At 37.6% G+C, this 72089-nt stretch overlaps 3 protein-coding genes across 4 annotated transcripts; all 3 read right to left on the reverse strand.

The window, feature by feature from the left end:
* Positions 1 to 937: 937 nt before the first annotated feature.
* Positions 938 to 25213, reverse strand: postna (periostin, osteoblast specific factor a). Of its 2 annotated transcripts, none has more exons than XM_081354663.1 (26): positions 25056 to 25213; positions 24116 to 24214; positions 17159 to 17223; positions 16473 to 16630; positions 16111 to 16272; positions 14716 to 14862; positions 14410 to 14551; positions 12367 to 12579; positions 12075 to 12209; positions 11714 to 11862; positions 11306 to 11442; positions 11057 to 11187; positions 10843 to 10973; positions 9649 to 9751; positions 9362 to 9429; positions 9147 to 9192; positions 8993 to 9025; positions 6026 to 6589; positions 5868 to 5927; positions 5458 to 5550; positions 3048 to 3107; positions 2906 to 2965; positions 2760 to 2819; positions 2009 to 2095; positions 1888 to 1929; positions 938 to 1547 (listed from the first exon to the last, which is right to left on the reverse strand). In XM_081354663.1, exons 1-26 carry the CDS (start codon positions 25172 to 25174, stop codon positions 1495 to 1497), a joined length of 3117 nt encoding a protein of 1038 aa, XP_081210789.1. In that variant the 5' UTR covers positions 25175 to 25213; the 3' UTR covers positions 938 to 1494. The 2 variants fall into 2 exon arrangements, with proteins under 2 accessions (XP_081210789.1, XP_081210788.1); XM_081354662.1 differs by having other exon boundaries at positions 5862 to 5927.
* Positions 25214 to 28903: 3690 nt separating this feature from the next.
* ftr54 (finTRIM family, member 54) lies at positions 28904 to 30937 on the reverse strand (the record flags this gene model as incomplete). Its single annotated transcript, XM_081353893.1, has 4 exons — positions 28904 to 29457; positions 29545 to 29601; positions 29711 to 29867; positions 30329 to 30937. The coding sequence occupies 4 exons, from the start codon at positions 30935 to 30937 to the stop codon at positions 28904 to 28906; spliced, it is 1377 nt and encodes a 458-aa protein (XP_081210019.1).
* A 3119-nt stretch (positions 30938 to 34056) lies between these two features.
* trpc4a (transient receptor potential cation channel, subfamily C, member 4a) lies at positions 34057 to 50716 on the reverse strand. The gene is made up of 11 exons (XM_081354224.1): positions 50570 to 50716; positions 47299 to 47702; positions 41995 to 42513; positions 39648 to 40014; positions 39426 to 39565; positions 37189 to 37505; positions 36897 to 37092; positions 36514 to 36708; positions 36088 to 36129; positions 35778 to 35867; positions 34057 to 35051 (listed from the first exon to the last, which is right to left on the reverse strand). Exons 2-11 carry the CDS (start codon positions 47674 to 47676, stop codon positions 34512 to 34514), a joined length of 2784 nt encoding a protein of 927 aa, XP_081210350.1. The 5' UTR covers positions 47677 to 47702; positions 50570 to 50716; the 3' UTR covers positions 34057 to 34511.
* Positions 50717 to 72089: the final 21373 nt, after the last annotated feature.

Here is a 72089-nt window from a genome sequence, read left to right on the forward strand (position 1 = left end):
GCAAAAACAATGTATGTTTCATATTAAGCAGATTGAAGTCAGATTGTTTCTGCAACTGCCTGAAAGGTTTTTATATCTTATTTAATTTTAATGAAAATCTTTCTTTATGGTTTTAATTTTAATGGATCATTTGGATCGATATTAGGTGTGAATTTAGCAGCTTTCACTTTAGACCAGTGCAAACAATGGAGAATTTTGAGTGTATATATCTCATACCCAAGGCGTCACTTTCGACCATGCTTCAATATCTGACGCTCAAAGCACCCTTTAGCGTCCATATGAGACGCATAACCGTACCACAGACCTAAACCTACCCAACCGAAGCGTCACATATTGACGCTAAAGGGTGCTTTGAGCGTCAGATATTGACGCTTCCGAAAGCGTCAGTTACATGACGCCTAAACCTACCCATAACCGAAGCGTCACATATGGACGCTAAAGGGTGCTTTGAGCGTCAGATATTGAAGCATGGTTGAAAGTGACAAAAAGTGACGCCTTAGGTATGAGAATGTGTTGCTATACATCTAAAACAACTTGCTAGACATGTTCATCCTCCCAATGTTTTTTCAATAAAGTAGTAGTAGTAGCCTTTGTCACTTAGTCACAAGTACCAGCGAAATTAGCCATCAGCCTATAGGCCTATAGGCAAAGTATAGGGTTTCAGGTTTAGGAGCAAAGTTTTACTTCTTTCAGACATAAAGTCATCCATATGACGTGTGTAAAGGCATATACATGCAGCTACTTAAGCCCTTATGTCAACATGTGCTTCTTTTACTCTGCAGTGTTCATTTTTGCATTCACTTCATGTCATTTTTGACATGCTATGTATCTATAAATGAGAACATAAAGGGATTAATGTGTTTAGCTCACAGTAAACTCAAGATGGATAGCAAATCATCATGACATTTTTCAATAAAATCACAAGTAGAGTTCTTTTCAAATGAAACTGTTTTATTTATTTATTTTAGCTACATTGAGGCTTATTTCAATGTGATGATTTTAATTTGTACAATTGAAAAGTCTTGTCTGTTTAAAAAAAGGTTTTAAGTGAATAAATTCATAAAAATTAACTATAGCTGAATGATGGACAGTTAAAAGCTGCATAATTTAAAGTAAACACAAAAGCCAAAGCTTCGCTGATCCTGATCAGATAAAAACATATTCAAGTGTCGGAATGCAAGCACCATAAAATATAATGTGCACGACTAGCTCAGTGACAAGGCTCATACAGTATATATTCAAAGAAACAATATAAACAGCTGGAAAAAAAGGAGCAAAGTCTCTCTTTGTAACCACCACCATTTCAAGTACCCCTTATCTGAGTTGAAGTGGGGTGTTTGCCACACAGATCCAAGATATTACTGCGCTGGTTTGTAATGTGTAAACATTCCATGCGGTTTGTAGCAAAAGTGTATTTTCAGGCCAAACACACTGTTCTACAACACTGTCTTTCACTTAAGCTGGATCTCCAAGTACAGTGAGCGTCCATTCATCTCATTGTCTTGGTTTGGAGGGATGCCTGACCAGTCTCACTCTTCGTCTTGATCCTGTGTTTTAGTCCACAAACAAACACACACACACACACACACACACACACACACACACACACACACACACACACACACACACACACACACACACACACACACACACACACACACACACACACACACACACACACACACACACACACACATATATATAAAAGTTAATCTACACATCTATGGTTCATTTTCATCTTTGTCTATGGATTATGACAAAGTTGGGTTTTTTAAAAAAAAAGGTGCTAAAACTATTTTAAAGTATTTTAAATCTTAATCGTTATATAAAAAGAGCAACACAATGACTTCAAGAACACATCAGATGTTAATGAACTGAAATGCATACCTTGTGGTCGTCTGGTGGCGGCTCGTTTTTTAAAGCGCCCCTCTGAAGGAAAAAAAAAATCAGTTAAACTTTCGGCATCAGATCCTTCATATCGTTCGCACTGAGCTATGAAGCCACTAACCCTTGATGATTCTGGTGATTCTCTCAGTTTCTGATTCAAAGAGTTCTGGATTGTCCTTCAAAGATACAATCTTTGAGAAATCTGGTACTAAAAGAGGCATAAAATTAAATTCAGTAAATATTCAAACATGTAATATTTTTACACTCAATCATTATGTACTAAAGGGTTCTGTGAGGCACTTCATATACAGCATAAAACCTTCCCAATATGGGATCATTTTATAGATTTAGGTTTGGTTGATTTTTTATTTTAATTACATTTTAATGAATTAAACAGCTCGTAAACATACTTTATCGCTAGAAAATTTTAAATAACCCATTAAACATGAAAGTATTATGCCATGACATTTCTCCTTATACAGACCCTTTTTGGCATAAAGTGTTCTATAAAATTGAGTGAAGAACTGTAAGGTTCTATATTAAACCTAATTGAACCTTTTTTCTAACTGTGTAAAGTTATTGAAACTGATATTTAAATTCTGGCTGATTGTGATAAGCCAATAATTGTCATGTTATAATAATCAAATTCTTTTACTTTAAACATCACAGCTGAATTTAGGCATCAAAACATTATAATGTACAGCATAAAAAAATGACATTAATAAAAATATCACAGTGTTAATTAATTAGTGTTTGTAAAAGTAGGGGAAATTAGTATGCATAATTGCATATCAAATATCAACTGTCCATTTAATAAAAAAAACAACAACAAAAAAATCTCTAATATCAGAAGTGTAAATATCATATCTTACCTTCAATGATCTGTGGTTCTGGTTTAATTACTCTGGTAATAGTGGTTTCCCCTGGTGCACCTTTGAGCACAAAAAGATGGACGTTTGATTTGGTTCAAATTTTAAAACCACATATTACCTCTATGTATTTATGTATTACGTCTCACCTTCAGTGATCTGAGACTCTTTCTTGATTACTCTGGTAAAGGTAGTGATCTCTGGTTCGCCTTCAAGCAAAAAGAGAAGTCTATGACACAAACATCTGGGCAAACCCTATATCATATCATCATTTGCTTTATTAGGTCTTACTTTCAACAACCCGGGGATCTGGTTTGATTACTCTAGTTATAGTAGTGATGCCTGGTCCACCTTTGAGAACAAGGAGACATGAGAACAATGGGTGAACAAACTTCTGGGCAAAAGTGAAACTAACCCTGAGCCAAATCAGTGAGTAATAGTCAATAATGAAAGCCTTAATCTTACTTTAACTGTCCTGCTTAAAGATTCTGGTGTAAAACCATTCTTTCTTTTAGCTAAATCATAAGTGTGATCTTGCCAAAAATCAATGAAAACCATAGGGTAGGAACTTAAATCAAAAGCATCTGGAGTAGAGCCATATGTGTGAGCCATGGGAAAACCAACGGAGCTTTATTCTATTACGTAACTAGGGATTGTAATCCGTGGGCATAAAATTAGACAGAGAAACAAACATTAAACATTACTACACAACAATGAATCACCGAGTTCACAGCTGTTCTCAATAAAAATGTCAAGCTCTTTAGGAAGCTACAAAAGAGTCTTACAGATCGCAAGCCTTTCAAAATCATAAATCAAATTAATGTTTGGATCAATGGCATAAAAAAAACACAATATGGGAAAGAATCATTGATCATTACATATGCCAAGGATTACAGGGAAAAAGTGTTTGGCAGCAGAGAAAGATATCTGAAAAAATTGTGATAAAGGGGAAGATTCAAGAACGGTCTCTTGGTTCAAGTGTAAATGGATCACTGATTTAAGTTTGATTTGTTCAAAATACATTAACCTTTAAATACAAGTACCAAGGTCAGTGTTATTGTTGACTAAAATCAAAACTATTAAAAATTATTTGCATTAATTGATATAAAGATTAAATAAAATAAACTATTAATATTAGATTACATTTTTTTAAATGTTGACTTGGCGACTATCTAAAATAAAATAAAATACTAAAATTTAATAAAAGCTAAATAATAAAATAATAAAAATAATAAAATTTAAATGAAAACTGAAAATATAAAAATAAAAGCTAATTAAAAATACTTTAATAGCACATAAATAATATGTCATGTTCTAGAATGCAGTTAATATCAGATAAAGGGTTGCTTTTAATGGGGAAAAATCTAAGATAACGTCAGTAAACTATGGAGTGCCGCAAGGATCTGTGTTAGGCCCTCTGCTATTCTCAATATGCTGCCACTTGGTAATATTATAAGAAAACATGGAATTAATTTCCACTGTTATGCTGATGACACTCAATTATATATTTCATCACGACCAGATGAAAACACTAAATTATCTAAATTGACAGAGTGTGTTAAAGATATAAAATACTGGATGACGTGTAATTTTCTGCTATTAAATTCAGATAAAACGGAGGTATTACTTATTTGGTCCAAAAAACTGCCCACAAAACCTCTTGCAATACAACTTTAATTTAGAAGGATGTCCTGTTACTTTATCCACTACAGTAAAAGACCTGGGTGTTATACTAGACCGAAACTTGTCTTTCGAAAATCATATTTCATATGTTACAAGAACAGCCTTTTACCACCATAGAAACATTGCTAAGCTACGTAACATGCTATCTGTTTCTGATGCAGAAAAGTTAGTTCATGCATTCATGACCTCGAGACTAGATTACTGTAATGCTTTATTAGCTGGTTGTCCTGCATCCTCAATAAACAAGCTACAGTTAGTCCAAAATGCAGCTGCTAGAGTTCTTACTAGGTCAAGAAAATATGATCATATAACACCAATTCTATCATCTCTACATTGGTTACCTTTTAAGTTCCGTATCAATTACAAAGTATTGCTACTGACCTATAAAGCCCTAAATGGTTTAGCTCCAGTGTATTTAACGGATCTTCTATCGCCCTACAATCCATCGCCCTCTTTAATATCACTAAATTCGAGGCTTCTGGTCATTCCTAGGATATTTAAGTCCACTAAAGGAGGGAGGGCATTTTCACATTTAGCTCCTAAACTCTGGAATAGTCTTCCTGATATTGTTCGAGGCTCAGACTCGCTGTCCCAGTTTAAAACTAGATTAAAGACGCATCTCTTCAGCCAGGCATTCACATAATACTTACCTTTTATACTACAGTTACATCGGATCAAATGCATTAATATTATGAACAGCAGCTATGCTAATTATTTCCCATCTGCTTTTCTGTTGTCATCTCGGGACGCTAGTCCCGAGGTAATTAGAGTTCGTCAGCTCCAGTTTGTATCCAGCCTAATACATGATTAACTAACTTTATTTTTCTATGTACATTTCTGAAATGCACTTTCTTTAAAAGCTGCTTTGAAACAATATGTATTGTGAAAAGCGTTATACAAATAAATTTGAATTGAATTGAATTGAATTGAATTTTACCATTCAGCAATATTGCGGCCAGGATATGGGCTTTTTTTGTTAATATAATCCATAACTCAATTAAATCTCTCTTAGACCAACCTCCCTGAGTGATTGCGTCAGTGATTTGTCTGATGTCTTCCTCCCCGAGCATGTGTACGTCACCATCCTGAAACGTCTGAAGCTTGGTTATATCTACAACATATAAAGTGATAATATTTGACATGGCTGTGCTACAAGAATCCTTTCAATGTTGTATCAGACAGAATAGGACAAACAACTTTGTTTACAGCCACTCTGAACCAAACTGAATTGTTTAAGTACGAGGAACTTGTTTTGAGAACAGTCTTGAACATGCTGAGTATCTCTTTCTAATCCAGTTCTTACTACACTAGAATCCTTTCTCAAATGTTTAATAAAACCAACTGGACATTTTAACTCTTAACAACTTGGCGAAATAGGAATGTTGAACTATTCAACCAAATAAAGTTGTTCAAATTAATGACCTTCACCCATGATTCTCTTGATTTCTCCCTCAGAATCAATTTCACCATCAGATGAGGCACTGTGAGCTGAGCAAAAAGAATGAATGCAAAATCAATGTTACAAGAAAACAGTGTATTTTTTTTATAAAATTAACCTTGATACTTAATTTGAAGTTTGGACATACTTTCAATGAGCCTTGTGTCCTTTGAAACAGACGGCTTTCCTTGAACCACTCGTGTAACTTTGGTGACGCTTGGTTCTCCTTCAACCACTCTTGTAACTTTGGTGACTCTTGGCTCTCCTTCAAGTATTCTGGTAACTTTGGTGACTCTTGGCTCTCCTTCAAGTATTCCGGTAACTTTGGTGACTCTTGGCTCTCCAACCACTCTTGTAACTTTGGTGACTCTTGGCTCTCCTTCAAGTATTCCGGTAACTTTGGTGATTCTTGGCTCTCCAACCACTCGTGTAACTTTGGTGATGCTTGGTTCTCCTTCAACTACTCTTGTAACTTTGGTGATGCTTGGTTCTCCTTCGACTACTCTTGTAACTTTGGTGAAGCTTGGTTCTCCTTCAACTACTCTTGTAACTTTGGTGATGCTTGATCCTCCTTCAAGTACTCCGGTAACTTTGGTGACACTTGGCTCTCCAACCACTCTTGTAACTTTGGTGATGCTTGGTTCACCTTCAACCACTCTTGTAACTTTGATGGGCTCACGCTCAATGACCCTGGTGACCTTGATCTCGGGGCCTGTGGGAAAGGTACAGACCCTGTCAGGTGTCGTGTCAAATAATAGTGGTCATGATATTTTCAACAACGTTCTCAGTAGTTGTGAAAAACAAATTATTCAGAGACATTTTCCTTTATTGGAATAAAGTACAACTGTCTTTTTAGATACTTTTAAGTTTAAGTTAGTGTGGCAAGCAGGGAGGGCCCGAGAGCTGAGAGAACGGATCCTTGAGTGACTCACGGAGAAGCTCCAGATGCATAAAAGGAGGAGTGATGACAGTGAAGAACGAGAGAGGACCAAGCCTGGACTTTAAGTTGTGTTTTGTTTATGTAGGTGCGTTTGCCTGTTCCGGCCTCCTTCTTCCCTGAATTACTAACCTTGCTACAGTCAGGTTTGCTTCCAATTGCGGAAAACTTGTTCTGAAATCTATTCGTGCATTGTGCCAAATTGAAAGAAATCACAAGTAAATGATCAAAGATGAGAATGAAAGTCAAAGCCAGTCATAAATAGTCACTGGAGCTTTCAGAGCTGTTAATGAACACCACGTCGGCCTTTCTCTCTAGACACTACAACAGGGGTCACGTTTCGTGCTACTGCTGGATTCAATAAACAAAAATCAGGATATTCTGCCAAAGATGAGATAAGACATTGTGCACATGTGGCTGTGGATCAGGATCCTGACTTTTTTTGATTGTAGGCTCAGCATAAATGGTACTTTGTGATTTATGGTGTGCACTGACTGTATATAAGAAACTGTAAAAAAATCAAATACTACATTACAGACACACACACACACACACACACACACACACACACACACACACACACACACACACACACTACCGTTTAGGGTCGGTTTCATGTTTCAGTAATCAAGAAGTCTTGACTGGTGAGCAGTTAATAAGTGTCTATATGAATTTTCTATTTTAGTATGTTTTGTTGTGAATTATTGTGTAGTGTATTTCTGTGATGCAATGCAGAATTTTCAGCATAATTACAGTCTTCAGTGTCACATAATCCTTCAGAAATCATTCTGATATACTGATTTAGTGCTCAAGAAACGTCTAATTTTTTTATCAATGTTAAAAACAGTTGTGCTGCTTAATATTTTTGTGGGGAAAAATATGATACACTTTTTTAGGATTCTTGATGAACAAAGTAAAAAAGCATTTATTTTAAATTGAAATCTTTTGTAACATTATTATTATAATTATCATGATCAATTCATTGAGCCCTTGCTTAATAAAAGCTTAAAATCTTACTGTTATGGTTTGGTCACACTCAACATTTAATTCATTGATTAAACCATTTACTTTGTCGTTATAAAGGTTTCATTGTACTCTGTGTGGTTTTAAAGACTGATTGGAACCATGACAGATGCACAATTCGATAAATGAATGACATATGCGAATGTTTCTCTGTAACATCGACTTAAATTAAATTAAATGAAATTAAGCCGTACAAAGACTCCAAATGACTTGACTTTCATCAGTCACATCTGTATTTCATTTATAACTTGCTTTGTCATTAAAAGATCTTTCATGGAAAAATTTTGTCTATCATTTACTAATAAGTAAGGGTCCCGCTATGGGATTGGGTCTCTTACAGCTGTACCCTCGCAAAAGTTCCAGAGAATCTGGGGCTGAATCTGAGGTTCTAGATCTGACCAGCCCTCAGAGGATTCATCAAGACTTGTGATTGTAAAGTAACACATAAAAGGCTTCAGAATTTTAGATGCTGTCAGTGTGTATACATTGGTTCAGCCAATGTCGGGCTGTTTTGACACACATTAGCTTTACAAAATTGTGGGACTATTATTTTTTATTTTAAGAAGAAAGGTAGCTCTGCTCTAGGTCGTAATTCTCGCAACCATAGCTTTAATCAGTTTTTACCTTCACAAATACACATTTTAAGCCAAGTTTCCAATAGCTTCAATTCACATAAATTCCATGTAAAATTTTCTGAGCTTCGACATTCACTCCTACTCAACAGGAGGGTCTCCTGCCATGGTCTGAGGCAAAATCCTCTCTCTCTCTGTCTCGAATGGCTCTTTATCTGCTGTATCGGTCCAGCGACTGCCACAGGAGATGCCAGTGCTGGTTCAATCCAACAAAACAACATGTTCTCGCTCTCCTCTGGGGCTCTATGATCAATCAGGTTTACTTGGAGTTGCATTTGAGGCGAATTCAGGCTTGTTGTTGTATTGAATAATAATTGAGTCAATACATAATTGTACAAATATCTAAAAGAGCTTCTGGGAATAATTGGCTGGCAGAGAAGGGCTTGCCTGAGGAGCTCAGTATCACATATAAAATAAATGAATGCTTATGGATGTAGAAAGGGTGTGAGTGGATGGGAAAAAGAGTTGCCATTTAGTGAAATTAAATAAAATAAAATTCAAAAGTGATGAAATAATGTTTTACCTTTCTCAATGACATGTGTAGTTGTAGTCCTCCCTGCAATGAGAAGCACAATATTCATTAATAAAAAGCATGTCAAATATAACCCATATGTCCTTGATGATGTTATGTGGAACTTAAAGAGAAATGAAACTGAGAGGGTTGAAACTGAACTTACTGATGAATGTAAGTGGAATCTCACGGTAGGTGAATCCAGATTCAAACTATACACAAACCAAACCAAAAATAAATAAACAAATAAATGCATAAATAAATAAAATAAAAGCAACTGATAAAACAGGATGTGTGATTGTACTGTAATGTACTGGACTGTGATGGATCTGTTATATAAAAATGTGAGAAAGTGTTCAGATATGGTGTGTTCGGCTGTACCTTCAGCTGCATGTATTTGATGAGTCTCTTCAGCAGAATCAATATGTCTTCACTGCCAACTGGCAGATCTGTGAAATTCAGTAAAATCTTCTATTAAGCTCTAGGGACTGTTTCTTATGTTTCAGGAATTGTACAGTTATATAAGAGTTGTGAAATCAGGTTCATTGAAGATGTAGTCGATCTATGCAATTGATTTTGACTTAATGCATGTAAAAGTCCCACCAAACAATATCACATCTTAAAGATATTTGCATATAAACGCTCATTCATTGCTTTTAATACTTTACCTTGTGGATATAATATAGTCTTCACTACATGGACCACTCCATTGGATGCCATAAGATCAGAATCTGGAACCTCCACTGAATTTACATGGATGGAGTTGTTAACCTGAGTATAAGGTGGTGTTAATCATTAAATTACTTTTTTAAAATTAGCATTGATTAGACGAGAGGAAAAAAATATATACAATTAATATATATATATATATATATATATATATATATATATATATATATATATATATATATATATTATATATATATCATGCATCAAATAATATTAATAATAAAATATATAATAATAATAATGTGAGCCTAAGTGGGATAATCTTACAAAACCCTTTGAAACACTTCAGCACATTTAGAAAAATACAACAGCTGGACATTATATTAAGAAGTCACTTCCTAGCTTTTGCTCTTTTTGTAAGATATCTCTTGACTAAAGTAAATTTACATTTACAGTGCTGATATCTGTTTTCAGCAAAGGAAGTGTCTGGACATTAGGACATTACTAGACCTATTGTTCCAGCTTTTAGAGGGAGTTAGGATGGAGGCGTTGGAGGCTGAGATTTGAGCTATGTTGATTTTGATTGATGGCAACAAACTGTCTGGCCTCAAGTTATGACCTTATCACTTAGCAATGCTCTAAATTCACACACAAAAGGCCCAATGCCATAGACCCTCGGCTCTATACAAACATACAAATAAAACAGTTCCTATTCCTAATTCAGGATGAGATGTATATTTTTTTTTAATAATCAAGTCAGTTTTATACTCAATGTTAACATGCTGGTATGGTTTCCTGTAAAGGATTTACGTGAATGTTCTGGATTTGGTTCATGGAAATTCGGAGAACAGACACAGGAAATGTGTCCTGCGTCTAATTGCATTGTCTGACGATAATCGCATGTCAGGTCCTTCCCTCTCTTTTGCTACAAAAACATTAGTATTGGCTCAAATTCAAAAGTCACTCTTTCCGAGTCAAACAGTTTTATTATTGGGTGTGCAAAGGCCTTTAAACATTAATCATGTAACTGGAAAAGCTAATTATAGATTTTTTTTTCTCATGATCACTGTTGGGAAAAAGCTGACATTTGAGGAATTCTATGTGTTTTCACTGATTACGGTGTTTAATCAGATAGACTTGGCTTGTTAGTCGCTAAAAACCACGACTGGTAGAGATCCTATCAATGTTCTTACAGACTGCACTTGAAGGTTGTTGCCCTGTATGGTCTTGAGAAGATTAGTCACTCCACCCTCCAGTCCTCCATTAATAAAGACCCCATTGCTAAAATGGTAGAGCAGGATTGCCCTGAGCGCGTTGATGTCACCTGGATAAGAGAATAGTCACTGGTCACCTGTGAGGTAGCAGACCAAGCTAATGTTGGACATGTAAGAGGGAAAAATCATTTACTTTTTAAAAGAGTGATGTCGTCCTCTGTCAGGGTGCCAAAGGAGGCATCGATAGGAGCAAAGAGTGTGTACGATCCCTCCTGTTTCAGCAGGTCTGTCAGTCCAGCACTCTCCATCAGAGACAGGAAGATTCTGGAACAGATCAGCCAGTTGATAAATCATATGGACTTTTGAATAGAATTATATAATATAAAAAATGTGAATAGATGAATAAAATAGTAATCATTTCACATCACGATGATAATCTCACTTGAATCGTCCATCTTTAAAGAGCAGCTCATAGATGGTCGCCTCGGGTGGCTGGATCAGGGACCTCATGAGATGAAGGACTCCATTACTGCCTTCTCTGCTGCCTCTGACCATACATGCATTCTCAATACACACAGCCTAAAAAACACACACGAGGAGGAGAATGAAATGATAGTTGTGCTTTGGACATTTTACAGAGTATTGAGAAACAAAATAGTCAAACAAGGAGGAATTTCAGGTCTACAAACTTACCTGAAGCAAATATACAAGTGTATAAAACTTAACTGCCAAAGACCAGAGCAATAAAGCATATACAAGTGGTTGTTTACACAGTAATTGTTTGCAGGTCCTCAATCTTTCTCTAAGTCTCTTTCTCTTAGACAAAAACAAATGAGTCCTTGTCTCTCACCGTGCGATAAATAAAGACTCGGAGCAGTTTTCCTCCAAGGGTCTCGAGCAGCTGGCCGTTGTAGAGTTCATTCAGAGAGACCTTGAATCTCAGGATGTGGTTTTCCAGAATAATCTTCAGGAGACGCTGATCCATGGACATTACCTCATCTGCATGACAGTTGATGAGGAGACATTTGAAGTTATTCCGACATTTTAACCAGGACTGAGTGGAATTCAGAAGCGTAACTATTAAACCCAAACTGAAGATCATACATATATATATATTTTACATTAATAAAGTTTATTCAGGTCTTTTCTATTAGAAAAAGAAAGGAAAAACAGACTCCTATCTCTGCAGAAACATCCTGTATTTTGCTCACCGGAGAAGGCTCCATTCAGTGGGGCGAGAAGAGTATACTCAGTCTCAGGCTGCATGGCTGCAGAGAGGCCGAGCTCGGACACCATGTCACCAAAGATGCTCTGAGATTTGCTCACAAGCTCCATCACCTGCTTGGCTGCAAGACATATAAAAGATACACACTAAACATCAGATTGAGATTTAGATATTATATTAGCATCAATAAAGTTGTATATTTTAATATCTGTTGATGTATGACCCTTTCAGATCAAATAATGTCAGGTTGAACACAGTGGGCATGTACAGAGTCTCACCCGAGTCAGGCATGAGCACCTGGTCGATCAAATGAATGACCCCGTTGCTGGTCACAATGTCCTTCCTCAGCACCATCTTGATACCATTGACCGTAAGGCTCTCGCCATCACATCCGATCTCAATATTACTGCCCTCAAGAGTCTCGTAGATGGAGCCTGCCATAATGGCCTCAGAGCACTGCGCTGAGTTCAGGAGGTGGTACTGCAAAAGGGCTTGGAAAAATAACCAGAAAGAGAGAGATAAAGAAAGGATTGAAAGATAAACAGTGTGGTGACCTAAACTGTTGAAATGTCTTCATCTTCACAGTCCAGAAAGCTTTGGTCTACAGACCTCCAAAGACAATTAAAAACACAGAAGCTCATGTTGACCACTGGGACATACACCCAGTTCTTCCTTTGCGGGGGCAATCTGGTGGAGAGTTGAGACTCTTACATCAACTGTGATCTGTGATATGACTTTCCCAGCAGCTGAGCTTATTTCCTGCATCTGTTTAAGCAGTACATGCGTGTGCATTTTGACAAGTTTAAGTGCTTCGCCAAACCAAAATCCAAATCAAAACCACCTTCATAAGACACTTAGGCCCTATTCAAGATAGCCTTCTCTGAATCTACACTTTGTAACATGGGCTACTGGATAACAGTCTGCTGTGGGGTCAACATCAGTACTCAAGGGTGGCCACAAAGGGAAAATCTGGAAACTTTAGAGCAGTGGTTTACAATTCCTCTTGACAGCCTCAGCACACTTTCAAGGTGCCTTTTAAAAGAAAAAGTAAACTTTAAAATAAGCTAAAGTAGCTAAAATAAAGATCTTATCTGGCATTATTTTTGATATTTAATTGTACATTATATAATATTTTAATTGATTTCCTCAACAACTGTCATTTTTATTAGGAACCATATATGGGATTTCTTAAAAGTGTGATTTCTATACCTAAAAAGTCAAGGAAATTAATAAAATCTTAAAAAGATATTGGGATTTCTTTAATGAATATATAATTTACTAGTTATTTCAAGCTCTAAAATGTTTATTGCGTAAAAATTGCTATTTGTGAGTAAATAATAATAACTATAAATCCCATAATCATGAACAACTGGAAAAATCATGTAAATGTACTGGTCATAAAATGTGTTAACACTGAATTACGCTCAGTACTTGAAACTTGACGAATTTTGAGTAGTTTGAGAACCAGTGCTTTAGGACTTTTTCCTACATGCTATTGGCCAGAACCCTGATGTCTGATCTGCTTTAATGATTTGTGTTTTTGCACACTGCATTTGCATCAGTATACTGTAGGTTCTTGAGAAAACTAGCCTCAGAAGAAATTCATGTTAACATCAAAGCTAGACTTTGCTTTGAATAAAGGTCTCTACGTTATATTCTTTTAACACTTTTCCTTTAATGATAATCTAATCTAAAAGGTCACACAGATTAGATTAGTTGTAAATAGACCCTTTTCATAACCAATATTTGTGGCTATTTCTTTGTGAAACTGTGGGGAAAACAGACATACTTTTGTCTGTTGCAACACTTATAATGGTGTGACCACAAAATACCTAATCTTTTTCACCAAAATCCGATGAAGTATTATTCAACATTTAAGCATTTCCCATCCTGTTAGACTTCTTGACCAAACTTGATTTTGGATCCCTGCGGTCAGATCTGCTGTTTGCCCGCCGTCTGAGAATGTGGCACTGCTTGAATTGGACTGCATTTGTGGAGTTTACTTAAAACATGAGGCTGCTAGTCTTTCAAATCTTTGAGGGTGATTATTTCATCCTGTGCATGTTTTGTGTGCACATACACTACCGTTCAAAAAATTGAATTCTTTGATGAATAAAATAATTAAATTCTTTCAAAAAGAAAATCTTACTGACCACAAACTTTTAAAAAGGAAGTGCACTATGTGATAAAGACTTTAAAACCACAGTAGCAGTATTACCTCTAGCTTTGTAGAGCATCAAGACTGCAACCCCCTGAAAACACTTGAAAACAGAAATAAATAATGTTCTGTGGTTCTGGTCTACTACAAGTAATATGTTTACCTTGAAGTACAGTTGGGTCACTCATAAGTCTCTCCAGGACGTCGCCGCCTAGTTTATCAAAGGCCTCGTTGGTTGGAGCAAAAAGTGTGTAGTGTCCGGGCTCTCCCAGTTGGTTCTGGAGACCCGAATTCACAGCAACTGTCTATAAAAGACGTCAAACAAGATGTTAGTATAAACTTGACTCTCAGAAATCATATGCCCCTGCTGAGGAATAATTTTTCATCTGTAATGGTTCCTAGGTTCAGAAAGCCTCCAAGGATTTTTAGTCATATTAATTTACAATAGCACAGTCATAATAACACATACGTTCAGTGTAATCAGCTCATCATTGTTTTCGATCACATCCTTTATCGTTTGGGTTATGGCGCTGATGACCCGATCAATGACATGCACAACTCCATTAGTGGCCACCTGGTTGCCGTGAATAATCCGGGCACAGTTCACAGTGACAACCTGTAAACCATTGAAACAGATCAGTTTAGTGAGTTTACACTGAAGTGAAGGATACTTCAACCAAAAATGAAAATTATGTCATAATTTACTTTTCCTCATGTCGTTCCAAACCGGTACAACTTTTATTTCTTCTTGGAGAAACACACACACACACACACACACACACACACACACACACACACACACACACACACACACACACACACACACACACACACACACACACACACACACACACACACACACACACACACACACACACACACACACACACACACACACACACACACACACACACACACACACACACACACACACACACACACACACACACACACACTGATAATCTTTTCTTTTTTTTTTTTTTTCACTTAGTGAAAGTCAATGGGGTCCAATCAATGTTGTTTTGGACCCCATTGACTTGCATTGTATGCACACGAATTGTTGAAGCCTTTTTTAAAATAACCTTTTGTTTCAAAATAAAATAATCTTTTTTGTTTTACTTTTGAAAGAAAGTAATACAGGTTTGAAACGGCATGAGGATGACTATATGATGACAGGATCTTCAAAGAGCATTTCATAACAGTTTGGCAATTGTTAAAGGGATAATTCAACCAAAAATAACAATTTTGTCATTACTTACTCACACTCAAGTTGTTCCAAACCCGTAATACAGTAGTTTATTTCTTCTGTTGAACACAAAAGAAGATATTTGAAAGAATGTTGGAAACCAAACAGTTGACGGTAGCCCTAACTTCCATAGTAGGAAAAAAAATACTATGGAAGTCAATGTCTACCATCAACTGTTTGCTTACAGACATTCTTCAAAATATCTTCTTTTGTGTTCAACAGAAGAAAGAAATTCATACAGGTTTGGAACAACTTGAAGGTGAGTAAGTGATGTTAAAATTAAATTAAAAATTTTGGGTGAACTATCCCTTTAGCTAAAACTAAAAACAATTAAAAAATATTTTTTGTTAACTGAAATAAAGCAGAAATAAAATATTACAAGAAAAAATAAAATAAAATAAAACAACATAAAAACTAAAACGGAAATAATAAGCTAAATAGAAATCAAAACAACTTATAATACTGACAAAAGCACAAAACAAAGTTACTAAAAGTTATCCTAAAATTTAAATGAAAATATCAAAATGAAAGTTAATTCAAAATATGAATACAAATAATACTAAAAAAGCAGTACACAGTTTCACACACACAGTAAATTTGAAGAAAAGAGAAACATACTCCATTTGAGTAGTGATTGATATAGAGGCCTTGTTTGTTATACATGGACTTCAGGGTCATATCATTCTTCAGGTCCTTAGTGAGAAGCCGTTTGTTGACCATGTGATAGTGGAGTGCATTGTAAAGCTCAGTGTTTCCACTGACCATGGCAGCTTTCAATGCCTGCAAATATACAGAAATGACGTTAAAATGCTATAACTTTGCTCTGGGAAAAAAAGGTTAGACAGCATGATATTCCTCAATTTCCATTCAGTGCTCCAAGTGTGCTTATTAATAACGCATACATTTGATAACCGATTTAAACATAGCATGCAAATACTGCGGCTCGAATGAAGCAGAACATGGCCTGGAATGCGACTCACAGGATCTAACTCTTCCCAGGCGTCGTCTCTGGGTGCAAACATTGTGTAAGATCCTGCTCCCTCGATTTCTTCCCTCAGTTTGGATTGGTCAGCGTATCGCTTGGTGATCTTGGCTTTCACCAGATCCAGGGTGCCATAAACACTGTCGATAGGGGCCACTGGGTGTGGAGTGAAATTTACAGGAAATAAGCACAAAGAGTTGCATGCACAGTTTCTATCAAATAAATAGATTCAGTATATAGTTACAATACAGCATATAATCCAAAGTCAGATGATGTAAACCTCGAGTCCACGTTCAAGACAAGCTGTGGCTCATTAATCTCATGTATAAATACAGCCAGCTGGGTCTGGGGTTTGTTTAGAGAACAAAAACTAATGTTCTCCTCCACTGAACTCATAGCCAATGAATAACTTGACATTTAATCGAAGCATGACCTTAAACTGAAGTTAAATATATCATAATTGTTGGCGCAATCCAATATACCAATAAAAATAACCAAATGTATTAACTTTTGACATGTGAATGTTAAGTTATTTTCGCTACAGACATGATTGACACCTCAAATCGTGCTTCTTGGGCTTAACAATAATATAGCAACTTTCTAACAACCACACAGACAGCAAACTCATAATAAATAATGAAACACTATGAAATATTCCTATTGATGGAATGAATGAATACAGACCTGCAGGGCAACCACGCTTCCCGTCTAACTTCATATAACCTGGGCAGCACTCATATAATATCATCCTGCATGGAAAAAAGAGGGGAAAAAACAGTCAAATTTATGGAACATATGACATGTTTTTGGTATAGCATATTTAATCTTTTTTTATTCTCTACCTAATTTGTTCCTTTGTTAAAAAATGGAAGAATTGACATTTTGTTCGTATTCGGTCCAGAAAACTCACGATAAATTATTTGAGCATGTCTACACAGATGTGTCTTTTTCATATAAAACATGTTTGTTCAACCATCTGGACTTTTATCTGGATTTGTTTTTAATTTAGCATGGCCTTTTTCTCTACATTTTTGCAGTTTTTATAAATCAAAATGTGTCACAAACTGCTGGACTTAAAGGTCCCGTTCTGCGTGATCCCATGTTTCAAACTTTAGTTAGTGTGTAATGTTGTTGTTAGAGTATAGATAATATCTGTAAAATTATAAAGCTCAAAGTTCAATGCCAAGCGAGATATTTTATTTAAAGTCCCCATGAAATCAAAATTGACCCTATTTACTTTGTTAGCGCATATTACTAGTCTTGTGGTGAACAATTAATCCGTGCAAGAAAATATTAAAAAAAAAAATTTTTTACCATGGTAATCTTTAATCAAAATCTGAAAATGCCCCTCCCCTCTGCATTGGAGGACCTTCTCCGATGACGTAGGTTTGAGGAATTGGTTTGGGCAACGCGTAACCACTCCCCTCAAACCGTTAGTCTGCTATGAGCAGAGATGGAGAGGAGGAGCGCTAGAGTAAAACCCTGCCCTCAATATTCCGTTTCACTGGGAAATACGTCATAACACTGGAGAAAAGTCGTTTGCAACTTCCGGTTCACGGGGACTTTAACAGAAGTTGACTACAAAAAACGGCTGGATTGGACTACACCCCTCTACTTCCTTCATTAGTGACATCACCAGAACCGTGTTTTGACTAACCTCCGCCCACAGGAACACAGGCGTATTGATGGCGAAAATGTCAACAGACATGGTTGATGTTTATCTATAATCGGGTACCGCAAAAGTTTAATTCGAAGTTGTTAGTTTGCTCTGTCCATTTCACCACGGACTGTTTTTCTAACCTGGGATAATATCAAGCAGGCTTCTCTCAGCGTTTCATACTGACGAAGGGGACAATTTCAACTATATTCCAGCAAGCAGTAAGTAGTGATTCACTATGGAAGTAGCGATTAACTTCACATCGTTTCTCTTAGTAGGATGAAAATAATCTTACTTAAACTGTGATTAATATACAGAAAGCGATCAAAGAACAATCCCTTTCCAATCGCCCAAGCTGTCAATCACACAGCGTGAGTTTATCTGGACACTTGCCAAACCTCGTTATGAAATCAATGACGCTGTTACACTGCACAACGAAGCTCTTACTGTATTTATATACCTCATGTTTGCATTGGTGAAATCATTAGTGAGTGCAGAAACTGCGTTGCAATGATAAGATCTTTTTTCACGCGATCAACAGTCTGTCATCTGCTCAATGCTCATCATCACTGCAACCTTTTATGTGATGAGAATAGATCTAAATACCTAAAAAACTTCTCACGATTCGTTATTCCAGATAGCTGTAATAGTAAAAACGTATAATAGCTGTAATAGTAAAAGTTTTCCAGATAGTTCCACATGTAATGCCAGATATTTCATATGCAAGCATGTCAGCCAATCACAGCAGAGGGCATTTACATTGAAGTCTCACAGCAGACACGCCCCTTCAAACAGAGCGTTCAAACCAGGGAATGAAATCAGGCTAGGAAATATGCCTTTTATTTTTAAATTATTACAATTTTTGATCTAAAAAACATACTAACATTATAAGGGCACCCCTGGAAACATTATAAAATAATAAAAATAATCCATGGAATGGGACCTTTAATATTCATGGTTACAAATAAGATGAACATTTACATCATCCACTACAATTATATCAAGACTTAGAAAATACCAATGAAAAGATGCTAAAATACCCTTTATATTTAAAGACAAAAAAATCTATATATTACAGACAACTATATAACTTCTCCTCAGAATATATGTTCTATGACTGTAGGTTCCACAGTATTACCTCATCTGCAAATCCTCAAATATTTGACAACATAAGAGGGCAATGACCCAAATCTGAGCCAGGCCTGGCAGAGAATGTATATTGTCTGAAATGTGTGAGGTCACTTGCCTTTGGGCTGTTTTGACAGAATAATGATTGATGTTCATTTTTGACAAATAACTTCAACTGGTATCTCTATAGTATATCTGGCATGCAGTGGGGAAACATGTGAAGCATTCCAGTGGTTTCTTGAACACATCAAGAGCGTACAGGTTGATATGTGCTCTCACTCAGGGGAAATTTTATCGCTCAGGGGGGGCTCAGGTCTCAGTTACGTTTTAGATACTTTATATTTCCTTTACTTTTCAACTTCCTAAGGGAATTTAAAACTTGATGCAAATTTAGACAGTAGCAGACATATAAAATTAGGGGATGTTTTGCTAATGTTCCCATTAAGTTATAAAAACATCCCTTTTTTTGGTTATGCAAACCAAAAACATTCTGAGAACGTTCCCTGTTAGCTGGGATGTATGTGATAATGAAAACTCTTTTACAAATTCCTGATTTTAAATTTAAATCTTTTAATGCAAAACTTTTTATTTCGGCAAATCTGAGCACGAGATCTCTTCTGAAACTCAAGAGGAGACACATTTGGTACATTTAAAGTACATAATGTATATATATGCACATAAAATATGTACATATATATATAATTTTTTATTTTTTTTTTCATACTGTGGAAGTCAATGGGGTCCATCAACTGTTTGGTTACCCATATTCTTCAAAATATCTTCTTTTGTGTTCAGCAGAATAAAGAAATGTATACATGTTTTGAACAACTTGAGGGTGAGTAAATGATGACTGAATTTTCATTTTGGGTTGAACTATCCATTTAAGAGTAAATAATAATTTGAATCTTAGCACTTGCCTAAAAGCTAAAAGTTCTAACGTTGTATTAAAAAAAAGGCTTTCCAACAGCTGTCTGCAGATGGCGTGTATATAATTCTCCCATGACTAATGTCGTTACACGCAGTTCTTAGCGAGAGATTTGTTTTTGAGAATTATCGTGCCATGCAGCCCTGCTGTTTGTCAGAGATGGTGGTAAACACACACCTGACACTGCACAGACTAAATTGCTCTTTTTTCTTTTGTTATCATCATGATAGTGTCTAGAGGCGCAGACTTTGCAGCTGTGGTGGAGTTCATCCACTGACACTGAACAATGTTCCCTGTTTTGATAAAGGAAGGAAAAAGGAAGCCAGCAGGATCCCTGAGAGAGGCCTGACTCAAACTTTCCCCTAGGCGCCCAGAGGAGAGACAGCAAGCTGGGCAGCTCCGGACCTACTGCTGCCCAGATTTTAGTCAGGGGGAACTGGGGGGAGACGCCAACCAGGGGTGATTATTTTGTGCTTTTATTATTTACCTCCCAGTAGACACATTTAAAATTGCTTTCATATGTTTTCTACTGTGACCAGAGAGGCTGCAGCCATACTGTAAATCCAAGAGTAAAACAACACTACAGGTGAGAAAAAGGATGACAATATTGAGCTGTATCATAAATCTCACAGGACATTAATTAACATACATAGGAGACTCTTTCTTTATAATTCTATGTAAGTCTCTCTTGAGAAGATTGAACTGGGGGCAACGGTTATTTAATTGAAAGCTTAAAAATGGAGCTGAGAACATTTTATTTGCTTTCTCTCTTCCAAAATCAATGCATGTCTGATGACTACAGGCATGAAGAAGAATCAGTCATTTAGGTTCCTGGACATGCTGCTGCATGATTGAACACACACACACACACACGCACACACACACACGTTGTATTTTCATGTTTTATGGGGACATTCCATTGACATAATGATTTTATATTGTATACACTGAATATTCTATCCCCTTACACTAACCCTACTACTAAACCTAACCTACCCATCACAGAAAACTTTCGTATGACATCACTTAGTATGATTTATAAGCTGTCTTCCTCATGGGGACCAAAAATGTCCCCACAAGGACAAGGATTTCAGATATTGCCATCTTTCTGGGGACATTTTCTCATTGTAATGAGTCTACCAGGCCACACAAACCACACATAATATATATATATGTGTGTGTGTAAGGGATAATGTATAGAGAGGCGGTCGTTATAGTGAAAACAACCCCGACAGGCTGAACAGGACCCCGACGCGAAGCGGAGGGGTCTTGAATCAGCCTGAAGGGGTTGTTATTCGCTATAACAACCGCCTCTCTATACATTATCCCGCTTATTACATGGCTACCTACAAAATAAATAAATAAATTGACACGAATTATTGATTTAAAAAGGAGTTTATTGATTTAAAAACGATTGTATTGCTTCCGCCAAAGAAAATAGTTTGTTCCGCGTCCATAGCAACGCGCTGTTTTTCATGGCAACGGTCTGCTATACTTCGCAGCGGTCTGTTATCAAGAAATAACAGACCGCATTCTACATTGGAATTAAGCCAAGCCATGTAATATATATATATATACAGGGCTTGACATTAACACCCGCCAACCCGCCAAATGCGGGTGGATTTTGCTCGTGGCGGGTAACACAGTCACTCCAACTAGCCACTTTGGCGGGTTGAATAATTGTAGTCTTTTCAAAAGGCATCTGAAATAAGTGTGACACTACGACACTACAACTCCCATAGGGCTGTCAACGAATATTCTAAATTCGAATATATATTCGAATAGTTTTAAAAAACAGAATTTCGAAGGTGAAAATTAATATTCGAATGTGGAAAAACGCCCGCGGTAGCAGAGGCGCGGCTGTCTGCTTTGTGAGTGGGCGCGCTGCCTGAGGGGTCATTTTATTTAACGTTAAACAGAAACATGAAGTGTAGGCTACTGTACTGACTGAATAGATATTGCATGAATAAGGTAGGTTAGATACAGCAGTTTCATGCACTGCAGGCTTCCACTGGTTTGATTATTTACCGTTTCATGTCAAGGAAAAGTTCCATGTTTCCCACAGCACGGCTCGCTCGGAGCATTCAATGTCGATTATATATAGGCTACTGTAAAACTTCAATCAATGTTAATAATATTTGTTTCAATCACTGAATGAAGCCTGCTATATAAGAGTCGCGACCTTAAATGGCTTGCATTAAACTCTTGATCAGCACTCAACATTCGCTTATTGTTGTTGTTCATTTTTAAACTGTTATGCACAGAGCGCGTGACGCCTCATTCGCGCCGCAAGACCTCCAGACGCGCGTAAACGCGTCTTTACACTCGCGCCAGATGCTCTATTCGCGTTTGGTGTTGAGTGTGAGGGCTAGAGAGATGAAGAGTGCCTGCGAGTGAGCGAGCGAGAGTGAGTGAGGTCTGCGGTCTTGGCCATTAGTTGATTTCCTTGTTTTCGTGTAGGTAATACGTTGTCAAATATGTTTAAACTTAAATAAACTACCTATACAAGTAGTTATGTCTCTTTGTATTAATTTGTCCTGTTATTGACGTAATGCACGTCATTGACAAAATGCGCAACCAGATGTTCGAATAGTTCGAATATAAGCTATGTGTTTTTTTTAGAGGGAATATTCGAAGGTCATTTTTGAGCAATTTTGACAGCCCTAATGAATATTGTCGCTAGTGACAGACAACAAAGAACCTGCTGGAGTTATGTCGTTTGCCGGTGGAGCAATGTGGCGACATAATACATAATACATGGTTTTATTTTAAAAAGGAGCTTTACACACAACCTTATCAGAGCTAATGATAATGACCTGTATTGTTATATATTTATGTAGTCTTGATTTGGGTGTATACAGTGGTTTTACATTTAAAAGGGTTGTAAATCTAGTTCAAGTACATTTTAGCACGCCATAGTCAACTTTTATCAGGTAATTTCACAACAACAAAAATGTGGCTAGTAAAAATGCTGTGTGGCTAGTAACTTTGGAAAACCACTAGCCACATTGGCTAGTGAGCAAAAAAGTTAATGTCAAGCCCTGTATGTATATATATAAAATCAATTATACATAAATGGCAATATAAAAACAAATAACATGAACAATGAACACAAATGACCATCAACAATGATATATGCAGAGACATAAGATTAAAAAAAACTAAAACAGAAATGACAGAAAAAGAAGAAGAAAAAAAACTACTACAATCAAACACAGACTTTTCCTGAGGCCAAATATTTTTCTCTGTTCTGTCACATATTGCAGATCTCTGCCAGTGGAAAGGCTGAGTTGAGCCTGAAAAGTTTAGCCAATTACTAGTCACCAGTCCCTAAGGCTTCCATCGCAGTCTTACAAAGCCCAGAAACATGCTTACCTCATCCTCTCAGTGAAGATGCAATAAATTAGAGTGGCATTTGAGGAGAAAACGGAGAGAGAAGCCACTGGAGCAACAATAAATATGTCAAGTCAGAGTCAGCGCACATGAGCTGCGGTTCATCTGCCATAAACAAGTACAGTTAGATGCATTTGGCTGACAACTGTTCTATCATCCTGCTGAAAGCTGAGAGAAAGGCTCCAAAGTGTAATATGTTTTTTTAATAATAAATCATCTCACTCTAGGAAGTATTTGGCCCAGCTTGTTTTGGCAAAAATCCAACTTAAATCCTTACTAATACAAAAACAAAAAACAAAAAAAAAACTGATCTGTATGAAGTGTACAAAATAGTTTCAAATGCTTCCGTTTCATTCACTATCCTTGAACACACCCTACAGCACAGAACAAGCCTAATCAATGTACCGGTAATCCATCACCTTTGTGACCCATCTTTACCCTGAGAACCACAGGCGCTGTTTCACGGCGACCTCTGACGAGATCACGGGCAGAAACCTGGCTAAAGCAGTGTCAGAGTGAAAAGCGATGAATGACTTACGCCTTCTTGCCACAGATGGATTTCTTGTACCAGTTCCTGCATGTGCTGAAGTACTTTTTCTTCGTCCCCATGACCTGCTGTAAAGCGCACACATTGGGCCTGGAAAAAAAAGAGCGGAGAGAGAATGTGTGTTAAAAAAAAAACCTCTTGGAATGGTTGATAACTGCAAACATGACAGACTCAATTAGGCAGGTGATTATATAGAAGTCCTGACAAATTGCTTTAAAGAGCTGACTGAGCAAATCAAAAAAGGCTTTTATTTATGTTTTAGAAATACATTTATGGTTAATGAATAAAATTAGATTAAAATATTCTCAATTTGTAAATGCCATGTTAATGATACACAGATTTCTGTAATTGTAAAGTGAATAAGTTTAGCAAAAAAAAAAAAGTTTTGACAAATATTTACATTTATACAAATATATCAATGTAACAAGTAATATTTTAGGATATCACAATATTTGTTTTAATTATACATAAGATATTATTTAAATGATTGTAGGTTCATACTGTATAACAAAAAATAACAATAAAAAAATACAGTGGGGGTCTGAGACTCCTAGATAAAATGCATAATTTGTATTTCCATATAATTCAATACATTTTTGTCCCATTACAAATATTTTGTCAGCATAATTTGAGAGAAAAGCTAACAAAAAATATTGTTTTTTGGTAGGTATATAACGTGGTACAATTAAAAAATTATGATATTTAATTAGTAATAAGAAACCGTACAAAATCATTTTACGTATATATGTATCATACATATCATTGGTTGTTATTGTTTTAGTTTTTTTTAAAGGTTTAAATAGAATTTTGAGTCCCAGCATTTTTAAAGTGGACTCATATGTAATTTCTATGTTTGAAGACATTAACAACATTACCAAAATTAACCCCCTCTGTCCCAGTCAGCAAAGGTGAACTTTTAAAACAATCTTACCCTTCATTCTTAGCCCTGATGCGACTGTGTGTGACTATCTTGTCATAGGCTGAAGACTCCACCTGGTCCAGGGAACTGAGTGCCAGGATGGTCAAGGTGGCCGTAAACAAGAACATCATACTGGAGAATCCCTGCAGAAGGAATGGGAGCGAGCAACAGGGAACCAGCCTTTATATCACCCCTCCCCTTCTCTTTCTGTCTCAAACACACACAATGACAGATTAATACAGAGAGAATCAACCTGCTTCCTATGGATCCGCCCCCTCCATGAGAACCCTGCACGCCTAAGGTCCTTCCATATTTACAGAGACAGAAAGAAGAGAGGCAGAAGGTTTTACAATGGTATGGCCAGACCATCTGGAAATGTTTAGGTGCATTACATATAAAACATCTACATTATATGCCAAATGTTTTAGACATGCTTTGTTCCTTTTAAAAACACATATTCTGCAAGCATTACACCTTTTTTATCACTACAGCTTAATATTAATCTTATAAGTGACAGGAAAAGCGGTATCATTCTTTTACACCATCGCTTACTCAGGTGCTCTGCAGGTTTGTCCTTAGAAACAAGATGTTCATTGTGTGCAGAATGCTACTGAGGGAATCAGATGAAAGGATAATGTCTAATCATACTGCAACTGTTCAATCTCTTGCCAGTTTCTTTATCAGCGGGCTATTGTCCATATCTGGAATCTGTCGGTTTTAAGCTGGATCTTGGTTCAGGCCTCAGGCGGTCCTTTGGACAAGTCAAAGCCAGATGGGAACTTTTTAAAAGCTCCCAAGAACCATCTGCATTTATCTCATGCTGTCTGGCATGGAAAGGTGTGTGGGGGGAAAAGTGAATCGAGTATGGGAATAATAGTGGGAAGGGGTTTGAACAAGTATCAGAAAACACAGGTTTAAGAGCTATGGTCATTAATTTATGTCTTATGTTTTAACCCTGTGTGTCCATCTACCTCTAGTGGTGGAGTCATAGCAGTACACGAATTACAATAATCAGCGTCCTGTAATGAACACTACAGACACAGTGTAATCACCATGGGAAAATCTCAGAGTAAAACTGGGAGTTGTGAAAAATATGATACACCGGTGTTTTGCCAGATGATAAGTTTATCTATGTATCATCTTTTTACTCTTTTAATTCATTTTATAACTGTACCATATATCTATTTTAATTTATTTTATAACTGTTTTAATTTTCCCTGCTTTTATTTTTGTGATTAATTTAATTCCTCTCTGTAAAGCACTTTGAATTGGCATAGTGTATGAAATGTGCTATGCTTGCCTTGCCTTATGATGAGGAGAAACGTGGCAAGGCAATAGCCAAGAACAGTTTTCTAGAATGACAAACATAATGATCTTCACTTAATTAGGCCATTTCATTATTGTCTCAAATTTGTAACTTGAATTAAAATATACCGCTGTCACGAGCTAAATGTAATATCACACGAGTAATATTGAGCAAGACGGCGTTGTTCTAGGCTACTATCAACACGACTGTGATTCGACCGTAGCCACACACCCACAGGCATTTACACGACAGTTTAACAAGAAGCGATACAAGAACCAACAAGTTCAAGAACAAGAACAAGAACAAGAAGTAATGTTGCGTAACTTACATTTTTAGAAATGTATATTGCTTGTTGCCATGCTTGTTGCTAGTGATGTGACATTTGAACCGAGGCGTTGGAGCTCGAGTCGTGTGTCGAGCATAAGTGGGCGTGGCCAGGCTTCTGTTGTTAACGTAGAAATCATCATGACAAAAGAAGCCTCACTTTCTGTCCAATCACGTGCGCGATTCATTTTGTGTGTTGGAATGTTCGAAGTTACTCCCAGATCTTAAGAGTAATGTTTTTTGGCCACAGCTGCTTCCGTACAGATTGAGTCAGTGTTACTGAGGATGACTGTATGGGGGATTCAATCTTTCCAGGACAAGGCAGTGGATATGGAAGGCCTCTAGGTTGATGATGTGCTGGCGGTATGGGGTCCATGACTCTGCCCCATAAAGCAGAGTGGAGAGACATACCACGTTGTGAACAGTGACCTTGGTACTGACCTTCAGGTTACGGTTTTCAAAAACCCTGCTGCGTTGACATCCATCCAAAAGATGATGAGGCTTTATTTATCCGGATGTGTATTTCTGTGTCAAGGGAGCAGCATGAGGACAAAGTGGAGCCGAGGTAGGTGAATTGGTCAACTGTTTTAAGTCGAACACCATTTATATGAAAACTGGGGGGTGTGGGGGTGGGGGAAGTGAGATAGGACATGACCTCGGTTTTCTGAGTGTTAACCTGTAGGCCAAAAGATTGGTACAAACCGGATATTGTGTTAAGGGCGTGCTGCATAGAGTCCTCGGCCTGGAGCCGACGGATGTTGAAAAGGCTTCCATCAAGTCGGTATTCCACATGGACACCGTCTTCATGTCCCATGACACACACACACACACACACACACACACGCTGTTAAGGCTTTTATTTTTGCACATAACATGAAACTATCTAGGCCAAGGGATTGGGAATGACCAAACGACGCCACAGCAGGATTAACTTTTGCAACAAGCAACACGTAACAGTAGCCTAATATTTCGTTACTGAATCATCTTTTCTAAAAGAATCAGTTCATGATTCAGTGACTCATAAGGACCAGCTTCTAGTCAGTTCAAAAACGAAAAAAGAATTTCGCTGTGAGTATCTTTGGTTATTTGCACACTGATATTATCTTAACTATTTACACCTATTTTGTCATTTTATACCACAGTATTTTCTATACATGCTATTCTAAGTCAGATAGTCTACATTTAAAATGAGAAGGACACACAAACAAAAGGTACAATGGTATGACCAGAACTTGTTTTATTACTCTTTAATGTAATGTAAATTATTCCTTTTTTGAGATACATTAAACTTTATAAAATGTTGTCTCAGTCCAGCCCTGGGTATTCAGATAGGCTGTAATTAGCATAATAACTGAAATGGAAAATTATTACTGATTTGGAAAATACTTGTAGCTGCCAATCATACACGTGGCCTTTATTTACATAGTGCTTTATACAATACAGATTGTTTCAAAGTAGACTCACAGTAATAATCAGGAAAATAACAATGAATGATGCAAACATCACATAGGCCTATGAGACCAATTCAAATCAGTTCAATAACTGAGTTCAATTCAGCATAGGGAGTTAGACAATTAGTGTGGTTATTCAGCTCGAGTCAGTTCAATGTGGATTTCATTCAGTGTTGATGTTGCAAATTCGTCAATTATAAATCAAAGTCCAATCAGCTATAAAGCGATGTGTCATCGTCCAGGGCTGCGTTTCCCAAAAGCATTGTAAGCCTAAATAGATCGTAGAACCATTGCCACCAATAGTGACTACGATCAACTTGGCTCACAATGTTAATGAGAAATGAAGTCCACCTCAATTCAGTTCAAATGTAGTTCTCATCCAATAGTGTAAGTGCAGTTAAATCAATAATATTACTGACTATTAAGTGTCTTTTAAAGCCCAACTAAGCAAGCCAAAGGCGACAATGACAAGGAACCCAAACTCCATCAGGTAATAGAAATGGATTTTTGGTTTTTTTTGGAGAGGCCAGGCTCAGTCAGGGGGATATTTCTCCTCTGGCCAAATGAAGGAGCATGGTGTTATTTATGACTGCAGCACAAGTCAGATTGTAGATTGATATCATTCAAACAATTTCAGCCAACTCCTTTTTCTTGATATGTCACAGCAGTGTTATGCATATAACCTTGCTTTGTTGCTTTTTTTAATGGTACTGAAGTGAGTATGCATTTAGTGACAGAAAAATAAGAAATAACATCTCACTGAATCTCACATTCCTAAATCATCTACAGTTCACTGATGGATCACACAGTTTCACTGCTGATCCAAAATAAACCGTAAACCCAGGATAGATCGGCTGCGTGAATTTGCCCTGGACTATGTGGATGAGTTTCATTGTGTCAGAGATGCTGAAGTAGTTCACAATTCCAGCAATGTAATCCACATACACTCCTAATCTAGAAGACTTTAATTTAGAAGTGTTTACATTGAGTTTAGTCTTTTTTTTACTGTCCCAGAATGTGTATTTGGAAGGAGAGCAGTATAAATTCGTAGACTGATCATTGCTTCCAAATTTACACTCATCACCCCTTCCCTTTCTGCAGATGCTCCTATACGACAACGAAATACCCACGCCAGCACTCCCACTCCACTCAACTTCCCAGTAGGCACGTCCACACACACTCTCTCTACACAACACCTGAGGCCAACAATCAAATCTCTCTGGACGATTGGGATATCGCTGGACTTTGCCAGTGTTAGAAGCCACTCTGTTCCCCCCAGACAGTCGGAGTATTTCATTCATTGTGTTTGAATCCATTGAGAGCTCTTGTGAATCTGATGGAAATAAAACACAGTTTAAGATCACTATAAAAACAGCAGAAGTCAATGAAAAGTCATGTCGTGTGTGTGTGCGTGACATACATTGTAGGATCTCATTTCTATTCCTGGGTGCATCTGTAGGATTGTTGTAGCGCATTACTAAGAAAAAACAACAACATATATTTATGCATGTAAGGTCACACCTATGTTTTCATATTCACACAGTTTTTATTTAAATGATTCGTTCCTGAATTAATGCTATACTTACCCAAACCAGACACAACCACTACCTCTGAATTTAGGAAATTGTCCACTTTTTTCTTTATTCTTTTAGAGAAAGTTTTTCTCAGATTAGAAGGACGAGAACTGACATTAAAGCTGGAAAGGTCAGTAGGTTCACGAGAAACAGAGAGAGACGAAGACCTCTATGAAAAAAATAAAAATAATAATTAACAAAAGCGTTTTTTCTGGGGCTGGGCAGCGTATATGTTAGTTTGTGTTATAGTTAAATTCATTAACTACTAATGTTAACAAAAAAGACCTTATTGTAAAGTGTTACTCAATTTTTTAATATATCTTACTGTCTGCTATGCATATATATATACTTGCTTGGCCAGAGGGTTTGGATTCAGTTATTAGGAACTACACTCTTAAAAATAAAAGTTCTTTATTGGCATCTATAATTTCATGAGAAACCTTTAACATCACAAAAGGTGTCTTTATAGTGTAAAAAGATTTATATAAAGCCTTAAAATGTCTTTCACACTGTTCAGTGGAACTGTTCACTGAAGGGTTCTTTGGGGAGCCAAAAATGATTCTTAGGTGTTGCGCTGGCCAAGCTTTCACAGACTTGCATTTTTAAATATGTTCCTGGTCTAATTCATACCTGATTCATTCTCTCTGCTCCTGGTGACACGTCATGGTTTTTGTGGATATCCATTGTACACCGCATACAAATACTCATCTGGTCAGTGTGACAAAAAATCTCCAAAAGCTCATTGTGTATTGGACAGATCATCTCCTGGAGTTGTTCAGTAGCATCTACCAAACAGTGTCTCTCAACTTTGAAGAGATTCTCATGTTTTTGAAAGTGAATTGGACACAAAGAGTTCAGACACACCAAACAGGATTTGATAGCTTTGTATTTTCTGCCAGTACAAACATCACACTCCACATCTCCAGGTCTAGCGTCACAGTGAGGAACATGAGCAGTCTGGGGAGCAGCCTGAGGAGCAGCCTGGGGTTCTGTCCTCCTCAGTTTCTCCACCATTTCAGCAACCACCACATTCTTCGCTAAAACTGGTCTCAGATTGAAGGTCTTTCTGCACTGAGGACAGCTGTAATCTCTCAATTGAGCATTTTCATCCCAATAGCGTCTAATACAGTCCATACAATAATTGTGTCCACAGGGGATGGTCACTGGATCGTTCAGTAGATCTAGACAGACTGGACAGCTGAACTGTTCCCGGCTCACAGCAATATTAGCTTCTGCCATTTCAGTACATTTAGATGGAGAAAGACAGTTCGACAACACTTACCACACTATCCTGGTTTTGTGTTTAAGAGAAGTGCCAAACCGGTGTGTCTATAAGACGTGACTGCCTTTATTTTGCTGCACATTAACAAAGTCCCATAAAAAGTCCATTAGGGTCACTAAATAGTGGTGTGCCAACTTTCGATTTTTCAACATTTCTGAGAAATGCACTGATAATAAAGATAATTTTGCATATGGCTGAACAAAGGTCTTGTCATTTAGATTATGTTTTATATTTATTACAGTCACAGTAAGTCTATGTTAAAATTGCTTTACCAGAATAGCAATTTAGAATGTGCAACACCCACATAAACAAACATAATGGACATCATGACTTGCAGCACATGGGGCTATTGAAATTTAAATAGATAAGATTCTTTGGATCATTGCCAAATTTAGGTCGGACAACGTTAAAACGCATCTTTTCAGTCTCTAAGGGACATGGTGATGGAGGAAAAATATGAGATGGGAAGATAAAATAATATTTAAGTGATTTTGCGTTCACTCGCAAAACTTTTGCAAACTTTTGCATTCACTCGCAAAAATCAATAAACCATTTTTTCTTCGCATCTCATAATATTTCCATAATCAGTTTTGCTTTTGCATGAAGAGTGTGAAACTTTTCAGAGAGAATGCAAAGGTATTGAGAGATCTTGCAAAAGCATTGAAATATAATTTTTCCTCTCGTCTTTACTTTTTTCCCATCACAATGTTCTGTTCAATGGCAATAACTATATAGTATAACATTTCTGATTAATAATTACATAGGTTGTTTGCAACCAACTTAGAGAAAATTCATATTTGTTCAATAGTACTTTTAGTTACTGAAATATAACCCTTCGTTCTCCGTGTGGCGACTAGCCCCAGTCTCCCCTACATGTACAGTGCACTCAGGCCCGGATTGGATATATTTAAATAACATCTATTTTTGCTCCGCCAATGAAAATAGTTCCAAAGGACGTCAAAGTAGTATCAGATGTTAGCCTACGTGTCATGGTTCCTGAATGAATTTGTGTTTTTGAATGAATCGACTGAGTGAATGATTCTGTGACTCACAGAAGGTTTTAAGTTCAGAATAACTCAATGGCTGCATCTGAAATACACCTTATATATAGTAAGTGATTACGAATTAGACGAATTACTTCCAACAAGATTCAAAAGTGTGCATCTGATGGACAGTTTGCTCTCCCATGAGGCCATGAGAGAGGGTTAGTGAAGCGACGCAACTGACACTTTAAAGTCACATGACAATGACAACATGACAGATGTAGTGCATCCGGATTATATTCATACTACACACACTCATATTATACAGAACATACGTTTTTAACGCAAAGTAATTACTTATTCAAAAGAAGTAACTACCCTGACAGTATGCAATTTCAGATGCAGTCAATGTCTTTGAATGAATCGGTTGAATGAATGACTCAATGAATCGCTTATAAGTCACGTATCGCCACCTATGAGTGTAACTTTCAGAAAGTGTTACTGAAAATAATCACTATTAATGCACAGACTGACAGCCTATCTAGAACGCGCAAACGTTCTTACGTCCCTGTGAGGTCCACTCCACAGTTCTGGATTTTAGCATTTAGAAAGCAGAGCATGTCTGCGCATTTCCCCTTGCTGAGGTGCAAATGACTCGCTGCTCTTTTAAACTTCATTCAAGTGCCCTTGGGCTGCACACTGGACTCTCTAAGGGTGCTAATTCAAATAAATTATAGATAGGCCTTTGTACCCTGGTGAAGGATGAAGGATGTGAAATGAATTAGATAGTAGAATCTGCCCAGTGTTTAATGCTCCTCCACACCCAATCTCACTGTGCAGGAGTCTATATTTAAAACCATTATTGATCCACCATTTCAGGACAGTAGATAACCTGTTACTGGTTTAAATATGACATACTGGGTCAAAATAAAATGCATTTCTTTACAGTAAATCTAATATAACTGCAGTGTAGTGTGAGATTTTTCTTCTTCAGGTGCTGGAAGTAGTTTATTATACACATAAATTGTAATATGCAGTCCATGGTCTTCTTAGTCAAGAACAATCAATTTTCTTGATTTAGAAAGAATACCAACAATACAGAAATAGAAACAAGGAGGAATTACCTATTGCTAATATTTTCCATAGAATAATGATTTCAACACTATGCTTTCTGTTAAACAAGTCATTTCAGTATTTTATTTTGCTTGCTCTGCATAGATTTGCAGTTGACAACGGTTCGCCAAATATTTACTTTACATATTAGCCTAAATGGTTATCTTTGATGCGATCACCTGAGACCAGTGGGAAAATATGATGAAATTTATGCAAATACTTACAATGCATACATTTTTAAGTGAAGAATGTCAAATAGTCTGCAGTCTCCAAACTGCATAACCCTTGTTTTAATTTAGTATGGTAACCTACGGCTTGATTGACATAGTACACTCACATATCACATTCAGAGTATATACACTTAGTACAGTTTCACCCTACAGCCTACACCCTACATATTTAGTCAACAAATGTGTTAGTGCTTAATCTGTGCCCACATTATACATTACACTATACTAATTTCCCAATTTCACTATACTAACTCACCTTTACACAGTTAATGTTAGTCATGAGGCCTTGCAATGGTCAAATTACGTAATCTTATTTCTGAAATAAACTTGGATGGGATGGATCCCAATAATTCACAAGTCATAGTACAGCATATTTATTTATTTATTTATTTATATTTGTGCATTAATTCATGATCTGTAATATGAGGCAGTAACCTGTTAAGTAAACAGTGAGGATAGATGGAATAAGATGTTCAGGTGCTTAAAAAAGAATGAACTGATGGTATGGAAACTGTAATAATACCTTGTTCTCCTTTTCATTCTTCATTATGAATACAACTGAGAGTATGATGAAACATACAAGATTACTGTAACAAGACTTTACAGTACATTTATGATATACTTTGGACTTGTCAAGTGTTTGTATGACCAAATTCATCCACGTTTATTAAGAGACACCCTTCAACTTGTCCCTTCTCTCATATATGCGCAATGCAAAACGTGACTAAAAAGTTTTAAAAGTTGTAAATAGTTGCATAGTAAACTTTATTAAAGATATTAGGTTGCATGACGGTAATGACATCTCTTACGGTGGATCCACAGATAGCATAAAATGCTAAATCTAATGGAGTAAGGCAGAATGAAAGGTCTGAATAGCAAAGGGTCAGTAATTGCTCCTTCATATATGATTCAGCAGAGAGGAGAGCAGAGCAGCGATAAACTACAGAAGCATTTACACACTTGACAGAGTGTAAATCACTGTGAATGACAACGTTGGACCCCGTATTCTCTTAAAAGAGACAATCATCCCTGAGACCCAGAATGACACTTGATGTTCATATCATACATATGCAACGCCCTGCACTGGACAGTCACCACAGCTGCTCCTGAGATAGAGCGAATGGTTCAGGAGAACAGCATCTTTCTCTTTGATTTCCAGCATTCGGCATGTGATCGTCACTTTTGAATGCCGAGTTTGAATGCCGTTATAATCTGCTTCCTTCATATCCGTTTTCCTCATTCATTTCTTCCTCACAGATTTTACGCATGTATACCATTTCCTCGTCATCTTCCTCAGTCTCATTTACACTGTCTCTCTCTGTTTCTTTGTTTTGCTTCTTTGCTGCCTTGAAATTGAGGTTTCCTCCCTGTTCAACATCGTCCTGTTCTTCAGATTCACCAGCTTCCTCTGACACGGAGTAAATCTCTCCCGGGTTGTTTGGCCCTTTGCAGTTCATTTGATGGCTAACAATCTTGTTTGGGACAGAACCACCCGCTAGGCCACTAAAGCCGCCAGGCTTCCAGGCATTGGCTTTGGGTGCGCCCTCCTGGATCATAGAGGTGGTGACACTCTTCAGTCTCATTTTGCCCTTCAGTTGACTTCCAGCTGAAGCAGAATTGCACTTCGAAGGGTTATCAGGATAAACAAGGCTTGAGGCTCCTGCGCTCACTTTTGAGGTCGGCGTGCCAATCTTCATCATTCCCATCACCTCATACCGGAAGCTTGAGATGTCCTGTTTAAGTTCCTATTAATGATATTATTCACACATTGCTCAGTAAAACATGATGTACAGTTATATCACACTAAAGATTAACAGGATCTATTTAAATGCAAAAAAAAAAGTATATATTATTTAATATGACTGATTGAGATTGGCCAGATGTGGCATTCTGTGGTCAAAAACGTTTAGGATCATTTTGGAAAATCTCCTACACTGCCAAGATTTATAAGTATCATATTAAGGGACTCTATAGTAAATTATTTTTTCTATTTTTTTTATAAATTATATTTATTCATAATAAATAAAGTAAATATCCATTTGAATATATAAATAAATACTTATTTACCCATTTACATATGTATTTACTTTTTCTTTACTCAGTAGCTATGTAATAAACAGTTTATAAACAATTAAAAGAAGTTTCAGTTAAAAAACTAAAATTACTAAAACCAAAACCCAAATAAATTAGTTTAATAGAAATATTTTTAATAAAAATAATAATAAAAAATGACAAAAGCACAAAACAAAATGAGTAAAACTTAAACAAAAAAGAAAATGTAAAAATAAAAGTGAATTCAAAATATTATTAAGTACTATAATAGTAAGTAAGTAATAAAATAATACTGGTAAGGAATGGAATATTGTACAGTTAGTTACACAACCTGATCATGGTTTGTTTTGTGATATTGGCTGGCTGATCATTGTTCTTTACTTCTTACAACATTAAAAAACAACCCGTACTCAATTTACCTTAAAGTTCTCTTCTGTTAGTCCCTCTTCTTTTTTGGCATCCCTGATCATTGCTGCCACATACCGCTTAACCAGGTTTCTAAGTACCTCCTAAAAAATGAGATTATTTCAGTTATGAACATAGAAAAGATTAGGCCAAACAAGCAGTCCTTAAAGTCTTTCAGAGGAGTGGAAGTGTATTTGATAGGGAGATTAATCTCTCAATTCAGAAGTTGATTGACACCGTGTGGAATAAAATGAAAAGGTGGCAGGCTGCAACCTTTCATCTGGTCCATTTAATGATCAGTTGCTTTGAAAGAGACACCATTACCTGGTACTGGCGGTTTGTGCGGACATTTTCAGCAGCTCGAATCTGGAAAAAAAGAGATAACCTATAATTTGCTATACTACAAGGTGAGATTAGTGAAAATCTCAGTAGCTCCAATCATTTTGTTCACAGAATCATTTAGTTTCTTCAATATATTAGATTTTTAATACTGACTGTTGTTTATTCCTCATACATCACATTCACATGACTTAAGAAGACTTGTGCAAGTTCTATAGACTAGTTTAATGGTGCTTTTATAAATCTTGACTATTTAAATCACCATGTACTTTTTGTCTGGTATAGAGCAGAATGAACATTCTAATTATGTTCCATGGAGGAAAAAAACATTTAAACAACATTAGGGACATATGGACTAACCCATGTTTCATATTAATTATTAATAGTAAAAGAGAGCAAATAGCTCATTACCCCAAGTGATCCAAGCGTCTCTGTTCTTTTTCTTTGATTAACTTTGAAGCAGTTGCTCTTGATCCATTTGATGAGGTACCACGTTGATTTTGGACTCGGGATGATGTTGAAGGGAGGAGGCAGCGTTCCGCCCTCTTCGAAGTAGCTCATCCAAAGTTTAGTTCTGGCAAACTTCCACTCAATATCAGCATGGTCCTGTGGACCAACCAAAGACATGCCAATCAAACAGCAAACTGAAAGGTATAGAAGAATATTTCCTTTTCACACCAAAGGGTCATAAAATGAATGAAGTGATTACAAAATATACTATAAATAAACGTTAAGTAAATACATACATTTTGATGTACCCAAAAGCAAAAAAAGCAACCATTTATAATACTTACAGCAATATGTTGGTAGGAATTATTCATCATAGCAATAAGCATATTAAGAAGCACCACCAGAGAGATTATGTTGTAGGTCCCAAACATTGTGGCTCCAACAAACTCTGTGAACTCGTGTTTGGGTTCAACATTGGTCACATGCAGTTGAACAAGACCAAATATGGACCAGAACAATGACTGCAGTGTCTCAAACATACTGTAAAAAACAACAACAACATGATATCATTATTTATTGTACAGCAAGTAAAATGAAGGTTAAATCTATAGATCTGAGAAAACTACAGTTCCTCACGTGGTGAATGCATTGTTTTGCACTGGGCAGCGGATACCCTTGCACGTGTCGTTTGTTTTTGGATCATCATAATAGAAATACAGTTGATTGAGTCCATTTGCAAAGGCGAGCAGCACCAGGCAGTAAATGAAGAGAAATTTGAGGATGTCCAGAAGCATTCGGCCAAGGGAGATCTGAAGAGGGCCCAGGTGGGAGTTGGCTGTGAAGAGTGAAATCAGTCGTAGGGAGCTAAATATATTGGCAATGGCGAACAAGGCCTCGCCCACCAAGGTAGGGTGCCACATCACCCAATCGTCCCGGGGCTGGTTGCCAGAGTCCTGCAGAAAGACAAATGTTGTAAATTACAGCGTGTCATCGTATTCAACCTCTGGTCATATTCTGTTCTTGCTTCCAAATAAGAATCGACTAACATCTTGTCCTAACCATGCACAACCCAAAATGTTTTCCAGCAACAAGTAATCCACAATGAAAGGCAAAATGTGTTGAATGCTAATCAAAAAAAATTTTTTTTTTAGGTTTAATATACATTTATGTGGACCATGATTTTGATTTTCACTGAAATTGAATTTTTGTAAGAATTAAAATTTCTATTTTATTTCTATTATTTATTTAGCAAATATACTTAATTGGGCAGTTTCCTGGACAGGGTTTAAATTAAGCCAGGAATCTAGAATAGTTAAAGGAGAACTCCGGTCAATTTTAACATTGAGCTGATTTTTTTGTAAATTTGGAGTGCTGTCAATACAGAGAACAAAGACAAAAATCGGTGTTGCCTACACCATGTTATCCTCTTTTTAAAATTTGCACCCTGTTGACTTCAATGGGGCAAGTTTTAAACCTGCTTTTAGCCTCTTAACATCCTTGATGTGTCATTACAAGTGCACAGCTAATGTGAGTGATTCCTTCAGAGTGAACACGAGTGAATCTGACTGCAGTAGATGTGAAAGATATTAATAAAAGTGATGTTATTTCAGCCAGCGCACATACCTGTATTTTCTTCCTGTTTTCGGTCGAAGCCCATAGTAATCGATTGTCGAGTTCACACGCATAGGTTTAGTTACCTATGATCACGCACGTGAACTCGACAATTGATTACTATGGACTTCGAACGAAAACAGGAAGAAAATACAGGTATGTGCGCTGGCTGAAATAACATCATTTTTATTAATATCTTTCACATCTACTGAAGTCAGATTCACCCGTGATCACTGAAGGAATCACTCACATGACTTGTGCACTTGTAATGACACATAAAGGATGTTAAGAGGCTAAAAGCAGGTTTAAAACTTGCCCCATTGAAGTCAACAGGGTGCCAATTTTAAAAAGAGGATAACATGGTGTAGGCAACACCGATTTTTGTCGTTGTTCTCTGTATTGACAGCACTCCAAATTTACAAAAAAATGAGCTCAATGTTAAAATTGACCGGAGTTCTCCTTTAATCGTGGCTTAAAAAAATGGTTTTCTGAAACACAAATTAAGTACAGATTACTAACACCTGTACTATGGAGTCATGAACTAAAATAAACCAGATTCATTTAAAACAAACTGTGCTAATCTGAAATAGCATGACAGAGGTCTGACAAATCTTAAAATGATATGGAACTGAGAAGCAAGGAAAACAATGACAGCAGAAAAAAAACCTTTACTGAACAAAAGATAACTCTTTTAAAGCAAATAGCAAAGAACAACTGCACACATCAGCTGTGGAATCTACCTAAGCCCCTAAAGCATAGGTCAACCCTGCTCCTGGAGGGTCACTGTCCTGCACAGTTTACATCCAACCTGTTTCAGCTTGTGATTATCAGGCGATCCTGAAGAGCTTGATTAACTGCTTCATGTGTGTTTGATTAGGGTTGAAGCTAAACTCTGCAGGACAGTGGCCCTCCAGGAGTATGGTTGAAGAAAAATATGAGATGGCAGAACAAATTATTTGTCAAAACTTCTGCGTTCTCTCACAAATCTTTTGCATTCCCTCAAGAAACTTTGCGTACACAAATGTTGTGAGTGAACGCAAAGTTTCATACTCTACTCACTCCGAGCAGGATTTGAACCAGGGTCTCCAGCATGGAAAGTAGGTGCATTAACAAGGATGCTAGTCTCTTGCGTTGATCGCTAATGCGCCTCTTCCTAGCATGCCTGTGTTGCGCACACACACACACACAGGGAAACTGCCCCAATAGGGTTTATTTTATATAGGAATCAAATAGAACATTTGAACATAATTGAAATTTGTTACCCTAACGTGAGCGACAATCTTCAATGAGATAGTGGCCAGATACAGAGAATTCATGACAAAGTCCATGAGGTTCCACCAGTCATGAATGTAATCCTGAAAGCCACCGTCCCACATTTGTTTGATCTCAGCCCATACAAAGCCTGTAAAGCAAAAGATATGAAAGAAAATTAATCTACAACTGATCAAAATCAGAAAAAATATCCAGCCCTAAAAACTCATTACCTAAAACCCAGGGTAGAATCATCCATTCCACAGGGGTAACGGTGGGCTTTGAGACCTGCTTAGTGTGGTTCATAGTGTCATTCATGGTATTCCTGTTGGTATCCACATGTTGGGAGGCCAACAGCAGGAGAAAGAGGAAGGTCAGATAAGAAGCAGTGTGGCATATAAACTTGATGAAGGGTTTTCGGATGAAGAGGCCGTAGTGGCTCTTGGGGGCGATCAAGTAGAACAGCGAAAAGAAGGGGAAGAGGAATCCGATGAACATACAGGTGACAGACTTGCTGGCCCAGTGGCGGCGTCTCCAGCCTGGGAACTCATCGTACCAGCGAGATGCGAGCAGCTGCTGGCAGTTTGGCTGTGCTACAAACTAACCACATAATGAAAAGAGATGAAATTGACTAATTAAACAAATGAAATGAGTAAATTCACTGTTAACCACAAATAAATCAAGACATACAGTACATACAGTAATGTATAGAGTTGCTGAGATTTTGCCTGAACTGTAATTTAAGGATTTGCTTGCATTTTCTGTAATGTGCAGCGAAACAAAAATCATTTTCTGACTTCTTTCATGCATGGAGACTGTCATCATCTTGTTTTGTTTTTTTTTACAGTTGCAAAAGAAATGCTCTCTGCGGGAGAACACAAATAACGGAGCCATGTCCTAATGAGAAACAAGTGCCATTTGAAAAAGAGCTAACACAAAAGGCACAAAAAGGCTTATAGTAACTGTTTTTTTTTTCTCAGGCTGCTCTCTCTGGTTCTCATCATATCTGGTTTAAATCCCTATATCTTTTCTTCACCTTTTCTGAAAACCATCTGGGCCACACATGGAACGCAGCAAGCCAAACACTGACTCATGTTTGAATTAAACATAGATAAATGTGATTTTCTTTTTGTGATGTCAATGATACTTAACTCTTACTTTTCCCCAAATCTGCAGAATATGTGGTACATTTATTTTTTAATATTAATTATGTATTTCATTAATTAAATTAAAAACATGATTATTTAAATTTTCTTTTTTTTATTAATATTTTTTAATATACAAAAAAAACAGATTTTTTTATTACTATTTATATGTTGTCAAAAATTAAATTAATTAACAGTGTAGTATATATCTAATATCTCTTTTTTGGGTTCTGACTGTAATTCATGAAAGACAAATAATGAAACAGAATGGTTAAGCCTAGCTTGTTGTCAACTGTTTGCGATGTAGAAGATCTTCCTGAGGAATTTCAATGATACAGCAAAAGAAAAGTAATATTCTGCTGAGCCTCTGTTAAATTACTTACAGATGCTGCATGTGAATATAGGGCAAAATCTTCCGCAGCTTGTAAGCATCACTTCTCCATTTTCAGTGATGTTTAAGCAAGCACACACATACAGTACTGTACACATGCATGACAAAGTAGCTTACAAGATGATATATATCACCACATAGAAACCTTTCCTGCATAAGAAAAAAATGTCCTTCAACCTTTTAAACAGAAAGAGCTTGTAATGTTTCATCTGGACAGAGGGGGGCAACATAGATCCACATAATGTTGCAGCCACCCTGCAAAATCCCTCTGGAGTGGGCAACTCTGGCCCTTGACATCCACTTTCCAGCAGAGGCTTAATCAGAAATCGCCCGCTATTCCCTAAGTTAGTCCACTAACACAGTTCACTTGAAGAAGTGAATGAAAACAAGTGAGCGAATTCGGACAGCTGTTGAGCATACATCGGCTGTACACTCGTTATTGCGGTGCAATGTTGGATAGAATGAGTGCACTCAATTACGTCCACTATGGTTTCGGACACCACTACAAATGGCTGTCCCTTCAAATAATGCCCTATTTGAGGGTATGGGGGGGCGATTTCGGATTCATCCAGAGTTCCAGTCCTAATCAAACACACCTGTACAAGCTAATCAAGCTATTCAGGATTACTAGAGTAAGTGAGTCTGTTTGATCAGGGTTGCAGACAAATTCTACAGGGAAGTAGATCTTGAGAGCCAGAGTTGGCCATAAAAACTCAACCTATTATCTTGAGGTGAACATTTTCTTCTCAGCTTTAAATACCCAAATTTGCTAATTAGATTTACACACACCACCACTTGAAATTATCCACATTGTGTAAAATACACCACATTGCTAAATCAACACGGCAGCCATCCAAATATAATCCCAGACTACTGAAACAAACAGCTGAACACCTGTGAACCTTTGCAATATGCTTGAGTGCTGTTCCTATCTGGAGTGATTGTTTTGCGCTTCTGCTAATGATCTAGCAGCATTTGAGGATTGCTTTCAAAGTTCTTGTTGTCACAGAACCATTGCTGACATTTGGAGAGCAAACATCTTACCTCTTTCTGATGGTACTTGATAGCCAGTTTAAGCCTGGCTAGATCATTACTCCCTTCCTCCACCAGGAAATTGATATCATCCTTGTAGTTCAGAATCAACTCGAGCTCTCTGGAGCTGCGCGTCTGGTCGAGCATATCTTTGGCAAACTGCTTGCACTGCTGTGAAAGCTCTTCGTACTCTGACTTGAATTCATTCTCCACCTTGCTGAGCTCCTGGAGCTCCCAGCTGAGCTGAAAGGCCGTCAGGAAGGGGTCCTCGCTGGATAGGGCGATGAGCGAAGGACTGGCCAGGGCCCGGTAGATGTTGAGACGGGATCTGGAATGTCGCAGGCTGTCCACGTCTGAGCCGGACACGCATTCCATGCAGTTGCAACGCACCTGGTGGGGCTGGGGCACGGACACCCCCTTCTGAACCAGCATCTTGATGATCTCATAGTTGTTGGTGTGTGCGGCCAAAATAATGGGCGTTATGTCAGGGGTAAAATCGGAGAACTGTTTATCCAACAGGATAGGGGGCACCTAGAAAAAAAAAGAAGAAACCAGAGCTGGTAAACATAAAGTCCACCGCAAAACAGAAATAAATGAGGGAGCAGGCCCCCAATCAAATAGCTTTGCTGCCATATTGAATGTTATGATTTTTCTCTACAAGTGTTCTTGTTCCTCTCCCTTATAATGTCTGTGATGTAATTTGCTTTGAATGAAAGTGCTAAATGAAATGCTAAATGTATACACTAACATTCAGAAGTTCGGGGTCAGTAAACATTTTTATGTTTTTGAAGTCTCTAATGGTCACCAATTAGGCTGCATTTGTTTAATCTGAAACAGTACAGTAAAATCTGTAATATTTTGAAATATTATTACAATGTAACATAACTGTATTCTATTTTAAAATGTAATTTAATCCTGTTATGGCAAAGCTGAATTTTCAGCATCATTACTCCAAGTCTTCAGTGTCACATGATCCTTCAGAAATCATTTTAAAATGCTGATTTGATGCTCAAAAAATGTTTCTTATTATTATAAATGTTGAAAACAGCTGTGCTGCTTAATATTTTTATGAAAACAATGATGCATTTGAATAGAAATTAACCCTTTAGGCGCCAGAGGTTTTTTCCTAAAACGTTCGATTTTGACATCTTAATTTCAAAAGGCTATATCTTAAAAGTGATAAAAGATAGAGACTTTCTGTAAATTAGAGAAATATTAAGGATGACCCAAAGTTTATGTAGGGATTACATTTTCCCATCTAATTTGCATATTATGACGTCATATGGCGGCGGCCATCTTGGATTATAGAATTTTTATGGTTTTTGTTGATGTTTGTTTGGTTTTTTTTTTTTTTTTTTAGCTGACAAAGACGCACACATCACAAGGACATAAACACACAAAAAAGAACACATATTGTACACTACTAAATGGTCAGGGAAATAGATAGGAAATCAACAGTGTAATAAATGGCAGACAAAAACAATTGTTGCAGGGCTTTTGCTGTAGAGATAATGACTCCCTATTCATCCAGGTGACATTTCTTGTAGTGTTTCATGGTGTGGTCTTGCGATAGACTATGCATAATAGCCCCTCTGCCCCGTGTCACATTGCCTCTTCTCCTGCTACGAGCAGCAGCGCGCGCGGGCGCGGCCAGATCTGCCTCGCGCGCGCGCCGAATGTGCACAGCTCGGACTACTGTCATTGTCATTGCGACTCCCCACCCTGCCTCCACGTTGCCCCCTAACTGCCCTATGAATACTTCGACCTCGTCTAACATACCCAGTGGCATTAGACAAAGTCTCCACCACAATACAGTACTGTCGCCGCGATTGCGGAGAGGCACACGGTCACGGCTAGCGCGGTAAAAATCTCCCGCGGCCGCCTCGTTCCCCACAACACTAACACGCCTGCTAACTTCGCGATGAACACTCCGATCCCGGGAAACATTGTTCCCACCACTGACATTGGGCAAAGGACCATCTAACGTTATATTGGGCAAAGGATTCACCGTTTGTGCTTGGTGTAGGGCTATACTTTCACTTTCAGAATCACCGTCATTTTCTGAAGGCAGATAGCGTTATTCCCCTTCAGAATCAGAGTCCGCGAATAGAAGACCCAACACTTCATTGCTGGTAAGCTTTATTGATGCCATTAGATAATAATAATAATAATAATAATAATCTAATGCAAATACTCGCTGATGTTGACAATATTGCTCTGATAAAATGGCTCACTCGCACACTAGCTCCGCTTTTGTTCGCACTGATTCAATGCGCTCTAGCTCGAAGATTTTGTATAGAAGCATGACTTTTTTTAAGTCGGGGATGAAGTATGACATGTCTGCCAACTAGTGGAGGGGAGGTTGAACGAAATTTGACACCCTATTTGACAAAATCGGCCGTTTTATTCAGTGCCGCATCTTGTCGAGTAAACTCGACCGTGGCGCCCAGAGGGTTAATGAAAAGTTCAAAAGAAAATTATTTATTTAAATCTTTTGTAACATTTTAAAATGTCTTTTATGTCACTTTTGATCAATTTCAAAATGCCGTACTGAACCCCCAAACATTTGAATGGCAGTGTAGCTCTACGTCTCAGATAACACAAGAAATTTGTGGAAAAAGACCTGTTATCATTAATGAATACCATTTCTAGTCCCATAATTATATTACTGTTTACTCATACTCATGAGATGACTTTCGTACAACATAGTTAGCCACATTTAGGGTAAAATTGAGGGAAAATTTGTGAATTTGGACACTATTGTGTATAACATTACACACACGCTGTGCTATGAAAGATGCAAAGATTTTAAATAAAGACTGAAGCAAACTGAAACAAACAAACAAATTTTCAAAAATCCAATTTTAAATGGGTTGCAAACCTCCTACAAATGTGATCTGGATCAGGTTAGTTTTTCTGTTTAGACTACAAGAAATTTGAGCATTTGAGAGGGAACGTCTGGTAAGCCTGGTTCCCTGAAGACCAGGAAACTGTAAAGCATACCCAGAATCAAACCACGCTAGTTTCTGATAGGCTGAAGCAAGTCGATCACAGGCATGCAGGTAGTATGGCAGGGCGACGCAGCGTCTCGTTCCCTCTTCAGGAAACCAGGGTTACATGCGTAACCTGAGACGTTCCCGCTGTGGGAACTTTATACCCACAACGTCATATTAACAAATAGCTGTCTGTGTGAAATTGTTGCGCACACTAAAGCTGCATTCACACTACAAGCAACTTTGTCGCTGCATGTCGCCAGTGGCTGGTGGTTAGGTCGCTAGTGGGTGTTCCCACTACTGGTTGCCTAGTAATGTTTGTGAGTGACTTTCATGAATGTTACTCCATGTTGTAGAACAAATCAGTTTTCTTGTCACTACAAATAAACATTTTGGAAGGAAAAGTCTAATATAAAAGGAATCAGTACATAACATGCATAATATTAAATAGCAATGAACAAGATACAGCGAGTACTCTTTGCCATCGCGGCTATTTAACTGCAGCAAACCGTCTCATCCAGTCGCCAACGGTCACTGTCGCTCATTACGCTGGAAATCACCAGCTCTCCATTGAAATGAATGGTATTGTGTCGCTTTGTCGCAGGTAGTGTGAACGCAACTTTAGACGAAAGAATCATAGACCCCAGAGTGGAGCATAAATCTAAGTTGTAAAACCTGACAAAAGTGTGCGGAGAGGAACAGCCTGCCGCATCACAGATGTCCTGAAGGGAGACACGGCCATACTCCTGGTCGCGTGGGCCCGGACAGTCATAGGTGAGTGTCCGGCAGAAGCGGGACCCGAACCGCGAGCAACGCGTGTCGAAGAGCTCTCCTCGAAGAACGTTCGGTGGGAGCGTTGCGTCGTGACGGACAGCTTATCACAATGCTCACACTCGGCCCTCTCAGGGGTTTGGGCCCTCTCAAATGCTGATTGGGCATGCTCCACTCCCAAACAAGCAACACAAAGTTTGTGTGTATCCCCACCCGCAAGGAAGCGCGGGCAAGGAAAAGCACACAGCTTAAATTGCTGCTTATTCGCCATAATATGTCTTATATAGTATACAACTTGACAAACAACACCAAATAGACAGAGACAATTTCACAGAGAGCACTTGCTGAAGACACAGAAGCTAGCGTGGTTTGATTCTGGGTATGCTTTATAGTTCTACCAGAAAGACTCGGGAGGCGAAATAACGTAACAAGTATGCATTTATTAACAGCCCAGCAAGCAAATATTATGATATAAAGTTATTTGGCGTAGGCCCCATCCGAAGCTCGCAATCCGAGGGTACGGAATCTGCATTTCCTGCCTGAAGACGAAGGCAGGGGCGCAGCCGACCCCCTGGGAGGTATGGGAAGGGACCATCCTGGTGGTGGTGGGGAGGATGGAGGGGAAGGAACCATCCTGGTGGTGTTGGGGAGGATGGAGCTGAATGTAGGCGTCAGCATCTGCGAACTCAGACACGTGTAAGTAACGATCTTTTATACTACAAGTATTAGAACACGATTGGATAGATGAGAAGGTAATAAGTGACGAAACAATTGAGTCTTCCCGGCAGAACTTACGCTAAAGCTTTCTTTTTCCTGGTCTATGACCCGCCTATGGCGTCCTGTCACACCTTTGGACTGATTTCAAACGTGCTTCATGACACAATCACGCAGGGGCGTTCCCACATCGTCTCGATGCAGCTCGAGTTCCCTTGAAAGGGAATCTGATTTCCGCTGCCCGTCTGAACAAAGCCTCTGAGTTGCTCAATGCATGATTCAATTATTCTGTGCTATCCCACAAAAAACCTAACCAGCTAAAATGACAAATTCACCTTATTTTTCTGTGACATGGCTCATGATGATCAATTTGCTACACTGAGTGGCGATCAAGTCATTAGCAAGGGTCATAGCGCTTCAAACAAAGTGAAAACTTAATCTTCAGCTGCAAGACAGTGAGAAAGATTATGCAAGCCACCTACATGCAAAACCAAGAAAAGAACTATTAATATTATTAAAAAGAACACTACGTTCAAAACTTTTAATTAAACAGCCATGTCTACAGGGAAAAAATGTCCCTTTCAGAGAGGATTAGTGCATTATCAGGTTCCAGGTGCGACATGGTCTGGAAAACCGTTTGAAACGTCTGAAACAGTTTGGATGTAATCTGTACATTTACAGTCGCTTCACAAAAGAAAGTAATACCAAGGCAACTGTGAATTCCTGCATGTTTAAGTAGAATTGAAAGGAGAACAAAAGAGCTGCTACAGTAGGAGAGACATCAAATCGTTTCGGTTTGGAAACTCTAAAGTAAATTTGTCGGTGATTGCCGTCTTACCTGCATGCCCCCGCTGGGCTTTTTATGATTCAAAAGCAACTCCACAGCCCCCACCACCTCCTTTCGTATGGCGTGTAAGAGCGCATCCCCCACGTACACGCCAAAGCTGAGCAGCAACTCGACGATTTCCAGATTCTCATTCTCAATGGCAATTAACAGAGCCGTCCGTCCCAGAGGGTCGATGCAGTTGATGTTGATTTTGAAGTAGATCTCTGCTTCTATCAGCGATTGTTTGACGCTGGCGTAGTCACCTTTCTCCACAGCGCACAGGTAGGCCTTCTCCAGCGGTGACAGCTCAGACTCGGCTCGAACTATCTGCAGCGGGATCCGGTCTCTGTATGCAAAGTTGTCCGTTCTGCGGAAGTAGAGCTGTGACATTGCTGCAATGCCTTCATGTGAGACGACTGGGCATGGAGAGAGATGGAAAAAGAGAGAGCCAGTACAGAAACTGAAGAGATGCTGGTAAATGTGGGTAGGAATCATGCATTACGCAGGAAATGGCTTTAAGCATCGTAAACCATCATCTCCACACCCAACATCCCATTAGCATGACACTCAGCCCTTATTTGCTTGGTTTTCTGTTGACTCTGAGGTTATTAGATTTAGGTGTTTTGTTGAAGGCCACAGTGAAAACCTCAGATACTTCTAATGGGACAAGCTCTTAATGGAGTTAAGAGAACATTTGCTATAAATTATGCCATAAATGAATACCATGGACTGGTGTTTATAGGCAACTCATTACCTTCAAAATTCATCATTAATGTTAATCAATAAAATATCTGCTGGGAATTCAACCTGTTGAGATTATCCAAACTGTATATCAGGTATCTAATATTCAATGTTGGGATCAGTTTTGCTTTCCCTCAACACGCTCTGGAAATGCCCTCTTATGAGCGTCATTTGGATCACAATAGAGGGTGGTTAACTCAAGCTCTATATATTTTATTCTACAACATAAAATACAATACATCAGTAATACCCCCTTGTGATTTTTTAAGCTTCACTTGTCTTGAAAAAGGCAGTCTGAACTACCTACTTTAACAGCCTCACTGTGTTTATAATCACGCTCTTGTAAACTATTCTAACTATCTTAAATGAAGACTGAAATAGTTGTCAGAAGCTTAGTGATAGTGATGTTGAAGTCATATGAAAGTGGTGTAGTTCATTTATATCCTACATCTGGTGACTGCTTCAAAATTAATAAAAAATGTGTTCATTTGTGAAGATTATCCTGATGAACAAAGCATATAAGAATCAAACTGTTGTTGGTCACAGAGCTTATTAATGCAAATATTACAAAATCATGTTGGATTTGTGTTGAGGAAACCAGGATGACGCTCACTTCCGGGTTGGCCCAGATATGTCGTCGCTGCATTATAGACAACATGAGTCAAATATCTGTAGCCGCTGAAATCTGCATAAACGTGTGCTTTGGATATGAGCTGGATATTTGTCATAATAGGTTCATGGCATCAGGGGATGTTTTATAGCAAGTGCTTTCTCTTGGGTGCTTTACAGAAACATGCTGTTAAAACATTTTGGTTCTCGACAGACTTAACAGTTACTAGGCCTATTCAATGACCTCATGGTGTTTTAATGGTCCAAATATACAGTACATTAAGTTAAATGAACACTTATACTTGTGACTATCTCCTAGAGATGTCTATTGTTAAGATAATTATAAACACATTAATGTTCATAATGTGGTTTCTTACACTGAGTGTGTGATGAGGGCCAAATACAATTACTCTCTTTTACCACAGTAAAAGTATGAAAATACTCTCTTGTAAACTGTCATTTGGATTAATGAAGAGAAAACATGGGTCATCCAAGTCATTATTTGTATCTGATAATCTCCATATGTGTCATAAGGGCTGAATGTGGCTGATTGAAAAGATATAAATAACCATAACCTGTAAATAATGATGGCCAGTGCTTGATGTGTGGTTTGAAAAATATTCTACTGATAAAACATTATGATCTCCAACACACTTCTCGGCTTTTCGGTGTGTCTACAAACTTATATATGAGGACCTTCCAGGCTTCTATTGTTACACTCACTGTAAATCAAATAAAACAATTTTTTTACTATTCTTATAGTTTTAATAAAGTTAGTTGCACTGTAAACCCTAAACCTGTCATTAATAAAAGTAATCATGATGTTTTGGTTAAACATACTTTAAATGTCACGTTTTGATTAGTCTGAATAGTGTTCCCTCTGGTGAACCTGTGTCGAATTTTGCCTGTTAGGCCTATTTCCTTTCATAAAAATGTTTATATTTTTGTATGTGCACTAAGAAGTAGTGAGGAGAAGTCTGAATTTAATAACTGACCCAGGTGTCACTCATAATTCCATTTTTAACCTACCATTTGCTATTGTTTTAGATTTAAAATTTAAGCAAAAACAACATATTTGATTTAAATGAATTGGTTCAGTCCACACTTTGAGCAGACTATGTGAACTTGATACAAGAGAATATGACATGCACTTCAACCAAATAAGTGTTTACTTCGATTCTAAAGGCTTCTTAGACAACGTTGCAATTCGTAGATTTGAATTATGAGATTATTTTGATCTATTTATGAACCTTTTACCTAGTGAAGAGGCTTTATATTATGAGGGCATTTTCAGACTGTGCGCAGAAGTGGTTGATGAACACAGACAGATCAGTGCGCAGTGCGCTCTTTAGTCGCCACTCATGATTGTTGTCTCAAAACATAGTGAGCTGTCAACCTCAGCAGCATTTCTGGCCATAGATGCTTGTTTTCGCCGCGTTTCGATTTAGCAAAATGTCCAAAAAATACTACACGCGCACCTAATGCCCAAAAATGATGCACGCGCATATGATGCCACAAACAGGTAGGCAGCTCGTATTATGGTGAAAACAGGCAACACTTCAGGCGGTGCTGTAGTTTATGTTAAGCATTAAATTACTTGAGACTGAATAGGTTATTTTTAAATACCACAATAATTCCTTAACTGTGTGGAGCGCGTTGTTACTTTAAAGGAATCGAACACCTAAAATGAATTCTGTTGTCAGTCACACACCCTCGTGTTGTTCTAAACATGTGCGAGTTATTTTTCTGTGTTACACAAAATGAGATGTAGGCTACTCCGTCTCCATTCACTTTCATTGTATGGGGGGGAACACCCCCCTTTTGTGTTTAACGAAAGAAATTCAGGTTTCGAACAACATGAGTGTAAGCAAAGAACAGAATTTGCATTTTTAAGTGAACTACCCTTTTATGAAATAACAGAATATCACCTCACCTGTTGGATTTTGGATGTTGCACTGACTCGTGACTGGTTCGTCTAACTAACATACAACAGGTGCCCAGCGCGAAGAAAACCCGTCACACTCCAACCGCCTCCACTGAGGAAAAGCGCGTAAATGCGCATCGGTAGGAACAGAAAGCGGTAAAATAATATCCATTTGTACATGCAGCAAGGCTCAATGATCCTCTCATTTCGCATTCAAGATGGAGATAATCTGCAGAGTTTCCCAAAGCAAAACATTTTTGTTATCTCCACAGAAAGTGCACGTGTGAGATCTTTGATCATTTGTCATCTTGCACATTATCTTTCCCGTAGGCTATAGGTTTCATCGCACTTTGCTGTGACGCGTTCTCATCTTTCGGTAAGAGTTATTTTGCTGATTGAAGAGACTTGGAGCGCAAAGAGCTGCCAGATGTCCTGTCTGCATTCTCTCTCTCTCTCTCTCTCTCTCTCTCTCTCTCTCTCTCTCTCTCTCTCTCTCTCTCTCTCTCTCTCTCTCTCTCTCGCCTGAGAGAGTGCTTGTACATGTGTTACGGTTCACCACTCGACGTCTAGTCACACAGTCTTTCAAGGTGCACTGAGTATTTTATTTAATTGATTATCATTACAATTCTCTCTCTCTCTCTCTCTCTCTCTCTCTCTCTCTCTCTCTCTCTCTCTCTCTCTCTCTCTCTATATATATATATATATATATATAGAGTTATATGTGTGTGTGTGTGTGTGTGTGTGTGTTATTAGATTGTAATGATAATCAATTAAATAAAATACTCAGTATATGTATACATATATATATATATATATATATATATATATGTGTGTGTGTGTGTGTGTGTGTGTGTGTGTGTGTGTGTGTGTGTGTGTGTGTGTGTGTGTGTGTGTGTGTTTGTGTTTGTGTGTGTTATAATGATCATATATATATCATGTAGTCCCTAACCAATAATAATAATGTTTACTTTATATAGCGCTTTCAACCCCATATTATATAGCCCCAACCCTGATTGGGGTTTTACATTTAGTTCTGCTCAAGTTGCATCAGATTTCTTTTTAATCATTTGTGGCAGCGTTTATAACCTATCACACATTTCTGTTGAGCTTATGAATGCAATGGCCAGTAAGATTTAGTCATTTTAAAACAAAGATTTTTGTTCAGTGCACAGTCCTGACTTAATTCCACACTCTCGTGAATTCTCTAATCATATAAAGTGCAGATAAAAATAAAAAAATTCAAGTGGTTCTAGTGATTATATATAACTGGATTTTTAGAGTGCATAACTCAATGAAGTGATGGACCACTTACTTTAGTAATGGGGAACAGTCTTTGTTCATTTTCCTTAGGTCTATATGATTGACTCTCGGTTTGAATAACCATTTTGTTTTTCATGCTATATAAGTCTTGCCAAGTTTTGTCTTTGTAGCCAGAATATAAAGCTTTACAACATTACAATTTAAATTATATTAAATGGACAATCATTTTGATTCATTCAGATTGTAAGCAAACTACATGCATCCATATCAGTAGGTGTCAGTGAAGTCCAAAACAACTTAAGAGCTGAATATCGAATAAGCCAGCTTGAAATTATTCAGATTGTTAACCATTACTCTCATTTTTATAATTACAAATACTTCTAATTAAATTATTTAATGAATATTAATGAAATATTCCTATGCCTGTGATGGTTTTATCTGAACATTTAAAAAAATTAGCTCAAATTAATCGTTATTTATTTCAGGCAATAGCCTATAGAAATATCATTTTACATTGAGATGAAAATATTTAAGAGTAAGTCGAGACACTGTCCTTCTGAATATCATTTGTTTTGGCTTAACAGCAACCAGGCAGATCTATCATCAGTGATTTATCATAATGCCAAGTTGTCTGTTAGAACAGATGAACATTTTGGACAGTGAAGTCTGTAAAACCAGTGTTATTCATGTACACTTTATACCATCAAAATAGTACAAATGAAACGTGTCCAGACACTGATATGATTTTTGTCTCTTCTGAGCCATACTGCTCTTGATCAAACCAGTGAAGCTGAGTCATTGATCTAGGTTTGAAGAATTAGGTGTGAAGAAGACAACTCTAAAATCCCTCCCGCAATTTGTCAGATTAATGGTTCAAACATCACAGAGCAAGACTAGCAGCAGCCAAAGACATCTCTCTGGGAGAATGTCATCTCGGAGATCTGAAGGAAATACAAATCAAAGATCTGGAGCCATAAAGCAAATTTCACATAATTTCTCAACAGCTATTGCAAAATGTTCACCACCTGTTATGTTGAAACTCCTCTGGAAAAAAAAAAAAAAATGCAGGTCTTCAGCCCAAACTGAAAATCTGTTTCCGTTTATCCTCTTTTCCTTTTTAATATTTCTTTTTCACAGATAAATAATTAAATAAATAAATAAATAAATAAATAGTATTATTTTAAACAGGCCTAATATTTTTCTTTACTTATTAGACTGTCAAAACTAGCTTAGCAACATGCTAACAACAAACTATTTAAATCAGTCGGTTCAATTAAGTCAGTTTCTGTGGGGTGTAACTGGTCCTACTCGCACCGCTCCCTTCGAACCAGCGTCACCAGCATGGGAGGTAGGTGTGCTAACAAGGATGACAAACCTTTGCCGCTAGATTAGCGACTTTTCACACCACTTTAGCGACTTTTTTTTCTTTAAAAAAGTAACTAGCGACCAAACTAGTAACTTTTTGAACTACTGGTTAACATGTAGTCAGTCACTATATCATATTTTTTCCGTTGTCTGACAGAAAATATGTAAATGAGAACAGCTTTATTGTTATTACTTTCCTTCCAAAATAGTTGGCAACACTGCGAGGATGCTAAAGGCCACAGTCAGTTGCAAGTGCGCCTCTTGAGGCATGGAGGGTGAGCACAGCTCTTTACTAGCTGGCCTCCATTACAGGGGCACATGTTAGCGAAAACAGCAGCAAACAAATCCTAAATAATTCATTCAAGTAAAAACGTGCACCAAATAAGTTAAACAAATCAAATGTTTTTAGTATTTATAATATTACAGCCAATGGAGCCAAGCCAAAGATCAAATCTGTGTTTTCTCAGCTCAGAAATGGTTAATTGTTCATCCTTCCAGTGCTGCTGGAGACTCTCTATCCTATTTTAAAGTTTCCTCTGGCTATAATTGTTTAGAATAACACAGGGTGAATAAATCATATAATGTCTGTACTGTGCTACCCCTGTAGATGCCTTGCTTTAGAAAAATACGGCAGTGCGAGGTAGGGTGATGGGGAGACAAACAGTTGAATTATCTTTTTGATGTTTCTATGAGCCACTTTGTGGATGTTGGGTATACTGCTACCTCCAGGCAACATAAATATCTTGGTATTCACACATCTCAATATAAATACTCATGAGCTTATACCTAGAGATATAAAAATGAGAAAAAGAGAAGGGAAATCAAAATGAGAACAGTGACCAAATCTAATACCAACTTCATGGTTTCAATCTTTCCAAACAAATACCAAGATTTTTAGTGTATTCTCACCTCAAGTACCTTGATTTGGACCATTAAAGCATGAGAGCAGATAATGGTACTCCAAATTATTACAAAATGAGATAATCTTACAGAATGGCAGTATTGATTTGCTGGGCCAGACACCATAAATGAAATGTATTCTGTTCTTCATACAGGTAGGAGAGTTTGTCTAAAGCCTACTTGTACAAAGGAAAGGCTTTATCAGGCCTCTGTATTCATGGCAGCTGTTTTTAAACCGTATTTTGTTAGCCACACAAAAACACGGATAATTAAAATTGATTGGATTTTGCCCTTAAAGAGGCCATGGACAGACACTGCTTGTTGTAGTGATTAGCATTCTTGGAACCTAGTATTTGTATAGGGACAAGCCACTAATAATCCAGTTAGAAAGACATATATTTTTATCGTGCATCCATTGCTGCTTACTTTTTTCTTTTTTGCACTGCAAAATAATGTGAAGAAAAAGGTATTTCTAGTAATTTGTCCTTGCAGGCTGCATGCAAACGCAAACACAAACACATACAGCATGACTATTGTAATCCAATTCACAAACAATTGCTTTTAGTGAATCAATAACATTGCACAACCAGCGTATGAGTTCACGCACAAACGACTAGTGAGCTTGTTCTTTCAGTCGCTTTGATACATTTCTTGAATCATCCTTAAAGGGATAGTTCACCCAAAAATGTTATTTCTATCCCCATTTACTTACCCTCAAGTTGTTTCAAACCTGTATGAGTTTCTTTCTTCTGCTGAACACAAAATAAGACATTTTAAATAATGTTGGTAACCAGACAGTTGATAGTTTAGTACACTTCAATAGTATTTTCTTCATTTTCTGTGGCTAGCGTCAACTGGTTACCAACATTCTTCAAAATATATTCCTCAGCAGAAGAAAGAAACTCATACCGGTTTGGAGCAACTTGAGGGAGTACATTATGACAACATTTTCATTTTTGGGTGAACTATCTGTTTAAGATTTGCAAATCAGTAAGTGCATTTTTCAAAACAATTCATACAAACAGCACCACACAGTGGATTACCTGCAAAACCCTGTAACTTGCTCAAAATCCTTAGTTCATCTCTCAAAAGTAAGTATTTACTTAAATGAACATCTCAGTGCCAACAAAATGACAAGTACTTGTGTCATTGTTCACATACAAGATAGTCAAAATGCTTAGTCATGTTGCTAATATAATAGTGTACTATGTACTATGTCAGCATTTTCAGATGTAAACTATGGATACGATTTTGATGACAATGATTAAAAATGCAAAAGACTTAAAATTAATAAATTAAAATCAATTTGAACAGTACAAATTTACACATTACTCTATGTGTGATATTGATTGCAAGAGACTGGACAGGATTCACAGTTACAGTTTTACAGTACAATGTCACTGCGATATAAAGAAAAAGATATATATAAACACACACAAGCACACATTCTCTCTATAGATGTATGTATGTGTATGTGTGTATATATATACACACACACATACTCTATGTATGTGTGTGTGTGTGTTACATTATGTCTCTAGTAGCCTATATTTACTATATAATGTAAAATGCAAGTGGACTACTGTAATATAGCATTACAGTAAGTATTTGGTATTAAAGTATAGTGAACATTGACTGATTACATACCTGTTCTGTCTACAAACATTTGAATGACTGAGGACACGGTTGTTCTCCCAACATTCGGCTGTACCTTTCGACTCGCCTCGCCCTCGGCCATACAGTCATGATTGAGAACATGGTCCACAATAGTGGCTCTTATTTCATCAGAAACTCTACAATCTTGGCCTCTTCTACCTCTTCCTCTGTTTTGCCTCCTTACCCTTCCTCCACGCATCCTTACTCCTCTTCTTCTTCCCAGCTGTTGACCCTGTTTGTTTCCTTGTTGTTCTTTTATTGTCAGAGTGACACTGTGTTGTGCTCTGTCTATACAGTATATGCTTGCCAAATGAATCTTCAAGAGATACACAAGCTATTTTAGAGAACTGGTTGATCATTGGTTGATCCAATGCTCTACATTCCCCTTCATTGGTGAAAATCAAGAATTAGCAATTCAGGGCACATTTACAAAAAACTGTAATAGAAATGTATAGAAAATGCTTGACAGTTTATGACAACTAGTTCAACCATTATGCATTTAATGACTCATGACGCAATTGATAACGTAGGAAGCAGCAGACAGTTGTACATATATTGTCAATTGCATGAATGTATGAAAGCGTTTGCAATTTGTACAAAATAATGATAAACTGATTTTATGATGTGCATAAGTGAGATTATGTGGAGGTTAATTTTGAGAATTTCAATTGTGATCTGAGAAATGCACCAAAGCGACTGAGAAAAACTGGAAACAAAACCATACCTCAACAGTTTACGAACAAATGATAGATAGATAGATAGATAGATAGATAGATAGATAGATAGATAGATAGATAGATAGATAGATAGATAGATAGATAGATAGATAGATAGATAGATAGATAGATAGATAGATAGATTTAAGTTAAACAAGCTTTTCATATTGGCAGAATCTCACCAACCTTAATTCATAAAGTTGCCTGCCATTTGCAGGCTTTTTTCATTAGCATATGGTTAATAAATGCAACATGTCCCTGTATGGCAGCAGAATATGTTCCTCTCTGTGGTAGCATGAATTTGTCTGGCTCTTTCAGTTTGAATGGATTGCAAACCTGGCTTTTCTCCGTACTGACTTCACACTGCCGAGCTTGATCTGTCACACAGATGCCACAACAGTGGAAAAACTCTCTTGGAGATCTGAACTGTCATTGCTCAGGGCACCGGCTTGCTTATTTTGAATGAACAAATGTGAGAGAGGTTGAAGGCGGACTGTCACTTCAGCAATGGGGACTCAAATCCGAAACGTCCAGAACAAAATAAATGAAGAAAATAAGTGGATGGGGGAGGGGGAAAAACACCTCCTGTTACCTAGGCTACAGGTCTCTGGAGATGGTGTGATGAGCGCCCGTCACATTGCAGCCCTGTGAATAAATACGTCATTAGCATGTGGATTGGTTGGGCATTTCAGTTGTTTCCCATCAATGACCTCACATTTTGGACACAAATGATTGTTTTAGGCTTAAATAGACATGCATATAGAAATACGTCTATAAACGGATCAGAGTTCAGCGTTCCCATTAGCAATGGTTATCATGCTCAGATTGTGACCTCACTGCCACAGGAAGTCAAATGAAACGGCACAACTCGGAGAAACATTTAGGTACGCTGTCAATCACAGATCGTGTGTTGTGTTTGTTTGTAATTGGACTGTGTGTGGACAAATGAAGAATCTGAGCGGGCAGTAGAGAGCAGCATTCCTGCTGAATGCTGGACGGATTATTTGGAAGGCTGTTGGCAGCACTAGAGTGTGTGGGATAAAACAAAATAAACTTAGGAGCAGCTTGATAGTCTTTGATGGCCTTACCGAGAAGGATGATTTTCAGGGGTTCAAGGCAGTTGAAAAGGATTTGCGAATTACAACCTATCCAAATGGAGCGACTTTTCAATTAGGGTGGAAGATGGAGATTTCAATGGAAGGTTTACATCCCTATAAAAAGTTTGAAATCTTTCTGTTTGTGTGTTTCTCACTCTCTCTTCAACTCCCTATAGCAACAACAAACACAAGCTCAGAGTTCAAAAGGTACAGAACAATTGCATCTCCAGTCTCCTTTCCACTTGACTCAAGAAACTTGTGTTTGAAATCCACACTTTGAGGTAAACATATTGAACTCAAAAGTTGTCCACTTTTTTTGTTGCATAAATTTACTTCAGTGACCCAAGCAATTATTTTGTCAATATATTTTCATTTTTACTCCTTCCTTAATAGTGTTTTTCAAAAGTCACTGATTATTATATATAAAAAAATTATTATGGGATGAATTTCGGAAATTACGGAGCACCTAAAGGGACATGGTGAAGACAACAAAAATGAGATGAGAGGAAAATTTATTTGGCAATGCTTTTGCGTTCTCTCGCAAATGTTTTGCGTTCCCCCGAGAAACTTTGCATTCACTCTTATACTTAATTTCTCACTCTTCATTTTTTGTTTTGTTGATCAGGTGGCTGCGAAATTGTCAGTGAAGATGCCAGACATGCCATATATCAAAGTGGTTATTGCTTCTCAGTCACTGTTTCCAATTTATATACTGTAACGTCTTATATTCATGTTAATCACAGACTACAAATGATTTTTCAGTGGCAAATTGTTTGATTTGTGGACTATGTCCGTATTTGGGAAACCACATGTAACTGTCATATTTTGTTTCTTTTAGCCTGATCATCCCAAACGCCTCCCCTTGGAGATCAGCCTGACATTGATGGCCATTAAGGGCCCCAGCGTTCCTCAAAAAATTAAAATTCTGGACTGGCAGGATGACACAGACCACTGCATCATGGTCATGGAGCGGCCCTTGCCTTGCTTGGACATGTTTAGTTTCATGGAGCTCCACGGAGGAAACCTCAATGAGGGGACAGCACAACATGTTATGTGGCAGGTCATTCACGCCGCTAATGTTTGCTGTGAGTGTGGTGTCTTCCATTGGGACATCAAACTGGAGAACCTGCTGGTGAACCATGCAGGAAACCATTGAGTTTAATTTGATTGACTTCGGCTGTGGTGCGCTCATGAAGAAATCAGCCTTCAAAGTCTTCAGTGGTATGTGCAATAAACTGCTTTGTTAATTAGCTCACTAGAAACTCACCCTATATATATATAGTCAACATGCTATTGAAGGCAAGGCAAGTTTATTTATATAGCACATTTCATACACTATGGCATTCAAAGTGCTTTACAGAAAGGAACTAAAATAATCACAAAATAAAAGCAAGGAAAATTAAAACAATTATAAAAGAAATGAAAAGAGATATATGGTACAGTTCTAAAATGAATTAAAAGAGTGAAAAGATGATAAATAGATAAACTTCTCATCTGGCAAAACACCGGTCTATCATATTTTTCACAACTCCCAGTTTTACTCTGAGATTTTGTTAGAAAATGTATATGAAAGTCTTATAAATGTATCTTTATATTGCACTGTTACACTAGTTTCATAGTACATTGCCTTGATATAGTAGCCCTTGAGGCTCCTGCAAAAGTCATTTCTGTTTCTTCTGAACCCACTATGGCCCCAGAGCTCCCTGTCATGAACTCAGGCCAAACATCTACTGTCATCTGCCATCCCTCACACTTCAAAAGGAATACAATTAATGAAAAGATTCGAGATATTTAAAAACTAAATGTCAGACACTGTTAATGTGTTTACCTTGAGATAAACGCCCCAGAATTTGGCATGTTTTCTCAGACTGTCCTGTTGTTCATGTGTACCAAGTTTTGTGAAGTCTGGACATTGCATTCACAAGATAGAGTCCTTTCGTAATTATGGGCCACACCCAAAAATATATCGGCCTACATCTCCACAACCATTAAATGAATCATAAATGTTAACTTCTTAAATTTTAAACTTTTGCATACCTAAATTTGTGAGTGTCAGACAAATGGTTTAGGGCAAGTTTGAAAAAAATATAAAAAATAAAGTATAATACTGGAATGCAGAAATACAACACAAAAAAACTGTCATGATTCTTAAGACAGCATGAATAATTGTTGGGCTGCAGGTGCTTCTGAGCTGCTGTCAGGTTATATGAGAATGTGCTGTCTTTATGATTGCTTATGCTTGCAGTTAAACACATTGGGCCCTATCTTGCACCCAGCGCAATTGACTTTGTACACCGACGCAAGTATCATTCCTATTTCGCACTCGCGCAAAGCGCGCTTTTCCCTCCACAGACACACGTCGCTAAACTAGGGAATGAACTTGCGCTCCCTGGGCGGTTCAGCGCAAAAGAGGAGGCGTGTTCCGGCGCAAACGTTCCTTCATGCTATTTTGCAGGTTTAGAAAACAATTGCGCCACTAACCAGGAAAAAATAGTTTAAAGTCAGTGGCGCGTTGCGCATTTTATTCATATGCTATTTTAAGGGTGCATGCTTGGCCATAATCAATGTAGCGTGTGCACAACGCGCATACACTTTGATTCTCTCATCTACACAGAAGCAGCAGTTTTCATTTTTGCAAATCATACATTATTACGATAGATAGATAGATAGATAGACAATTTATTATAAAAGCATACATCTAGCTTACACATTTACCCAAATTATCATACGCCTTTTTAACCGAAGTTAATTTGGGTGGGTTTCTCCATCCCCAATGTCCCTGACGAGAGCGTTGCTCTCCTTGGCTGTGAACCGCTCCTGGCGCGCGCCTGGCAAATCCGCCGTTATAATAGGAATCCGCTTTAGAACAAACGCGCCTGCTCTTAAAGGGAATGTGAGATGACGCTCTGATTGGTGTATTTCACGTTACGCCCAAACCACACCTATGAATAATGAAGCTGCTTCAGACCAACCCATTTTAGATTTGCGCCTGGCGCAAGAGTCATTTATCCAGCCGGGAAAATAGCAACAGCGCCAAGACCCGCCCACAAAGTTACTTGCGCTTTGCGCTTTGACACTTGCGTTTCAGATCGTTAAAATAGGGCCCATAAAGTTTTGTTTTATCAGTAATACCACGACAGTAAGCTGACTTCGGAGTAAGTATGTCTGTTCATGTCACAGAACATGAACTTTCATATATTCCTATACCACACTGACCCCTGGTATAATACCCTAAAATACTATGTTATAAGCTTACAGTGCAGTATCCTCTAAACTTTCCCATCAGAGTATTTTCTTAACGATAAATATATTATACAATGAAAATGTATATGCCATTTATCTATTACATTTACTTTCTGTTATAAAAAGATTTCTCTTGAATTATCTCTTCATTTAAAAATAATAATAAAAAAAAGCAGCACAGCTGTTTTTAACAATCCCGTTCTTAAGAAACACATCAGCAAATTAGAATGATTTCTGAAGGTTTGTATGACACTGAAACTGGAGTAATGGCTGCTAAAAATTTAGCTTAGCCATCACAGGAAAAAAATTCATTTTACAGCGCGGTAGAGCCATGAGGACGACAGTCCCAGGTGGAGCCAAGGGGAGGGAGGAGTCAAGGTGGAGCCGACAGGTCGACTGGCCGAAGTAGAGTGACCGGCTCTGCAGCCCGAGGTGGAGACAGGGGATCCATGTGCCAAGGCAGAGCTGGCGACCGGAAGACCCGAGGCGGATCAGCGCAGCAGAGTGGAGTAAACAGAGGAGATGCCGAGGAACTGAAGGGAGGTAGATGATGTGGAGCCGAAGAACTAGCTGTCTTTGGTAGAAGAGGCCGGAGAGGGAGGCTGGGTCCATCGAAAATGCAGGAGACTTGGAGCTGGGCGGGACCACAGGAGACATGGAGCTGGGTGGGACCAGTGGAGACAGGAGACCACAGGGAATATCCTCTTCTACTTCCTCATCAATTAATACAGAGACCATATGCGGCTCACTCTCAGTGTAGGCAGGACTTCCCTCCATGTCCTCATACTCCATGAGCACACCCACTGGGAAGGACGATGTTGGTGGCTCACGCATCTGGTCAGACTCTTCGTTGGGCTCAGGCTCCGAGGCGATGATAGGCTCAGCCGTCCGCTCTGGCATCGCGGCATGTTAGTTGGCTGGCCTGGCTCTCTGTCCGAAGTGGATCCTGGTGTTTTGTCCGTGAGGGGTGTGTGAGTTGGCTGGCCTGTCTCTGTGTCCGGAGGGGGGGCTGGTAATGTCCTCCTCAGCTGGGCAGATGGTTAACAAAGACCTGCAGCTCATCAGCACCCACTCCATAAACGTGGCAAATGTCCCTCAAGGAACATCACCAGGCAGACATGCTTTAGTTCGCTCATGGAAAAAAAATCTAGTGCCTGGTCTATAAAGACTCTCGTGTGGTCCTTGAGGGTTCGTTGATCCTGCTCCAGGCTGAGCAAGTGGACTGCTGGCATGTCCATTTTGGTTTTCTTAAGGTTCAGTGTTCTGTCAAACATGGCTGTAATAATCGTACTGTGCAGGAATTTCAATAAAGTCTTTAATAACAAAAATAAACCTGGACATACACTGGAAGAATGCTCAGAGAACACAATGTATAATATAAACAAGACGAGCAAAGGAATCTAATCTTAAATACAGAGGGTAAGATAATTAACTGGAACAGTTAAGTGTAAGTAATGTGTAAGTAATCAGATACCATGCAAACAAACAAGCAAAGGGAACACCGGCAAATAACAGAACAGAACCAAACTAAAACACAGTAAAACTAAACATATCTATGGTAATTACTGTTTTTACTTTATTTTTCATCAAATAAAGCAGCCTTGGTGAGACTTCTTTCAAAAATATTCAGATATGATACAAATTGGAGATTGCAGATTGGAATTGTAACCAATTGTTACTACTAAAATATGTGGAATTATGGGAAGTGCTTTTAACATTTAGTAAAGAACAAAATGTTCAAAACAGCTGCTACAATTTTGCTACAGTGGGTCTCTGCAGTGCAAAGTGGAGAACCAGCTGACTGACTCAGATACCCTTCTAAATAATAGCAAACTACAGCTGAATTAGGCTCTAATTTCAGATAAAGTTCATCAGATGCCTCAGGACAAAAACATTAATGTTATTAGTGTCACTCAATCACTTTACAAGTATGAACACCCCCTCTCAGCAGGCGTCTCTGAGGGGATTTTACTTAATTAAAGATTGATCCATCACAGACAAAGTCTGGAGAGTGGCTTCAAATTCATTTCTAATGACATGCAGAATGGCCAACTGGAAATGTAAATCGATAGTTTACAGAGAAAAAATACGAGTAAGACATTATGAGATGGCTTAAAAATGGTTAAATGGTTCCTGAAATTAGCAGAGACATGTTAGTTTGATGATCAGAGGAAGGTGTGTCAAATAAGTTAAAGATCACACAAATAATGCCAACATTTAATGGCACAGATGGGTTTTCAAATACTACTATTTGCAAGCACTTCCCGCCGCTCCTATTCCCGGAATGAATCCTTTGATAATCTTCCCCATTAAATGGATGGCAAATTCAGGTGTGATGGCAAGATAAGCTTTTGTCATGAGCCAGGATTATAAGAGGTATCTGTATTCTGGAGGTGGTTTTATTTCCAATGTGGAGCGAGTGGGTGGAGACAGAAGATGAAACATATTTCCCACTGTCTGGAGCACAATATGAGACACGAGTGAGCAGCTAATAAAATTTACTCCAAGCACAGCCAGGAGAGCGACCAGCTACTGTAATAAGACAATTCTGAATTAAATGCATCTGCAGAGTTTTCACTCCAACCACATCACAAAAGCTCGATAGTATTTTAAAATTCATCATTTAAAGTCACCACAGCTCAAGAGGAAATAGCCATTTTGCAACGCATTAAAAAATAATGAAGGAGAGAACAGAAAATAATGGATTTACTTATATGTTTTAACAAATAAGGGGTCAATTTGCTGGTGACAGATAAGAGAAGAGAATCAGGTTTCCGAATGGTTCATCTATTTCGGGGATTCAATTCACTTGATTGACAAGTCGCAGGTTAAGTCAACGAAACAGGATTTGTTCCATTACAAGGGTCCAGATAATTACTCCTCACCATGAGATGGAATTGGAATAGGGCTGAAAATAAAACCTAGCTCATTTCTTGCCAAAAAAGTTTTAACACTGTAAACCCAGATTTTGTTTCTAATTAAACTTACAAGTAATCATTACTTATTCTTTTATGTTTAGTAAAAACCTGCTATCATTACTAAACAACATTAGTTGTTTGTACTATTTAGCTGAAAGATTCATTGCACTAATCATGTTAAGCTAAGATAACTCGCTATGTTAAGATTCTGTAAGGGAGGGGCGTGTCCTATTTAAACAGGTGACAGTGCGCAGAGTGCGCCATTTAAATTTTGAACCGAAGAGTCGAACATTACCAGCTTGACTTATTACTAAACAGACTGACTTTATTTCTGTCAGACGTCTACAAAAGATCTTGTTGAGAGTCAACAGAGGTTTAGATGTTGATTATTTATTGTTTCATTTGTAGTCACCATGATGGTGAAAGGTGTTGGCTTTAGTTAGGCTCTTGCCTTTGACATTTAAACATTATATGTTTCCTGGCTGCTTTAACTGTGACTTTGGAAGTCACAATAGTTATAGCAAAAAGCCAAGAGTACACTGATCAATCGATTGTAACTGCCTATTAATACTGTTATCAATAGAGATTATAAGTCACTAAAGTCAGTAGCACTTGACTTTTGCTGTTATTTTCCAGCAGAAAATCCAACGTAATTGTATATGAATCTCAACAATGGTGACACTTGCAATGCATGCTGGGTACCCAATAGTAAACCTATTATCCTAAACCATGTAAATACAACATAACATGTTTAGTTTCAGCTTTTGTAAAAGGTTAGGGATATATGTTAATACAACTCAACATGTTTAGTTTCAGCTTGTGTAAAAGGTTAGGGTTCCATGTTAATACAACTCAACATGTTTAGTTTCTGCTTGTGTAAAAACTAAAGTGGTATAAGGCAACGGGTTTCCTCGCAATTTGCGAGTAAAGTCAACTAATTCGGGTTAAGAGTGAAGGCAGAATGTTATCACTATTTAATGTATCAACCTCATTTCCTCTGGTGTTATCTCAGTCGAAGAAACAGTAAAATAGTAGTGACTTTTTAGAGCTCAAGGTTGTCTCTCAGCAAGTGACTGTGCACTCAAAATATAAGAAAAAGCCTGTTATTAAAGAACACAATCTACAAGAGCTGAGGAGACCTAACAGTGTGAACATTTAAAACAGAAAGCACTCTGGTAATCAAGCGTTGTTGGTTTGTTATTAAGGGAATAGTTTCCCCAATGAGGATTTTGTCATTATTCTCTCACACTCATGTAATTCAAAACCTGTATGCTATTATTTCTTTCTGTAGAACACCAAAGTAGATTATAGGTCTTTCCATTCACCAACAGATAAAAATGCCATAAATATAGCCTAATACTATGCACTATATATTACTGAAGCCTTTTGATAGTTTTGTGTGATGTATAGATCGCAATTTACATATTTATTGATTAGGGCTGTGAATCGACACATTTCTTATTAATTTGGTTATTAAAAAAAAGTTTAAAAAAAAGAAAGTGGAGTCCAATGACGTTTGGTTCCTTTCACGTTCCAGTTCGCTGACTTATATTTAAATATTTTTGTCATTATTATAAAAAAGAATGAAATGTGTTTCAACATTTTTTTGTTTGTTTACTATTAAATGTAATATAAAATTAAGGCCAATTACTGGATTGCATTTATGCACAGTTGAAGAGATTTTTTTTATGTATTTATTATTTAAATTATCTCATCCTTGGCAACATAAAAACGACTTCAGAAGACCTGGAATCCAGCACATGACTTTTTTATGATATTTTTTTCTGACTTTATGGTGTTTTTTGTCAGACCTAGGTCACTGTGAACTGTCATTATATGACAAGACCAGTGTAATGATGTCTAGTTTTGTTTTTCAAAGAAAAATGACAGTAAATGGGTTTGGAATGACATGAGGGTGAGTAAATAACAGCACATTTATATAAAACAAAATCTTGGCAAATGTGTCATATTTCGTATAAATGAAATCAATAGCAAATGTTTCACATTGGTCATAAATTGATTGAAAATGAACCCATTAGAACCTATTACTCCGAATAAAGAATGACCCAGAGTATAAATTTATTGCGCGATTATCTGGTAACAAGTGAAAGAGGAAGGTAGACCATCATAATCGAGTAGCGCTGGGGGAAGTGGCTCCAATGAAAGCCAATACTTCACTCCTGTCAAACAGCCTAACAATGAAGTACGTGTTGTGCTGGTAATTGAGGAAAGGAAAACCTAATGGAGCCCAGAGGGCGGGTGAGTGTTTTTCTGAGAGTGAGGTAATGACTGTAGCCTCTGCTGCCGCCCCATCTGCCCGCTCAGGCTGAAAAACCACTCAAAACCAACTGAAGGAGAACATGCCAGGCTATATTGGACTGCTGACAGAGGGAAAGGCAAGGGTTATCAAATGCTTTAGATGTGTGTGAAATAAAGGGGAACGCACAAAGAACCAAAAAATGTCTGATCAGTATAAATGAACAAACATAAGCTTCATAAGCTACAGGAAATAGAAATGTGTTAATGATCTTCGAAAATGACATTTTAAATGGGTTTTCTTTGTTTTTTTAATGCATTGAGGAACTAAGCTATGCTCACTAAGGAAATAATCAGTTGCTGGGCTTCATTTAGTCTAATGAATCAAAAAAAAAAAGTACATTTAAATGTAAGAAAATGAGTTGTGTCTCTGCACGGATCAAAGATCTTCTCAGAGGCACCAGAATAGTGTGACATGAATGCCACAGAATGAGATTTCACCTAAAGGAATTAATCTGAAAATAGCAGGTGCTTTCAGCTGTTCATTCTGTCGACTCATAGTTTTTTAGATTGCACTGGAGTCTGTTCTTCTGCAACCTTGTCAAAACAGTCCTACTGTGTAATTGACTTGCAAGGACTTAAATCAGAGTGGAGAGTGATATTTTCGAGAGGTGCATCAATTAAGATAAGACATCGCTCTGAGATTTAATCAACCAAACCACTCTGAGCTTTTCAGTCTAAATATGAATAAGAGCTGCTTAATTAAAAAAATGTAGAGTGCATCATTTTCAAGAAATGATCACTACATTTATTAGGTATACAGTTAGGCTGTCTCAAAACTAGAATCTCAGATAAGTATTGAAAGTGCAAGAAACAGAAAATACAAAAATATGATACAAGGAAAATGCTGTCCACTAAATAAATAAATAGCATGCTAAATTTGTTGTCTCTATTTTGATTTTAGATCATTTGAATTGTCCTGACAAAGTTGCAACTTGGATGGGTACAATGAGAAATTGTATACTGTGAAATAAGCAATTTTAATGCAATCTCAAGGCTGGCTGCATGACCGCGGTGACTGTGTAATATTGTTTTAATACATCGGATCATTAGTAAATATTAAGTATCTTGTACTTTAGACAATATTGTCTTCAAGAAAAATCATGTTTCGATCCTGAATTTTGAACAAATAAGTGTTTTGAACAAATCAGCTGAATGAATGATTCAATGACTCAAAAATCAACAAATCAATTAAACATCAGTAGTGCCAAATAAAATGTAAAAATGAAGTAAAATAAAAAGTAAAGTGCAGAGTAAACTAAGGAAATGCCCATTTTAAAAACTACATTTCATTTTAATTTCTCTCTCTCTTTGTGATAGTCTTACAGTAGTCATATGTTTGGACTTTTTGACTAGAAACATCAATGGCAAGGAAATTGCTTCCCGTTCTTCTTTCTGAACACATTAGGACCACTTTAGCTGTTTTTTTTTTTATTTTTTATTGCTGTTGGTTTCCTGTTTACCATGTTGATTGTGGCAGGGGAAAAGAGAGACACTCATACTTTTTTTTCCGTCTAATGTGATTGGATGCAAATGCAAACAAAGCTATTTAGACATTAGGCCATCCCAAACCACAAAGACAAAATGTCCCATTTTCCTCATGAAAAATTAAGCGCTGATATGTTTGAAAGTCATCTCTGAGCAATATGATCTACATGCTGTACAACAATATGTGGTTTACCATAATCAATACACATCAGAGCATGACGAAAACTACCAGTAATAGGGGTTTTCTGTCCTTTTAATGGTGGAAGATGCATTTAGCTCACTTGACTGATATTATTGTATGTATATGACTCTGCAGGCACATACTACACATATAAGTGTATTTTAAATATCTGATATAAAAAACTGATCTACACATAAAACCGTAATACCACCATAATTGCAGCATCTACAATTCACCCTGACCCATCTTGTATGTCTCTCTTAATTATATAGTACTTATGATCTCAGAAAGCCTCAGGGAACGCCATACAAGCTTTTGTACCGGAGCCACATATGGAACAGACGATCAAAGTATAGCGTAGGCTTGATTATATTCCCCAGGTGGTCATCGTCGGCCCTTCAAATTACTATCCTACATACTGACATTTCTCAGATATTTATAAGGTTGTGTGAAGAGTGTCTAAACCCAGTTAAAACTATCCACAGACATTCTTTCTTTGAACTAAAATTAATTATTAGTGACCAACACGCCTACATGATTCCTTAAAAAATACATGAATTACTGAACTAATGATTAAGATCACAGAGCAGGTTTCGTGAGACTCGCACTGTAATTTTAAGCGATGAGTTTGCAGCTGTTCCATGCGTAATAGTTACATAAACTACCCTGTTACTGGTGTATGCATACTGAACCTTTGGTAAGCCTGCAATTTTTCCCACATTGAACGTTCTGGTTTGGTTTTTAGCATGTTATTGTTGTTTTTCACAGGTACATTGTCTGCCGACGGGCATAAAGTAATACAGTTACCACTTTGGAACAGCAGCTGCTACAACACAAGCATCATTTAGGATGTAAATGCGAATGGTGTCCTTGAGATTAGACACAAATGAATCATGTGGATAATAGATTTTTTGATTAGGAGTAATGTACACAGAAGCAGGTGGTAAATGTTTCTGCTGGCAACAGTATAATCAAATATATAGAAGTGAATGCAAATGGGCCTCATTAATTGGTAACTGGATTAAAAACAGAAATACTTACATAAAATGTTAGTCAAATGCAAGAAATGCAAAATCTGTTTCACATGGATTTCAAGATTTCACAAAAAGTGCCTGTGTAAAAACAGCTCCTATAAATTATATATATGTGTGTGTATGTATATGTATCTCTTAGCATACTACGGTGGCCATTAACAAGTTCCTGTGATAAAATTAATTCTGCAAAAAAAAAAAAAAAAAAAAAAAAACATTTCTGCATGGTTCTTAAAAAAGGAATGGATATTTTTCCCTGGCGCAGAATTTAAATATAGATTTCACAAGACTTTTTTTTTTTTTTTTTTGAGTGATCTTGTGGCACAGCTTTTGCACTCTTTGGAGGGGAAAACAACTACAGATGGCTTATAGTTGTTTTTGCACATGCACAATAAACAAAGATAGGTTTTTATAATCTAACAGAAAGAAAAAAAAGACACACTTCACCTTAAGGGAGAAAATCAGTTAAATGTCGCAATGTGTTAGCAGCAACTGACCACCTTCAGACAATGCAGTGCAATACCAGCTCAATGTGGATTCAGAATCCAGGACTAAAAATCAATTTCCAGTCTACAGGTGTGCTTGATTGTCAATCAATAAATCCTGTGAAATGATTTCCCTCTGCAATGGCACAAAAATATCCAGATGATTCACTTTTCCTTCTGTGAAGTGGAAATTCAACTGCCTCTCAACATGGGGGTGTTCTAATTTTAGCACCTCTCTGTCTCGCTAGTCGCTACCTTTCTCTCTCTCTTTCTGTCTCCATCTTTTCTCTTCTGAATTTGACATTCTGTCAGACAGAGACAGATACACATGCAATCTTACAGTTTTTATTATTACTATTATATAATAAATCATTAATCACATTGCTATAAACTGTTAAAATTCCTAGTTGGAACAGGTCCAAAATCATCAAGAAAGCAGTGTTTTATCACAGTTCTCAACCTATATAGACCTCAATGGAGCCCACAGGTGTTGCCAAGGGAGAGATCAATGATTTGGAACATGTGCTGTTTCTAGCCAACATTGAGCTCAAGAAGTGAGGGGAAAGACGAGGTTTTGTGCACATCAGTGCAGCTTGAAAGCTTAACGCCCAATACCACCATGATATCTCCCTTATATCTTTCTCAATATCTCTCCTCCATGAGGGCTGGTGGTTTCTAGACACTTCCTTCCTCCAATATATCATGGTTCTCAACTGTTCTGACAGGGTAGCAGAAATGTCCACATTTACACAAGAATATTTTGATGTCACAGTAAATGTAATTTGGTCATATTCTGATTATGAAAACATGATAAAAGTACACTGTAAAAAGTGAGCTGTTTACTTAACTTAAAAAAAAATTGAGGAAACCTGCTGCTTTAAAATTATTACGTAGCCTAAATAAACGTCATGTTTAATCGCAAAAAAATTAAGTTATGTGGAATTGTCAAGCTCACATAACTTAATTTTTCAATTAAGCATTACATTTATTTACTTAATAATGAACTGCCCTGAACACTTTTTGAAGTAGACAATTCTTATTTTTATGGGATATAACAATATTTACTATAAATGAATTATCCATGCACATCATCATTTGTTTTTGTTTTTAATTTCATATGTCCTTGTTATCCAATAGCTTCCCCTCCCTCTTGGGGTGACATCTCTTTTCTTCTCTGATGACACAATTGCATGAGGGGGCGACAACATTTCACTTCCTGAGATCACAGCAAACCACAACCATTCAAACAATTTCCCATGGACAAAATCAAGTATCAACCAAGGACAGAGAAGAAACTGCACACAGACCTCATTGATTATTATATCAGCCCTGCATTAGACGGGATAACGCAATCCCTCCTGTAGGGGGAGCGCCCCACACTTCCAACTTGACAATTGCCCCAATACTAGACAACTCTTTCAGCCTTTATCTTGCAGCTTTTTTAATCACATACTATTTTTCACCTATATAGTAGAGAATAAGATGCAGCCTAATAGAAAACTATATTTTTGGAGCAAGAAGGAAACTGAATTTTTATAAGCATTAAAAGAAACATCATTATGAAGTTCTATTAAAAAAATAAAAAAAATAAATGAAACCTGGCAAATCCTGGCGAACGGTAAACAGTTTTATTCACTGCAACATTTTAACTCTGTAAAATAGCTGACAATCATTTGATATATTTCTTAAAGGAGAACTCCGGTCAATTTTAACATTGAGCTAATTTTTTTGTACATTTGGAGTGCTGTCAATACAGAGAACAACGACAAAAATCGGTGTTGCCTACACTGTGTTATCCTCTTTTTAAAATTTGCACCCTGTTGACTTCAATGGGGCAAGTACTAAACCTGCTTTTAGCCTCTTAACATCCTTGATGTGTCATTACAAGTGCACAGCTAATGTGAGTGATTCCTTCGGAGTGATCACGGGTGAATCTGACTGCAGTAGATGTGAAAGATATTAATAAAAATGATGTTATTTCAGCCAGCGCACATACCTGTATTTACATCCTGTTTACGGTCGAAATCAATTGCCGAGTTCACACACATAGGTTTAGTTACCTATGCTCACGCGCGTGAACTCGACAATCGATTACTATGGACTTCGACCGAAAACAGGAAGAAAACACAGGTATGTGCGCTGGCTGAAATAACATCATTTTTATTAATATCTTTCACATCTACTGCAGTCAGATTCACCCGCGTTCACTCCGAAGGAATCACTCACATTAGCTGTGCACTTGTAATGACACATCAAGGATGTTAAGAGGCTAAAAGCAGGTTTAGTACTTGCCCCATTGAAGTCAACAGGGTGCAAATTTTAAAAAGAGGATAACACGGTGTAGGCAACACCGATTTTTGTCGTTGTTCTCTGTATTGACAGCACTCCAAATTTACAAAAAAATTAGCTTTTATAATGTTAAAATTGACCAGAGTTGTCCGTTAATATATAATATTTTTACATTTTTTAATTACAATGGGTTGCAGCAAAACCAGTAGACAAACACTGATCTACCTTCATAAAACTATAAACAGGAGTCATTCGAAGTCTTGTATAAAATATCTTGTATATATTCTGAATATATCCATGTCTATGTCAGGATGAAGTACAATTTCAAGTAAAAGTGAGATGCGCAGCTGTAATGAGGCTTTCTGCTCTTGACATAAATCGTACAGGTACCTTCATTATCACTGCAAGACATGAGAAATGTATTTCAATCTGTGTTCTGGAAGGAGCAACGGGGTAAAAAGGACAGTTCTATAAAGGTTAAGCTACTATATGTCTTTGTCTGTATGACATCTGTTAATTGGGCAGGCGCCAGTGTCAGACACCGTGGACGGTAACAATAAACGAGGAGTGAAGAGAGGAAGATC

Source organism: Scardinius erythrophthalmus, assembly GCF_964197995.2.
Source record: "Scardinius erythrophthalmus genome assembly, chromosome: 23".
Classification (NCBI taxonomy): Eukaryota; Metazoa; Chordata; class Actinopteri; order Cypriniformes; family Leuciscidae; genus Scardinius; species Scardinius erythrophthalmus.

Coding starts and splice junctions, on each gene's coding strand:
- postna (XM_081354662.1), bottom strand. CDS start 25,174: ATGATGTTCTTGTTTACGGCCACCTTGACCATCCTGGCACTCAGTTCC. Junction 17,224..24,115: donor TCCATCTGTGGCAAGAAGGC/GTAAGTCATTCA, acceptor TTTTCCATGCAG/GATGATATTATATGAGTGCT. Junction 3,108..5,457: donor TGACGCAATCACTCAGGGAG/GTTGGTCTAAGA, acceptor TTGTTCTCAAAG/GTGGACCAGGCATCACTACT.
- trpc4a (XM_081354224.1), bottom strand. CDS start 47,676: ATGTCACAGCTCTACTTCCGCAGAACGGACAACTTTGCATACAGAGAC. Junction 39,566..39,647: donor GATTCTACCCTGGGTTTTAG/GTAATGAGTTTT, acceptor TTTGCTTTACAG/GCTTTGTATGGGCTGAGATC. Junction 35,868..36,087: donor GCACAAACCGCCAGTACCAG/GTAATGGTGTCT, acceptor CTCATTTTTTAG/GAGGTACTTAGAAACCTGGT.